Consider the following 56,931-nt stretch of genomic DNA (forward strand, 5'->3'; position numbering starts at 1 on the left):
TGAAAACATTTTATTCTCACGAACTCCAATAGCAACTATTTGATTATCCCTTTTAAATGTACATCCATCGCTGTCTGTCATCATTTTTATACCTTTGTCAAGGCACGCTCCACACGAAAACAAATTTACCTTAAGATCAGGTACATGTAAAACGTTTGACAAATGACTGTCAACCCATTTATTACCGATTTTCGCTTGAACATTTATATTCCCTTTGCCAATTGCCATGATATGTTTGCCATCACCAATACGTACTGGTAACTGAACTTCAAATGACTCATAGTTACTGAACCATTCTCTTCTGCTAGTCATGTGATCGCTAGCACCTGAATCCACATACCATTTTTCTGACTCACTGATTTTGATGTCCTTTGATTGTACACCAACCAACGCATTTCCTGAGTTGCTCTTATTTCTTTCTTTTTGTTCTTTTAAAAAAGACATTAAAAAAAGACATTCACGTCTCCAATGCCCTGGTTTTTTACAATGATTACACTTGCCTGGTTTTTTATCATTGTTCCATTGATTTTCAGAATTGCCAATTTTCGTACGTTTTTCTTTATTTGTTCCAAATGATTTCTTTGCCGAAAATGCACTACTACTTGCAGTATATCTCTCAGCATCATAACTTTGAGTTTGTCTTGTTTCCTCTACCATGAGTCTAGATGACAAATTAGACAATGTTTTGTCCACATTTGGTATTGAATCCCACGCACTGTAGAAATGTTTATGATTTTCTGGCAAAGTCATTAGTATCTTGGTCATAAGCATTGAGTCGGATATTGGTTCACCTAACTGCTTTAATTTTCTACTAAGACTCTCCAATTTCGAAATATGAATCGCCATATTGTCATCTGGATCTTTAACATAGCTGTAGAACTTTTGTTGAATCAACGTCACACTCGAGTCCGACTTTTGTTCATATACACTAAGCAACTTGTCCCACATTTCCTTAGCCGTGTCACAATTCATTATGTACTGCAGTGGTTGCTCATCCACTGACGTGACTATATACTTTTGAGCCTTGTTGTCCGCTTTTTTATATATTGAATAATCTACACCATACCTTTTTCTTGCATCTTCTTCAGTTTCTGAACTTGATTTTGTAAGAGCAGGTTTTTTCGATTTTCCGGTCACAACATCAAATATATCGGCTGCAGTCATTATGACTTTTATTTGGAATTTCCATGTTTCCCAATTGTCATTACCGGTTAGTTTATTAATTTTTATAGATTCGTTTTCCATAGTAACAATTATCTGTACAATGTCTGTACACTATACATGTAATAATAACAAACACAATTGCTGCGCTTCACACGATCGATGCACTAACACTGCACTGCACTATACTTCGCGAATTATTATTGCTGTACACTGTCTGTACACAAACACGCGATTCGTAAATCAATAATTATTGTATCAAACATACACGACTTTATTATAATTACCTTACAATACTGGGCCCATAACCTGTTGAAGTACACCAGATACACAGAAGCTAAAGGTAAATAATAATAAGATCGGATATATGTAATAATATAATAATAATATGTATAATTGATACGAATAACTATAGTGCTCCGAGGCGTAATATAAAACAACGACTAATCGTCCTACAGGCTACTACATAGAACGAACATGATGCTAGTAATACAAAATGCCTATTCAGCGTCTGCTGTACTACAGTGTGAATAATTTTACTTATAATCTACATACTATAGGGTGTGTTGTTTACATTCAGCAAAACGGGTATAATAAACAAAATCCAAAATGAGGTACATCATGAAAGCCTCTAATACAATTTATTGCAAATTGCTGGAGCAATGCTATCATACAAAGATAAATGGTGTACTATTATGTAATTATGAACATTTTACATAAATGACAAAATATAATTGTATATTATACATATTAATTACTTTTACTGTTCTGATGATGAAGCCTTACAAACATTCATACCATTTGTCAATGTAAGTTTTTACATTTTAACTTATTAAATTTGTATTTGCCTTGTAAACTTATTACAATTGTACCTTTTTATATATTTATCTTATTGTTAAATTTGTTACTTATGATTATGCCAGCAGTATATTTTTATGCATATAGAATATAGATAGATAATGTTTAAAATATACTAAGCAATGATCTTACAACTATATTAAATTTAGAATATTATTATGTAATTGTCGGCCACGTGCGCACCTATAACAGTTAACGCCGGCAGCCTCACCTCCTCTGGACGACTCCCAGGTGAACACAACAAGCTTAGTTCTAAAATAAATAATCTGTTCAGATATGGCTATAATATGGATCTATATTATGATTAGTGACACAGTAATAATAAGCTTTGGGGAAACAACAATTTGACCACTCCGAAGCTGGCTGGTGTCTGCTGAACTGTAGGTATAGCAGATTTGCCGTCAGTGTAGCGGAACTACTTGTATGGACGGTCTGGCCGTCGGTGTAGCTGAACTGCTGGTGTGTGGCTGATCTGCCGTGTCTGGCTGTAGGATGCGAGACGGATGAAAAAGGATAAAAACAATTCAAACTCTTCAAAGTTCACTTCCGTTTCCGTGTGAAAACGTGGTTTACGAAATACACTTATACACAAGAATGATATGAACAATATCCCTTTTTTTGAAAACAGTAACGGACCGATACAGCAATCGGTAAATAATAAAACGATAAAGATGGCGACGGAGCGTCGCAGGCCACACATCAACGGCCGTCTAGGCGGCCTAATGGTCTGGCTAACTGTAAGCAGTTCTGGCAACATCACGTGCCACTGTGATGCCACATTTTATTCGTTTTATCGAGAAAAGTCTGACAATTGATGGATTCAATCTTCTATTTAAAAATAATTTCTGTCTGTCCTTTATACATTTCCAAACAGCTGGATAGATTGCTACGATATTTGGTACAGAGACATATTTGAATTGATGTTTCGTAGAAGAATGATGGGCACACCAAATTTCAATGTTAGAACGTGCGATGCATGCCTGCAAAATCAAGTAAATTTAAGAATTCAGTTGGATATTTGACAACTTCGTCTTGATTCATTACGGTATCGACTATCAATGGATTGGTACGTTGTAGTGTTGCCTGGAATTTTGTTTAGAATGGTGAAAATGATTTTATTTACATCATAGTTTTTGCTTTCAACATAGCCCGTGCACTGACCACGTAGGTACATATGGACCACATGTGACCACTGCCATAGACGGTTTCTGTAATTTTGTGGTGTATTTGGAAAAACTAATATGTTAAGAATTAACTCATTGGTCGTTGCTGTTATTTTACAGACATTTGTTGGCAATGTGATGAATTGTGTAGATTCATTCTTTGGTTAGTTTCCCATTCCCCATTCCCAGCAATTGTTTTGCAAAACCATCGGCTGATGCATCATTTTGTAGTTGTACACGCAAAATATGTTTCATGTTTCATATCGGATTCCAATTTTTGCACCTCGTTTCTCAGTTGTTTCAGATGAACGGAATCGAGTTTGACGTTCTCTCTGGATGTTCCCAATCTTGCATATCTTTGCTCAATCGTTTCTCAAGCTCGTACTACCACTTTCTTTTGTGCTTGAGTCGTAGAACTACAGATAAATATTGTTTTGGGAGGCATAATGCATAGAAATTTTTATGGATTAGACCAGCGTTTCTTAAACTGTGTTCCGCGTAGATCACTTCAAGGTTCTGCGAAGCTTAAATAATTTTTTTTAAATGTTCAAGAAAATTACTTTAAAATATCCATTATGGAAAAAAAATACTTGTATATTAAATAACAAGGTATAAGCCATATGAAATAATCTATCAGCTAACTCTATATTCAATAATCTATACTTCTACTTAATATTATAATTTATTTGCAGATAATCCAAAAAAAAAAAACTAAAAAGCTAAAAACAAGTAAGAGTTCCGCGATAAAAATGGATATCAAAAAGGGTGCAATGGATACAAAAGTTTAAGAAACGCTGGATTAGACTTAGGCTCTTCCTTACATAGCAGAATAACTGCAACTTGAATGATAAATATCATTGCAAAGGAGATACGCAAACGACTTATTTTACGTCTTATACACTTGAATTCAAAATTTACCATAATGGTGGACGGATCATCAACGCTGAGAACCAAATACACTCTAGTTGTGTATATTTTATCATATTTCGATGCAGAAACACCCATTGTAGTATTTTTAGACCTGACTGAGTTAAATAGACAAGATGCTGAAAGTATTGAGAAAGCTCTTTGGTGAAGTTTAAAATGTATTAGAATATCATCATAATTTGATTTCGTTTGTAAATGATGGTGCATGTGTGATAAGACTTGATAAACTGGTATTCATCTTTTATCTAGTAGATAACTACTTGATAACGACGTGATAGCACTGTAAGAAAAGTGGAGTTGCTACTAAACTGTGTGATAAAATCCCTTATCTATTTACATGGCATTGTCTATCGAACTTTCAGTACACGATGTTATAAAAGATTGTACTGGAGTATCCCATTTCCAAAGCTTAATGGACATACTATACGCTTACTATCATCAAAGTCCCAAAAATGCAATGGGCTTGGACAAATCTTGTGTTGAAATAGGCATAGAAATAAAAAAAATCAGTTGCGCCTTGAATGTACGTTGGTTTGCAAGCAGTTTCCTTACTATAAAGGCCATATGGAATAATTATCCTGGAATATATAATACACGTGATGCGATATAATATGGCATACAAAATAAATTGGAATCCTCTTCTTTTTACAAAAACTTGGACTCTTTTACGATGTTCTTTCTGAGCTTACAATGTAATCTTGCATATTACAATCGAGTAAAACAACCATATTGCGTGCCCAATCGGAGATGAATAGAACCATTAGAATTTTAAAAAATCTGAAACCTGAACCTGGGGAAAAAGAAAAGGAAATTATAGAAGCTATTCAGAAAGGAATTGATAAAGATGCCAATATTACAATACAAAATCAGGAAGAATCAACAGGCTACGATTTTTCCACAATCTAGTTGACAGAATGCGGCATCGCTTATTTGATAACTCAAAAAATAGCACAATGCTAGTAGATCTCAAGTAATGAAAATTGCAAATAATAATACTACATTTAAATTTGACAAGTATAAGTAGCATTTAAATTAAATGCTTTTTAGGTGATTGATGAGATGTTCAATATAACAACAACTAATGACGGCAAGGAAGAATTTTCAATTTTCATAGATATACTTATTAATCAAGATGAAGCTATAGATATCCCCACTGAATTTCTTAACTCATTAAATCCATCAGGTCTCCCTCACACAAACTTGATTTAAAAATTGGTGCGCCTATTATTCTCATACGAAATTTAAATGCTCCCAAAATGTGAAATTGAATAAGATTAAAAATATTATCTTTGAGAAATAACCTTATTGAAAATGAAATTCTTACCCGCTTAGCGAGTGGTCAAATAGTATATATCCCAAGAATACCAATGATAACAAACGAGTATCTCTTCGAATTTAAACGTGTCCAATTTCCTATTAAACTCCATTTTGCTATGTCAATTAATAAGGCACAAGGACAACAATGAAAGTTTTAGGAATTGACATCAGCGATCCCTGCTTCACTCATGGACAATTTTATGTTGCCTGCTCCCGTGTAAGCTCAAAAAAACTTATACACATAACCCTGGTGAAAAAACTAATAATATTGTTTATAAAGAAAATTGGATAATCGGTAGTTATGTAGCATTTCCCAAAATAATAAAAATTACTTTTAAAAAACCTAATTTTTTTTTAAAAGTTAAATATAAAACGTGAGGTGTATGAATTTTATTAGTTGTCAGCCTATGTCAATTTAGATATTATGTTATTCACCATTTTCTTTCGTCGTATTTTTTATTTTATGCGCATGCGTTAGCTAAATTTTTATATGCATCAGATAAAGAAAGTTGTCATCTGCACATGCGAATTAGCATTATCAAAATGAAAAATTCGACGAAAGAAAGCGGCTATAACTTACAGAATAAATCACTATTTTATTCCCCGGACAACTCCGGGTAATTCAGCTATCTATTTATATGTATAAAAATATACTGATATCATAATCAAGGATTTTGTATTAACTGATTATATAATTCCACTGTTAGTGGAATTAAGTAAACATGACAAACTTGGTATAAATTTAATACTTTAGAGTTAAATCATACACTAACGTACAAACAGCACGAGGTCCGTGATCTACCGCAAGTAGATTGTTTACCTGTTAATATTATACTTCTGCGAATTAGAATCTTTATTCCAGCCATTTCAGGTAACGGAAAAGTTAAGATAAGTTTTGAGTGCCATACACCGATTATTAAATAACGAATTGAACAAAGTTTGAGTCATATAGATTTAGTACATTTAACGGGCAACGAAGTGCGCGGGATCAGCTAGTATTCTATATGATTTTAGGTGTGTTACCCTGGCACCCCAAGGTCAAACTTTCGACTTGAAAACTATTTGGTATTATGTAATTTATTATGTAACATTTTGTAACCACAAAAAAATTTTGTAACCACATCGGTTCCCCGAAAAACGGCGTTACAAATTCCAATAAACCACAAAAAAATTTTTTTACGTCACTGGTACATTAAAAAATTGTGATTTCATTAATTAAAATATTTAAGTATACAAATCTAGCATGGCTTTATCGTTTATAATATTTATTATTTTTTTTTTTTAATAAGTTCCACATTAAATGTGAAATAAACATGAAGATGTAATGTAAGTCTTATAAACAAATATCAACTGGCTTACTTATGAATCAAAAATAAATTTTAATGAAGCACTGTGAAAGCTCCATGCACTGTGTACACGTTTATGAAGATAATACAAAATTTTATCGTTTAAAAATGATAAGTATACAGTAGGTATACACTACAAACCTTATGAATTACAATATGCATATATTTATGCCCTAAAGGATTACAAAATATGTTTTTAAAATATGCATTTAAAAAAGCATATTTTGTAATCCTTTAGGGCATAAATATATGCATATTGTAATTCATAAGGTTAAAATATGTAAGTGATAATAATATTTAAAATAAACATATAAATACAATAATTATAAGTGGCATAAAATGTAAGTTGTCAAAAAAGGTAATATAGGTAGTATAAAACTATAATTGCAATTAAATATATATAAATTATAAAGATATTAGGTATTGCAATTCGTAACATAAAAAAACGCAATTAATAAAAAAATTGTATAAAATGATAGGTAAAAATGTAAAATTTATAAAAATAATATGAATAGGTAGATATAATAAAATAATAAAAACAATAATTATAATTACACTTACACATATCTAAAATTAAGCACTCTGTTAAAATATTCTCTTTGTACCAGTTGAGCTATTATTTTTATACTTTGATTATCATTTACCTATTTACCTCCTCCATTTTACGGGTTGGTATTATAAACCTGAATTTAAAATATGTCAGAGTATCCGCCACCGGTAGGTATATTAGTTTGTGAGCAAATGACAAATGGTACATTTGGTTGAGGGCATAGGCGTGCGCAGAGTTTCAAGTCAGGGGCAGCGAATATTTTTACCTGCCCATACATGGGTATTAAGTTAACATTTTTAAGCTCAAAATCAAAATTTAACTTTTGACCTTTAAATAAAAATATTTTAAACGATAACCATTGGTTAATCATAGATTGTTTTTGCTCAACACCGGTATACCAAATCAAAATTAAAAATACATCAAATATCAATAACACATTATTCTTTATTATTATGTTATGTTATTATTATATAGTTATAGTTCGGCCCATACAAATATATTCAAACCGTCCAGGAGCAGCAAGAGCACACCTTGCTGCCCCTGTGCGCACGCCTATGGTTGAGGGTATAAATGGTGTATTTTAAAATGCAAAAAACAGCAGTTGAGGGAAACTAGTCAACAACCGGCCTGTATGCCTATATAATATATTTACAAAGTATTTTATGATAATATTGTACCTGATTAAAGTAATTTATTATAGCATTATAAGTAGATTGCAATCATTTTTCCCTAAAAACTTGCATTAAAATGTAAAATATAATACAATTATAAAATATAAAAATATATGTATGTTAAATGTTTCAAGTATCACCACACAAATATTATTGTGAAAAAAAATTGTACCTATGCAGCATTTGCAGTCTAAGTATTTAGATACATATTTTTAATTTTAACAATAATAACTTATGGAGGAACTTGTATAAAATTGTCAAGCTTTTTAACCTACCAACATTTTGAGCTGTTGTATTATACATCTAATAAAGTAATGTTGCACTGGCACTAGGAACTTGTAACGCCATTTTCCGGTGCACCGATGTGGTTACAAAATTTTTTTTGCGGTTACAAAATGTTACATAATACCAAACAGTTTTCAAGTCGAAATTTTGACCTTGGGGTGCCAGGGTAACACACCTTATGATTTGATATCCACTGTGTGTTTCAAAATTATTATACCTAACAATCTTTTTTAAGTAAGGGTTCATTATCAATTACTTATTATGTTTATGTTTGTGACTTTATTTTTAAATTATCAATGTACATTTTAGAACATTACTATACAATTTTACGACAGTTAGGTTCATCAATTTAGTATTTACCTACAAGGGTGGTCCTAGAGTTTATTTTTAAGGGGGTTTGGAGTAAGTAGTACCGACTTTCTAGGATATATTTGCCGACTTAATATTAAATATAATAATAATCCCGTTAGTAATAACTATGGATCAATTAGTTATGAAATTACCTTTTTTTTATTTATTCAATTTAGTGCTGATCTAAATACAAATTTTACTGAATCAAAAATACTATTTTTATTTCTCATATTCCATGGGTTTTATTAAATACTTAATAACTAGAATTAATTTTTAGTTTTTAATAAATACGTATAATCATATAATATAATAGTGACCAGTAGCCGCAGTAGGTACTTTTAAGTGCTTGAACAATTACTTATATTTCCTAATAATATTAAGTTATATCAGTATATCACTAATAATTTATTATATCAATCTTATTAAAATATATAATATAACATAAATAAGGTATTACACCTACCTACCTATTGATATTATACAGCCATACCTACCATGAGTAAAAGATAAGTGGTAATAGTAAATAAAAAAATTATTATTATCAAAATAATGATGAAAATATTATATTAAAGTAAGTAAACGATTAGTTATAAAATTATAATTTAAATTTAAATATTTATTCTTCGTTGTTTGACCAATGACAATTTTGTGACAACAGAATCTATATCTAATTTATCATCTACAACATCTTTTTCACAACTTCATCAACGAGCTAAGACGGTTAGAAGTCATTGTAGAACGTAAATTATGTTTAATAAGTTTCAGCTTACTAAAAGTCCGTTTGGTAAAAGCTGTTGTTACTGGAGAAGTAAATGTAATGCGACAAAGCCAATTAGCCCTAGGTAATATGTATTTTACTTTTTCCGATTTTTGAAGGACATCTATACGCTTTAAATGTTCACAGACACATTAGTGAGCCAGTATTTCCTATTCTGCTACAACTATTTCATAATCTAAGAGCTTACCTCCATAACTCATAGGAGGGAAAAGAGAAAAGGCTTCACTAAAATCATATGATGTATTCACTTTCAACGGAACACTTAATGTTTTATTCAAGAGTTGAATTATTTCAACAAAAACATTTAAATTTGAACTTGATAAATTAATCAATGTAAAACTAAATTAAATTATTGTCTGTAAAAATTGAACAATTCATAAGGATCACAATTGTCAGCATTTTCAACAAACCGCTTAGGTCGCTTTCTGGTTCAGCGATAACGATTAAAGTCTGTATTTGAATCAACTCCAAATGATTGCGCTGTAATTTAAGGACTAAATGACTAAATGTCCATATTTTCTGTTCCCGATCTAATTTTATACAATGATGAAATTGTACTTTTTATTAACTGCTGCATCACATACATTGAGTTCTTTGGCGTCTGAGATTCTCAAACAAAGATTCTGTTAAATGCTTAACTTTATCATTATGTTCTTCATAAATATTAATGAAACAAAAAAAAATCAAAATTTAGAACTTTTTTTTTAAATTCAATAGCTTTTATTTTAGTTAAATTTTCAAAATTATTTGAATTGTTAATATATTTTAATGTGCCAACAATTGCCTCTAAAAATGTCAATACTGCTTTGATGCTTTAGGCTCGGGCTGTCCAACGAATTTTAGGTAAGCTTCTGAGCTTCAGACTTACCTCGATTTTTTCCATACGTTCCATTAAATTACTTGATTTTTTCGTACTTATCGAGAAAAATGCATGTAATATAACATTATAGAGGATGATATTGGAATTGGTTTAGTTTGAACCATGATTTGATGAACAGCCGACTGCTGCGGACAGCTGAATGCTTGATAGTACCGACCGCGGCATCGGTGTTTTCCATTTCTATTTTTAGATAATAATATTACTATACTAGTGATAACAATATTATTACACGAACTCTATTATATTTGCTCTACTGGGTACCTATAACCTAATCTGGCTAATCATTGATTATCCGACTGCCGAAAATAACGTTGGATATTTATTAGTTATTAGTGTTATTACGTAAATAGGCAATACGTCAATACTTAATTTACTATAGTTTTATTTATCAGTCATTAATAGTATGGACATTTAAATAATCTCATAATATATTAAATTTTGTGAATTCTGAAAATTGCCAACTAGTACTTAAAGTTTCCAATATTGGGGGAGGGGTCACCTCAGTGGCGTATTTAGGTTTTTGTCATGGGAGGGGTAACATGACTTTTTATGAAAATTACTAACTTGAGAAGGGTTATGCCCCCCCCCCCCAAGTTTCCAGGAATTATAAAAGCTTATTAATATTAAATATACTTTCTGCGTTTGCCAAAATTATAATACATAACACATTACTTGAGATTAAATGTTTTATTAAACCAAAATCATGTTAATCATGTTATTACAATACAAGATACAAAATATAAACTTCAAACGCTCATAAAAATGTAATATGACTTTCCGGTAGAGATTTTTTTTTGATAAAATTAGGCATACTTATGAAGAATCTTAAATTAAATTATCAAATCTTAGATTCAAAAAGAAAAATTTTTATGAATTTCTAACTCAAAATAATTTTCTAATTTTCGTGTTTTTTTCCGTATTTTGTCAAGATTAGAACATTTTAATGGTTATAAAAAAAAACGGCGACTAAGGATTTTTAATATTATTCAACCAATATTGTAACAATATATAAGAAGCATCATATTAAATTTTCAAGCTTTTTTACCCAACAAATAAGGTTTTATTGACATTAAAAAAAAAAAAAACCTAAAAAAGTTAGAAACTAAGTATATCCGTAAACAGCTCAAAACAAGAGGTACGTGAAGTTGGCACTACAAAGTACTCAAAACTTTTCAAAAACATTCCAACAATTCCTACTCGGACTTGTTGGACGCTGTTGGACATTTGTTGGAATTTGTTGGAAAAGTTTAGAAAAGTTACGAGACTTTGAAGTTTGTAGTGCCAAGTACATGACCAACACTACAAAGTATTCAAAACTTTTCGAAAACATTCCAACAACTCCTACTCAGACTTGTTGGACATTGTTGGACATTTGTTGGAATTTGTTGGAAAAGTTTAGAAAAGTTACGAGACTTTGAAGTTTGTAGTGCCAAGTACACGACCAACACTATTCAAAGTGATCAAAACTTTTCGAAAACATTCCAACAACTCCCACTCGGACTTGTTGGACGTTGTTGGACATTTGTTGGAATTTGTCGGACAATATTAAAAGCCCTACAATATAAACAAAATATAGTGTTGGAACTTGGCATCACATACAACACTTATAAATAAAAAAAATCATATCAAATTAATTTTGGTGCTCGCACTCCCAGTGACTTTTAGAAATCGTCCAACAAACCTATTTTAGTCTATTGAAAAAGAAAAACTCCTCAAACTACCATATATACTAACCATATACCTACTATTGACCATTTAACTATATCTCTAATTAATTTTGAAGTACAAACTCCCAATGATTTATTCTTTTTCCTGTGAACCATTGGTACGTAAAAACTGGAGCTAGCTCTGGCGTATGGTATAGGAGTCGAACGGACCTCGTCCATACAAAAAACGATTCTGATGGGAGACAGCCTAGGGTTTTATCATAATATTATATTTTTATACAAACAATTTATAGTTCTGATAATGGGTATGTATTTATTTAAAATATCTATAAAAAAATTTGCTCAGATGTACTTATTTCCGATATTTTTTATTGACAGTTGACTCTCTGCCGAGTGGGAATCCCTAGGTATCGAGTGAATAAAAAAATAATTTTTGATGTGTTTTTTTTTTTGTGTGTGTCTGTGTACAGCATAACTACTCGAAATAATGCTTCAATTTCAAACTTTGGGGGAGTTTTCTGATGTAAAAGTGAATATCCTTGGTGCAAAATAGACGTCAAAAGTAAACATGTTCCAATAGTTTTCAAAAATATCGAGAAAAACAAAAACAAAATGACAGAAAATCGGGAATTTTTAGGCACAATCAGCATTCGATAAAATCGATTTTGATTTTTGATGTAACTTTAAAACAAATGACCATTGATTCATGAAATTTTCTCCAAATGTTTATATAAGTATATTCTATCCACCATGACATTTTCAAAAATGTTTGACGTAAGTTGAACTATTCATAGGTATTCAATTATCGATCATTATTAGTTTTTTTTAAATTAATATCGATAAAAATTTATTTTTTGGGTAGAAAATCTTGAAAATTTAATACAAGACTTTTAACATATTGTTAAAATAGCAGTTGAAAAATAAAATAAATGCATAGTCACAATTTTTTTTTATAAGCATTCAAATTTTGAATTTTGACAAAATACGTAAAAATCACAAAAATTCGCATATTGTTTTAAGCTAGAAATTCATAAAAAATTTTCTTTTTAAATCTAAGATTTAAATTTCAATACAAGATTTTTTACAAATTTTTCAATTTTTATCACAAAATAAATGTCCACCGGAAATTCAAATTAAATTTTTATTTATTTGTAGTGCCAACTTCACGTACCTCAAAACAAGTCAAAATATTTTGAAAATTGTATCAATTATAGAAAGTGTTAATATAAACAACCAGTGATAATTTCATGTATCTACGGACATTTATTTTTAGAATTACACCAAAAACCAAAATCGATTTTGACCAAAATCGGGTTTGCGTAAAAATTCCCGTTTTTTCCTTAATTTTTCATTTTTTTTTTTAACGGCGCTTTTGAAAACTACTGGGAAATTACTTTTACTTTTACTTTTTACCCCCCAAAGTACCATATAGGTTCACTTTCCTATCAGAAAAGATACTGTTGAAGAAAATCTAAGCATTTTTGCTATCCTAAAACGTGATGACAGGCACAAAAAATAAAAAAACATCATCATTGTAAAATCAATAAATTCATCGCTCCGGTCAGAATCTAAAAAAATATTAACAATTTTACAAGACTGAACTGCTGTCTGCAGATTGCAAGCATAAAACGTTATTTTCTATTGGGAATAATAAAAATCTAGCCCGTCTGACTAGCAGCGCTCGGTGGTTTTATTCTTGCAAATTTAATCAATTTTATTATTGATAAAAAAAATAATAATTATAATATTTTAAATAATAATCGTCAAATTATAACGAGTAACGAGTGTAATTAATTGTGTGTATACAGTCTATGGGGGGGGGATTGATCCCCTTGACCCCCCCCCCCCCCACTCGTAAATACGCCACTGGGTCACCTAACCTGACCTAGCATCACCCTTTCACCCCGTAAAATCACCCATGTTTACCAATAAGTTTATTCACACTATCATGACCAAAGTATATACATATAGGTATGTCAGCAATATTGTGATACGTATAACATGGTGACCAAACGTACTCTATTTCGCAGGACAGTACTCTTTTTTTGATGTGTGTCCTAGTGTCCTTAACAATAGTGATAAGTACATAAAATTGTACTCTTTTAAAAAATATTTATAAGCTAATACGTGTTTATGTGTTTTTACTGTTTTTTATATTTTGATTATTACCACCGTTTAGATATTTACAACAATGGACATAACCAAATAACTAACATAACATGAAGATAATTTTAGAATATTTTGCACTTGGTATTTTTACTTTTAAAAAATAATTTATACTTAAGTTTAAGTTAACTTAAAAAATCTTAAATTTAAAGTATTTTCATCTTAGACACACGCCAAATTACTAATTAGTTGACATAATTTCAAATAATAAGTTTTAATTGTTGATTATAGGAAAAAAATAATAGAGTAATTACTAATCAGATAAAAAAACAAATTATATAAATGGAGATGACCTATGGCCGCTAATAGCTATACAGGGTGATTTTTTTTATCATGAACCACTTATTATTTCAAAAAGTATCAATGTTTTTGAAAATATTTTTTTACAAAGTTTCATGTTGTTAAAAAAAAAACGTTTTTGTTAAAAAAAATGTTTTTTAATATTTTTTACCCCTATAATTTTTTAAGTTTTTACTTTTTTGAATGACAATTTCATATTCCAAAGCAGAATATTTTTCTAAGTATTTTGATATGTAAAAAGCGGATAAGTCGTGTATGTCGCTCTGCTGTACAGTAGGTTACAAGTGGGTTACTGTAATGGATCGAATTAAATTTGAATCCAATGATATTATATCATTAATTGTATACAAAAAACGATTCTGAGCGAAGACGGTTTATCTGTCTAGGATATATTATAGATTATTAAAAATTTTCAAATCTTAGATTTAAAAAGAAAAATTTTTATGAATTTCTAGTTAGAAATAATTTGCGAATTTTCGTGATTTTACATATGTTGTCAAAATTCAAACTTTGAATGCTTGTAAAAAAAAAATTGTGACTACGAATTTCTTTTATTTTTCAATTTTTATTGTAAAAATATATTATGAGCCTTGTATTAAATTTTCAAATCTTAGATATAAAAAGAAAATTTTTTATGAATTTCTAGCTTAAAATAATTTTTGAATTTTCGTGATTTTTACGTATTTTGTCAAAATTCAAACTTTGAATGCTTATAAAAAAAAATTGTGACTATGAATTTATTTTATTTTTCAACTGCTATTGTAACAATATGTTAAGAGCCTTGTATTAAATTTTCAAGCTTTTCTGCCTAACAAATAAATTTTTATCGATATTAATTAAAAAAAACTAATAATGATCGAAAATTTGAAATGCCTATGAATAGTTCAACTTAAGTCGAAATTTTTTGAAAATTGCATGTTGGATAGAATATACTTATATAAACATTAGGTAAAAATTCCATGTATCTTATGGTCATTTGTTTTAAAGTTACATCAAAAACCAAAATCGATTTTGTCGAAAAATGAGTGTGCGTAAAATTTCCCGTTTTTCCCTTAATTTTTAGTTTGTTTTTCTCAATTATTTAGAAAAGTATTAAGAAGTTTTTACTTTTGACCCCCCAAAGTACCAACTAGATTCACTTTCTCATCGAACGAGGTACTGAAGTCAAAAATCGAAGCCTTTTTACTGCCCCAAAACGTGATGACAGACACAAAAAAAAAAAAAAAAACACACATCATAGTAAAATCAATACATTCATCGCTCCGCTCAGAATCTAAAATCGAATTTTGGACGAGTAGTTTATGAGTTATTATAAGTATTTAAAGTTTAGAGAAGTGGAGTAGTGGAAAAAAATTTTGCGGGGTAACTCCGTTCCACTACACTTTACCAATTCTCGCCGCCAGCATATTTTCTGATTAAAAATTGAATCTAATTGAAAGCGTCTTAAAAAACAAAATAAACGTGAAAACAAATTTTCGAAAAAAATCGATTTTTTTGTTCATCGTAATTTAAAAACTAACTACCTTCGACACTTGAAATTTTCACCAAGCATATTAGCAATATTAGAATTTCCTATACCTAAAAACATTTTTTGAATTTTGTAAAAATGTATTAAATTATCTAAAAATGTATTACATGGTTCCTCATAAGTTTCTTAAATGGAAATTTAAAAATATTAATGAAACATAGGTATGATTATTTTTTTAAATTAATTTAAATAGTAAATTTAGATAATATTCATCAAAATTTTGAAAATTTCCAAATTTGTTTTCAGTTAGAAGTTCATAAAATTTTTCTTTTCATTCTTTAAATTTGAAGTTTTAATAAAATATTCCTCACACAAAAAAAAAATCAAAAGTTCAAAACAGGTTACCTTGTTAATTGATATATTATACATTTACTATATAAATGCTGATTAAATTTTTTTGATGTAACTCACACATATTTGATTTTTTAATTTGGATTGTGGACCTATTTTGATTTATGAAATTTGAATTTAATTCTATAAATTAATATTTAAAAATAAACAAATTTAGTATGATGAATTGAAATATCCTTAACCAGGTAAATAGATCTTTCAATTATTCCTACTTTAATAATATTAACAATATAATATTATACATATTTTAGGATTGTCTAAATAATTGATCTTTGCACCATAATTGAAGAAAAGTATAAACCTTGTAGTATAGGGATTTATCAATCAGATTATTCATACAGATGAAATTCTTAAATCAACATGAAAATCTAATTGTTAAAAAACCTTAATATTATCACAACTCCAAAGATAAAAAATAAAAGACTGATGACATATAAGTATTAACTAAGTAATAATATTATAATTTTACTGTATACATAGCAATAGTTATTATAATATGATCACTTGTCCCTGGTTATGATCAAAAATCAGCTGAATTTAATATTAAAAAATTAAAATTATCATAGAGATTTCCGCAAATCAGTTGAAATGTATTATTATTTAATTATGATTTGTAATAAAACTAGAAGCAAAATTAGTGTTTTGAGTGAACTATGTACATTGAATAAATAATTTAATGAAAAAAAAACATAACTATTTTTATGTTTATATATTAGTCTAGTAGTAAATCTGATTGATCTATTTCATTCATGAGAATGTAAGTGTAGCTAATATAGGTACAAACGTAAATGTATATTATAAGTGTAAAATAAAATATTTTAAAAATTTATCTCAAAAGATTAAAACAATTTATTAGTCTGATTAGCTATATATGTAGGTAATTAAAAAATGAGATGATTAATTCAACGAATCATATAACTTACAAACACTGTAATGGTATGGGGGAGAGGTCCAAAATTGTGTTTAAAAAACTGAGGATACATCTATAATTTATTAACCTTGCATTATCTGTGGTATATAACAAAGTATAATGTTAACAAAAAGAAATATTTTTTTGTTTTATAAAAAAAAATATTGAATTTATTTCAATTTTATACAATAAAAATTATCTATTATGTTAAATAAAACAGAAAGTTTAGATAGCTTGCCATTTTTAAACAACTAATATGAAAAACAAAATAAATTATTACTATCTAGCTACTTATAATATTAATACAATTTACAAATACTAGAGGTAGAAAACAGCTATAGTTAAAAAAATTATTACTAACCTACATTACATCAACATTTTGTAGCATAACATAATATTTAAAGATTCATAGTATAAACATAATAACTTATATCAAACATTATTTATGTATTTGATTTAAAACTAATTTTACAAAGTCTTGCTTTTTTTTTATTTCCACAAAAATGCACTCCTAAATCTAGATCCTAGTGATAATCACTTCATAATGAAAAATATAACTCATACAATTTAGATGGTTCACTTTATACATCTCTTTCGGTACACTTATAGACACTGTTTCGTACCAAAAAATAAGTTCAAGCTAAACATCAATACACAATCTAAATATTAAATGATATACAGAGTTTATAAGATTTTCTAATAATTATCAAAATTTAAACATAGAACAATTCCATGACATAAAGCTACAAATCTATCAAGACTGAGAAGACTGTATTCAGTATTAATCATGAACTAAGATTTACATATTACATAGTATATTTATAGTATTATCTTAGTTCAAGGTGTTAATTAAAATATTAAATAGTAAGCAGTGGGAAATTAATGATAAAATCCAAATTGCTAAAATACTATACAAAAATGAAACAGTTGATATCACTTTTCTAAATTTTTTAATAAAATGAATCAATGGAGCATAATTTATTACAATATTTTTTTAGTATTTAATTCCCTAATGCCATGTTGCATAAACAATTTGATTAAACTTATTTGACCAATCATGGGCTATTAAATATTATTTAAGGGATCATTTTCTTTCTATTAATTCATTATATGTTAAGTGTAACCCAGCATAATATCGGTAAACCAAACAGAATTTTATAAATTTTATGAATTTTATTAGGTACTATTTAGTATTTATACTTAAGAGGATGTCAACAAAATATTATTAACTTTATCGCCCAGACTTATATGCACAATAAAAATAAAATCCTTTCACATAAAATTGTTTTTTTTTTCTTCAAATTTTTGAGTAATTTTAGAGCAAAATCACTTATTAAAAATACTATAGAAGTTTATATTTTTGAGAGTATGACTTATTGGTTTTCTATTTTCTATTGACTTAGTTTTCGATTTTCAAAAAAATAAAAATGTTTGTATATTTAAATGATGCTTAAATTTTTTTGAAACAATATTTAGACTAATCAATATATCATTCCTTCAACAATTTTATACTTTATTGATTATGAAATGGGTGATTTTACTCTAAGATTATTTGAAAACATAAACAAATATTTCTGTGTCTATGTGTTTCGTTTATATTGCGCATGGACAAGAGAGGGACAGAAAATAGTGCTTTAACATGTCCCAATTCTATCATTTTGTTCATTTCATTATTGTTTAGATTATGCATAAAATATATACAATTTTTTTTATAATCAAACTTAATTTAAAATTAAAACTATACAATGCATGCATTAAATTAATTGAAAACAGTATAAAAATTCTCGGTTCTTTAATAATTTTATTAATGATTAGTTCTATGATTTTTTTTCTACTTATTTAGTTTAATTATACATATTAAAATATTGTACTGTTTGATGTACAACATTAATAAGAGGGATTATTGCATTTGAACATTGCCTACAAAATTAATTCAATTCTATTATTATTTATACATATTATTAAAGACCTATTATTTATATAAAATACTTAATTAATATTTTAGGTAGGTACATATTTTTCATTTCAATTAAAATGTATTGCTTAAAATAGTTAATTCAAAGAGTGATTTAACTAACTAAAAATATGATAAAAATAATTCTATATCTTAATTTGTAAGTTATGAATAAACATTTAACTAAATCATTTTAAAATAAAATAATATTATAATTTATATATGACTATTTATGTAGTAAGTTTAAAAGAAATAATTTTTATACATTGATAAATGAAATTTCAACATGGATGAAAAAAAAAAATACACAAAATAAAACAACTTTTGTAATATTATCTTGATCATAATAATTTTTTGAAAAGAGCCCAAAGAAAGACTATTGACCATTAAATATGATCATAATCATAGACGTAAATTTGACTTTTTTAATATGGGGGCAAAAATAATTTTTGTGAATCTCACTATATTAATATACTATTATATTTAGCTATAATACATGTGTAGCAAATGAACATAATATTAGATAAAAGTTTGATATTATGCTCTTCACTGCCTCTAAACAGCCCGCAATTACCTAATAGTATAGTTCAATTGGTGGAAGCAATTGCCACCATTCGACCCCATCAAGTTACGCCTATGATCATAATTAAAGAACAATATTATATTCCAATCAGTGCCAGACATAACCATTGTGCCTCTTAAAACACTAAAAAAATTGCCACCTTTTAATATGAATATTTTTCTGGTCAAAAAAAATGTTATTAAGGCATACAATTATAGTTGTTTCATATGTGATTTAAAATTAAATACAACATTTTATAATTAGTTGAATTTCTTTTATTTTTAGTTACATATAATAAAAATGTAATATAAAAAAAAATTGCCAGAAATTGCCACCCTATAAGCACTAGCTTAAGAAAATACTACATAACTATTTGTTGTGTTTGTCCTACAAGTGCATAACATTGTGTAGTTGAACTCCATTAGTTTAAAAATTAGTGTGAATCGACCTATTATGAAACTCGATGTTAGGAACAATATTTGTGTTTGTGTGATGGTTTTTTTACAATAGTTACAAATAGTTACAATATGTAGCAAGTTATGAATATATAAAAAAGTTTAAATTAAAAATGCTTATAACTCGAAAATTATGTGCACTCAGATCACGACTAATGTAATATGTTTCACGAAAACTTACTCAGATAGAAAGGAAAACGACTTTCATCAAATTACATGGGCTATAAATATAACAATGAATACTTTTTTTAAATTAATAAAAGCAAAATATTACATATAATTATTATGCATTTAAAAACCTAACCTAACCTAACCATATATATGCAATAAAAAATTATAAAATACATAAGTATGCAGTATACCTATGTCAAAAAATAGCAAAATATGAAAAATATGCAAAATAACATTTTGTACTTCGGATCTTTTTACCTATAATTTAATAAAACTTGTAACTTACCAAGCTATTAAATTTAGTTTGAATTTAGAATCTATATTTTTGTATCTAGTTTGGATAATCTAGAAACATTTTGACAATTAGAAACTGAAAATTTTTGGTCAAACGCGTTTGAACTGTAAAAAAATGAATTGGAACCCTTTCATAACAATTAGAACCAGAACCTCTCAAAACATCTAGTTTTAACATTTTAAAAATCAAAACCATTGGAATTCTTATTTAAATTAATTTTAAAACCAGACTAACTAAAACTGATACTTTTATATTTTTAGTTGTATAATAATAATAATAATCATTATATCATATTTTATGAAAAATAAAATGGAACATAATCATTAAATAATTTTAACTTAAATTATTTATGGAAAAAAACCTATATACTTTTAAAAGGGTAACATTTTAGTACTTTTAAAAAGAAATAAAACAATATCAGTAACAAACTTAGAGGTGTTTGGTGTAATAAAATTTGAGAAATTGCAATCAGTGAATAAATAAAAATAAGGTTATTTGAAAGAAGGGCATATATAATGGCGATGCCATAACACTATAACACATGTCATGATAATTGAAGTCAAGTGTCACTCAATAAAAAATATTTTTTAAAGAATGTTAGTTTTCTAACAATCAAATCTTATCAAATCTAAAAAAGTTATTAAGGTTCTAGTTCCTGTTGATGACATACACACTAACACACTATCTATGAAGAAAAATTATAGAATTATTTAATTTAAGTAACACTGTTAGCAAAATAGTCTATAATTTATTATAGCACAGAAAAATTGAAACTTGATTAACTAATTAGGATATTGTTTACATGTAATCTGAAGTACCGCCCACCAAAAATCATGGAAATCAAACCTAACCTAACCTAACCTTGATTTAAGCGCTCCACACAAACACTACACTACTTTCAACAACTGTATAATATTGAATTTTAGACAGAACTATAGTTATATTTAAATCATCCTATAACAATGAATTTATAGGTAAAGTATTTTCAATATGATTTTTTTTTAAGAAATTGTTATGAAATCAAATTAAAGAATTTAAATAGAAAAATAAATATAAATATTATTAAAGAACCTAGTTATTTTGTTATTATTTTATAATATTATCAATATTATTGAGTTTAGAAATTTTGGATGGCTTAAGAACTTGATTATTACAAGGCAATTCTGTTTCTAATTCCGGATTAGAAAATTTGGCTTTAGATTTTTTTCTTTTTTTAGATTTGGCAGTGTTTTTTTTAATTTCTCGTACTTTCTTTAAATCTATTTCATAAATTGTCCAATCAGTGATTTCATAATTTATATTTGTTGGATCTTTAATCTCATCGTATTCATCAATATCCACTCCAAGGATATCCATTAGAGACTTCATCAAATTGTCTACATATGTATGAATAACTAAATCTGCTTTACGATCCTTAATAAAAAAAAATTACAAAATTATGATAAACATTTTAAAAAAGAAATATTATATTATACAAATAATTTAAAATAATAACTATATAATACTTACGCAGTTTGTTTTTTGCAAATTGCAAATAACGACTTTTCCTTTGTTTTTCTTTGCGTTAAATGGAACCAGATTGATTGGTTGAATTTGTAATGAAGTTCCAAGACAAATGCATAAATCTGCCATTCTGAAAATATGAAAACCATTTTTGTATTCGAAAAAATAAGTTAACTAGCATAATATGAATTGATTAATTACAAATATTTGATGGTTTTTTTACATAACTATAATACTTAATAACATACTTTCATAAATTAATTACATTCAATAAAATAATAAGGGGATTTTTTCAACTGCATTTAAATTAGGTAAATTTTTATGGGCCGACCGACTTTATGATAATACTTGTGTATAATAGTCATTTGCACCTATTAAAATAATGTCAACTGTGCTGAAATAATTTTTTAATCATTATATTATACAATATTAATTTCAATCTCAAGCAGAGTTCACTAAGTCATATCAAGTAAAATAAAATTATGTCAAGCGATAAATATGTATAATTTTCAATATGCAAAAATATTTGTAATAAAAAATATTTAAATGTTAAACATACAGAAAATATAATTACTTTGAATGTAACTCCGATAACTCCAACTCTTCAATGGGTAATTGATGTTCCCAGTCTAGTATTGTATCATATAAAATACCTCGGCATTGATAACCATTCTTATTTTTTCCAAAACATTTTATGTCCAAACATCGCTGTCCAACTGTTTTTACAGCAGTCTTACTCACATAACTCCTAGTATATAAACAAAACTAAACAACTAAATTATTTCTAACATAGTGATTTAAATTACATAAAGTTTTTAAATGGTTTTTTAATTCTTAATATAAAAATAAAAATTATAAATAATACTATTTGAAGTAAAACAAATAGTGCATTTTAAATCAGGGCTTAAAGACTGATTATAACCAGCCATGAAAATAACTTGGATTTTCCAATTTAAACTCTAGCCGTGGCTGAAGCCAAAAATAAAAAATTTAAGTTTAAATGTTTGAAACAATAGACTATACATGCATCATAGATATTGAACTTATGAATTCAGCATTGTATATGTGTATATCAACACAATCGATTCCATGTAAACTGCAACACTGTTACACCTCGTTTATCTTTTATTTAAATGTTAGTTAATGTTTCTGTGCAAGTGAGAATCATCATTAAGTCTCCTCGTTATATAGGCCATAAAGTGTATGTTTAGTGATGATGGAATTGCCACATTCATATGTACAACATCAATTACTTTCTTACTGTATGGCAATAATCAACAGGGTTAGAAATTATTCAAAAGTAAAATAAAAATAATGTAAGTTACAGTGATTAATAAAATACCAAAAGATGAATATCATATTTTATCATTTATAATTATAAAAAATAAATATATTTAGGATGAAAAATATTTTTAAAAGTGTCTCATTAGGTAATACTAATTTATTAATGCTCTTTATTCAACTTGTATGTTTGAAAATAAAACCACACAATATAATGATAATTTATTTATTATTAAATTCATGTAATTTAAAAATGACACTAAGTATACAAAAAAAAATTGCATTAAAATTAGCTACCTACAAGAAATTTAGAATATTTTAATTTACCTTCTGCACTTGTTACATTTCATTGTAAACATATTTCCATGGACTTCAGATACATGTTGGCGATGTAATCCTGACTTTAAATGCAATCCATCTATATTCTGACTCACAACATATTTTGCATATCCTAATAAAATGCTTAAAAACAATGTTAACAATTTGTATTGACCCTTATTAGCTAATTAATGCTAAATAAGTATTAAAAAAATATAAAGACTGTAAATTTGACAAATTAAATATTTAGTATTTTCATATATATTTGTTTACCGTTCTCTATCTAGAATAAAACAACATACAATAATATTTACTAACCTCCTAGAGAATGGAAGAAACATAAAATCAAAGTTTTGTTGTAGTTGATAATTTTAGCTTGAATAAGTAACAGTTAATTTTAATTTAAAAATTCATACTCAAATTACCTGTGAATAAAGCGTGTCTAATATATCAGTTAAAGGAAAATTTACTTATTTCAATAAATAGCTATAATCAATACAATGGCACTAATCAAAAGTTATTTTTATTAATTGTTATATAATATTATCATATTTGACTGTGATATTTTGTATTTTTTTTTTTATTGGAGTTAAGATTTTTAGGTTTAAAAAGAGTTAAATATTTTTTTAAGAGAGAGAAAAATATGCTTCAATTTGCAATTTTTTAATTTTTAAGAAAAAGTTATCAACTACAATAAAGATAAAAATTACTAATAGCTCTAAAAATGGAATATAAACTCATTACAACATAAAATAAAAAATAAATATGAATATAATGGCTGTACTTGCATTAAACAATAATTTACCTATATCAATAAAATTAATTTAGAACATAGATACCTACATATACATTTTAATTTTTGTAGATTGAATTAGAAATGTAAAAAATAAAAAAATAATTACAAACTATTATATGGTTAAAAATAATTGATGTACAGTATACACATGCTTAGATAAATTACATTGCAACTAAGGTAATTGTGGATATTTAAAATAGTAAAAAAATATTAACATTTAATCATTTTTGATTTTCGTTTAAGTTCTGTATAACAAAAAGAATAATATGAATTACATATGCTACATATATATTCATTTTTTCAAATTTGTAAAATTCAAAATAGAATCCAATACCAATATAAAGAAAACCTTTATTTTTTAATTTCTTCGCATTTTCTTTAATTTCTTATATCACCCCCAAAACTGCTACTGACCACAATATATATTAAATGATCAATGAGCGTTATAATATTCAAAATCAAGTTTCTATTTATTTATAAAATAGTATATAAATTATACATATCATACAACAATAAATAACTTCATAATTATTTAATCATAAGATAATTTCTAAATAATAATTCAAGAATTATACCTTTTTTTACCAAGCTTTTGATTGCCATATGTGTGACTGTTGGTTTAGCATCATTGAAATCTAAGTTGATTTCAGGTTTCTTTCCTTCTTTTTCTAAAGTCCATACTCCTTTAGGTCCTCTATAATTTATACATAATATTTATTAATTTAACATTAATACAATTTATCAATAGAAAATGTCAATTTAGTTTTTTACTCTATAAAATGTTGGTTATATTAAATTTATATTTATTAGGTACTTAAGTTCTTAAATATAATTTTTCTCGAGTTGTTATATTGAGTGATAGAGAATTCCTTTCTTTAAAATGTTTTCAATATTTAATAAAAATGACATATTAAATAGTAAATGTATTTAAAGTTACAAATAACCAATATAAATAAAGATCATCTTAATAAGGTTATTTTAGTAAAATTGACTCTTCAAACATTAGGAAAGTTGGTTGTCTTGTATTTTATTTTAAATAAGTAATAAATTGTTAGCCTTAAATATTAATCATGTCATACATACATTAATAAAGTATTTAAAAAAAAAAAAAAAACTAAAAATATCTAAAATATTATTTTAAAACACATTTTTATTATAACAATAACTCATTATACACATTTACCTAAAATCTGGTATACCCGCTGATGTACTTATGCCAGCACCTGTATGAAAAACTGTATATTTAGAATCTTTGATCCACTCGGCAAGAAGTGAAATCTTTTGTATTAAAACTTCAGGAGAGTCAAAAACCTAAAATAAATATAAAATGTATTGTTACGGATATTTTAACTGTTATAATTATTATATACTTACTTCATTCATACCAACTTCCCCTTTATATTCATATGGAGATAAACCATCAGCATAGTTGCAAGACATTTCTCTTTAAATTATTTGAATGATCAGCAACATTAAAATAAAAAAAGGTACATATAAAAAATTTATTAGCTATTATTGCGAGTATGGTATATTTTTGTATGCATGTTAAATTTGAAATTTGAAAAATTAAAACCAAAAATCTGAGAGAAATGTGATTAAATGGGTTTGGAGATCATGTTAATTAAGATCATTAACTTGCCGAAATATTTGTAACAAGATAAATTTAATTAATTACTACATTTTACATTAATGAATGGTGAATTTATTTTCTAAATATAAGTTAAATTTCAAGATAATTATGAATCTAAAAAAATGTAATGCGAAAACAAGATACCGAAATATTCTATTTATATTGATCTCAGGTATATATAATTAATCTGTATCGAAATAATAGCCCCGTTACCAACTAAGTTTATTGTTGCAAAACTTGAAGAGATTACTTAAATGTTCAAATTACAATTTTGGTACAAAAAGGGATTAGGCGATATCAATAAAACTGTGATAAAACGTAGGCAATATTAATTTCCCTCCCAATGTAATTATATTGGTTTATTAATTGCAAAACGTACTTAACCTCTAATACACTATACACATATGATGTAACATGGGTAATTTGGGTTTAATGTTTGGGCGAAATCCACCGAATGCTTACCTTGGTGAAGAATGTTCGTTTCGTGATTGTGGCGCGAATTTGACTCGTTTCTGATAGTTACCACTTTAATAATGATTGTCGACGACGCCGACGAGCATATTCTCTAATATTATATGATATTAATAAAATGCAATAATGTTTAATTTCGTTAATTCCACCGTTTCCGCGGTACTGTTTGCAAGCACATTATTTTCTAGTGTTATCTCGAGTTATCTCCATAACATTAATATCATTTTATCTGAGATAATATTAAACCAAAGAGCTGAATTATTTTAAGTTATAATCACGGATATAGATACCACGATAGATCGTGATAGATACTATAGTATCTAATAATAATAATAATAATATAATATTCATTATAATTTAATATATTATTTTAATTATTATTACTTATTAGTCTGTATTATTACTCTATGGCCTGAACGCCCGGCGCCCGGCTACGCACAAAAGATTGATTCCATTAATTGTTCGTGAGATTTCTCGCACGTAGGTGAGTGCATTTTTGTAAATACCATAATCCTGGAAGTCCAACATGACAATGTATGTTGAGTAGGTAGATTTGTGCAAATACGAGTAGTAAGTTTTTGTAGTGTTGCCGATTCGTTTTCGTCACAAGTAAAAATTTGGAATTTTTAATAATATAATAATATTAATACCATAGACCTATTAAATTAATAGGTATATGAACATTACATTCGGTCGACAATTTATTTGTACAAATTTATACTCTCAATGTTATATAATTTTTGTGTTTTACCTCCACAATAATATTGTCCACGACCGTATCAATGATAAACGATATCACTTAAGTCGTTGTATTTTATTTTTTATTTATAGTGAGATATCGACATAAATTGCTTGAAAATCTTTTCTATATTAATAATTAATAATATTTGTTTTTACTCGGTGTAAATTTAAATTGATATTTAATTTTATTAAAACTAGGCGTGTGAAAATGTGTTGGAAATTGTTTTGAATACTTCCAGTGAAGCTTGTAATTCAACTTTCTTGATACATTATTAAGATTATCGACAGGTATGAACAATATTTTCTTTAAGTAATTTAGTTATGTAGTACAATTTATTTTATAATATGATACTGATGTATTGGAGAGATTTATTTATGTGAGTTCTTGTAAACTACTTGAATACTATAGAACTACTTGAGTATCGATTCAAATATTTTAATTCAAGTTAAATTCGATAATTTCACCAACCTATCAATAGTTTTATTAGAGCCAAATTGTACTTGTATAATATCATATTTGATGACTGTCAATCACGTTCTATACTTTTTTTTCTTAATTAAACAATTTTTAATGCGATTTATTCTACAGTTTTACCTACTAGATCAATTTGTTGCCATGCTAATGAAAAACCCATCCTAGTAAATACTTCTTATAACCTTCTACCTACCTACTTAATTGATTTGTGATACTGTTAGTGTTCTTATTATGTTTGTTCCAAATTATTGCATTATACTTAGGTTGTGGATTATTAAAATATGCCTATTTACTCGACAATAAATTATTTTGGGGACTGTAAAATATGCTATGTACTATGAAAATGTTGCCTATCTTAGTTTCATGTTATTTAAAGATGCTATTGGTATGGACTGGCGTCCTGCATTGTTTAGCTTACAATCAATTAGGTAGCTATCACCTGGGTGGGTCGCCATACCAAAGAGGTTGGTGTTGAATGTAATAATCATAAGTTATGTGACGTATATCAATTTGAGTTATTAAAAATCATAAAAGCAATACAATTCTAAAAAAATAAACTAAAAAAGCATAAATGAATGGAAATTACGGGCCATAGATAAGCATGTGCGTACACAGGATTTGGAGTCACACATGAAAAGAGTTCTACTAATTAATATTCTAAATGAGGTATATTTTGAATTAATAAATGTACTATATGAAAAATGTGGTCATCCAAGATGCACACTTGATCCGAGCATGGGCAATTAACATTTCCGTCAAGATTAGATGATTACAAAACATCTGTGAGAATAGAGACAAGAGTAAGTAGACTATGGAGAGTATAGGGTTAAACTATAACCAGAGCACTTTCATGAGTTTGTTTTTCTAAAATAATTATTTGGACTTAGAATAATTTTAACAGAATAATATTTTGAACTTGATAAAGGCAAATTGAATATTTTCTAGACACTTTAAATATTTTCACTAATTGAATTAGTCAAATCATCTGTTGTAAGATTTACCATTGACTTTCATGTGTTTCTTTTAAGAGGACGCCACACCCGTATGTGTTGTCTCCGCCGTAAAAGTGCATATCATAACAAATTGTTCGCTCAGCAGATCACATTTAGCTCCATTAGTTTAAAATTTAAAGAGTGAATTGACCTATTATAAAAATTAAAGGCAAGATTATTATCTAGGGTATCTCATGGGCTTTTTATTATAATTTAATTTAAAAGCGAGTCAGGAGACAACACATGCAGGTGTGGTGTCCTCTTAATAAATTACAATAAATTACATAATAAAATTAATTGTTTGAGTTCAATCTAGAATTACCTCATCATCATCTTTAGTTCATGATACCTATAGGCGACGAGATCACTATAGTATCTTCAAATAAAAGTTGCCGTTCCTTTATAATTCAGTATTTCTACTTTGTCAATGTTTTCATTTATAATGTGTAGGTTATATATAATAAGCAAATCCTTCGTTATACAAACACAAACCCTTTATTGTCCTATCTAAAATAAGCATATTAACTGAATGCTCAGTTTCTGAATTTTGTCAAGAAAAATATCATAAATATTTATTTTTTGTACTTTGTGAATATATATTTCTAAAAACATAAGGTAATTGTAATATGATTGTGAAAAGTATGTTGAAAAAAAATTTCATTTTATTAATTTTATTGATGTTTTATTTGTTTTAGAGATTTGGAGATTTGAATTACAATTATGGACATAGATCAGTTAGGTAATGATGCTAAATTGGCAGCAACAAAATACTTTACAAATATGCTTAAGAAATCAGGACAGTTGGAGAAAGTCGAACAGTTGAAGAATCGCATCTCACGTAAAAAAACCTCTACTGAGGCAATGTTGAAAACAGCAATGCAAAGTCAATTAGACGGGGTTACAATCGGAATGGAACAACTAAAAGATGCACTGGATGATATAAATAAGGTAAAGATATACCTTAGTCAAACAAAAAAGGCATTTATCAATTTACCATCTCTTGGATACAAGTTGCAAGATGTGCGTACCAAACAAATGCAACATTCTCAGTACTTGACGGCTAATGAAAATATGAAACACCTATTCACTGTACCCGAAAGTATTGAAAAAACTAAACAGTGGATCAATGATGGAAAATTTTTACATGCTCATCAGTGTTTAATTGACCTTGAGAATTCTAGAGATGATCTTTTATTTGAAGTTCATAAATTGCCCAATCAGGCACCAAGTGATAAAATACTACTCAAAGCATACTTTGAAGATGTTGAAGTTATGTCTGATATGTTGAAAAAACAAATTAAATTAGTATTGAGCAGAACTCTGAATACTGTTAGAAAAGAACCTATGGTGATTGTTACTGTACTGCGGATAATTGAACGAGAAGAGCGTGCTGATATATTTGCATTGCAGCGTCATAAACAATCTGGATTTATGCCACCTAGTCGCCCAAAAAATTGGAAAGAAATGGCGTTTGATGTACTTCAAAAGTCAGTTGACCAGCGAATAGAAGGTACTCAGGTGAATGAACGATCTGACAATAAAATGTGGCTTGTAACATATTTGGAACTTTGTCGGCAATTAATTCTTGAAGACTTGCGAGTGGTTAAAACTCTTTGTGTGCCATGTTTTCCACCACAATATGATATTTTTGATAAATTTGTTTATATGTATCATTCCAGTCTCTCTGCAAATTTAAACGACATAATATCAGATGGACTAGAAGGCAATGAATATGTAACAATTATTTCATGGGTGACTAACACATACCCTGGTACAGAATTAATGTTACATCCTGAATTGAATATAGACATTGGTAAAGTTGGTCCGTTATTAAAATCAACAACTATTTTTGATTTGCAGTCAAAATATTTAGAATACATAAAAGCCAATTACAAAGAATGGATGTTAAAAACATTAGATACTGAAAAAAATGATTGGTATGCAGGTGCTTCACCTGAAGTTGGTCCAGATGGATGTTTTCATACAGCTGCACCAGTTATTATATTTCAGATGATTGATCAAAATTTGCAAGTCACAAAAACTATAAGCCAGCATTTAACTCACAAAGCATTATTATTGAGTGTAGATAGCGTTAGTCTATATGGTGTATCTTACAAAGAGGCTGTTATAGAGTTCAAGAAAAAGCACTTTGAGGATAGAAGCAAAGTACCATTTTTTACTCACTGCATAATTACTGTACTCAACAACTGCCTGCAATTTATCGAATTAGCATTAGAAATGAAGCAACACTATTGGAGTAGTGATTTTAAGGACCAGTCAAGTACTGCCTATGAAAAATTAATAAAAACTTTCCAAAACCTTAGAGACGAAGCAGCACAATTTCTTTTAGAAGAAGCTCTGATTGATCTTGACTCTCATTTTCAAGATTTGATTACTACTAAATGGCTTACCAGCTTTATATCTATTGAAACGATTTGTGTGACATTAGAAGATTATTTTCAAGACTATACTCATCTAAAGCCAAAGAATTTAGAGTATATAATATTAGAAGCTGAGGATATAATAGTGAGACGATACATAATGGCTATTTTGCAGAAGAAATTAAATTTCAAGACATACGAAGAACGTCGATCAGCAGCCGATAAAATGACAAATGAAGTGGATCAATTGAAATCATTTTTTATGCGTGTGGCGCCTTTAGTAACACGTGATAAAGATTCTCCCTTTGATGCTGTTGTCAAGTTATCTGAAGTATTAAAAAGTGAAGATTCTGAAATACTATCGTTGGACTTACACACTCTTGTAAAGATGTACCCAGATATAACCGAAGACCAAATGACAAGATTATTAGGCTTAAGAGGTGATTTAAGTAGGTCTGAAATACGTGAAAAAGTACAGTATGCAATTCAGGGTAATAAGGAACTTGCAGGCACTACATTGACCAAGAGCATTTTCCAGCAAATCCACTTATAGCATAATAATAATTAAAGAATAATATAGATACTACTATTAAAATAGATATTGTATATTATGTATTTAATTTGCAACCAATGTTCTGTTTTCTATGTCATTAGCAATACAATAATTCTACCTTAAATTATCAAAATTAAAATACTTATATTACTATATTCAAAGTATATTTTTTTATTTAATATATACATTTTTTTTAGAATTTGTTCATTGTTTCTTTAAAAATTTTTAATCATAAAGTTATAGATATTTACTAATTATTGAGTTTGTTTGTTATTTATTATTATAGATCGGTAGGCTGTGTGAACTTTAAAATTCAAGATGTATTTTAATTAATTTAAAAAAAAAAAATGGTAAATGTATGTTTTATTAGTCGTATGAAACAAATATGATAAATATAACAATATTAACATTAATTAATACTACATAAATTAAAAATAGGTCTGTTTTCACACGCATATAACATAATAGATCAATCAGATTTTTTTTCCTTGATACGTTTAAGTGATGGTTGCATAACAAAACTATAATTATTAAAATGAGTACAAGTTAAATAAAGTGATAGACAGTGTTGTTGATGGTAATTTAACTATCTAAATAATATGTATTTTGATATTTAGTACCGCCTTATAACATAAGTGTGTAAGAATTTTGTAGATATTACTTTTGTTTAAATTGTTTATTTAAGAATAGTAACATTATCCATATGTTCTCTAGTTGATAATAAGTTTTATAGTGTATGTTCTACAACCTGTTCTTGGTGTCATACAATCACTGAATTACTTGAAAATTATCAATTTTAATTTCCATCTTTTTACAAATAAAAATGGAGATCCAAAAATGTTAGTTCAGTCATCAATTCAAAGCAGTGGAATCTATTTGGTAAAATATTTATTGTTGTGTTCATAGTTGCTAGGACAAGGTTAATACAAAAGAAAATGTCATGAAAACCCACCAGAAATTTATGAAATCCTAATAAATGATAAATGTGAATTAAAAGACTTGTAACATAACTCCAACAAAATAAAATAAAAATGAACTGTTTTAACTCGTCAAAAAAGACGCTGATACCGAAAATCAACACTTTTTACTACCTCAAATGTCGACGACAGAAAAAAAAACACATCATTGTAAATATAAGTACAAGACATTCATTTGTCACACTCAGAATCTAAAATGTCTTAAATATTGTATAACTTAATGCATTTTATTGATAATTTTAAAACTATTTATTTGACAAGTTAACAGAGTTTTCAGAACTGATCATTTTTTCTAAATTTTCATAACCCAACTATATTATGATCAATTTAGTTGCATCTTGGCAATAATATAGGTAGATAAGTACTCATACCTCTTCATATATTTACATACGTAAACATATTAACTATACATAGCATTGTACTTTAATAATTAACGATTTTTAATGGATAAAATATTATTTCTTATACTTGATAATTATAAGTTTTAAGAATTAATAATTAATTCAATAAGAGAAAACTTCATCAAAAGGATCTGAATACATTCTGTCTTGTAAATTATATAATTTTTCCTCAGCAAATAAGATGTCAGAAAGGTCAAAGGATAAAATATAAAGATATAAGGTAAGTTCTTAATATTTTGGCAATGATGATGGTTGATAATATTATTATTTATTACTACCAACTAAAAGTAACGAATTATATAAGGATATGCAATAAAATTTAAATTATTTATATCACTAATTTTTGTAATTAAGTATCATAAAAAGGTATTGTAAAATAATACATTTTTGAAATTGATATAAATTATTTACATCACAAATTGTTAACAATATTAATAAAGATATTAATAATGGTACTTTATATATATTTTTTAAATAGGTTTTTATTAATTATAATTAATTTTTTTTTCCAAAATTAAGATATTTTTTTCAAAAATCCCACGAATGGCACGAAATAGTTGCATTTTAAATTAAAAATGTGATTTATTAGAGTCTAGACGCATATAAATTCAAAAACTTTTTTGAAATTAAAATAGAATCTCAGGAAATATTATATATTTTAATTTCTACTACTTTTAGTAGTTTATATACTTAAGCAAATAAGAATATATTTCATTTTTGAGATGCATTGACATGTGCGTATGTGTGTATGAGTGTTGAATTTCAAAATTCAGTGTTGAATCCAGACAATTTTTCTGGGGGGGGGGCTCACTTTTTTTTCATTGGTTGAATGATGATACGTCATTTTAGTATTATGAATTATATCTATTAATAGGCAGTTAATCTTATTACAATTTATAATTTAGACATTTCAAATTTATATAAAACTACAAAAAAAATTTTTTATTTTTTATTTTTTAATCAATCTAAGGTTGTCACACATTATAAATCGTATTACCTATTATTATTATTTATTGCAATTCAGAAATTATAAATATTTAAAAAGTTATGATGTTATGAAACAAATTATTAATTTTTAAATTTTTTAAATCAATCTAAGGTCGTCACATATTATAAATTGTATTATTATAATTTATTACAATTCAGAAATCATAAATATTGAAACAATTACAAAATAAATTAGAAACCTATTAATTATTTATATTTAAATTAGTATTGTGCATTTAATAAATAAGTACATTTTATTGAAAGTCAGAAAGTTGTATTTGTCATGGGGGGGGGGGGGGGGTGAATCCCCCCCCTGAAGTATACCTGGATTCAACACTGGTTACATTTGGCAACGATTGCACGACGTGATCATTGGAAACACACACCAATGATCATTTACTTCACACTCATGTCATAGACATACTCCAAATGTATTTAAGTCAACATGTCATATGAATTGCCTAAATATTACTCCTTAAAATTATGATACGCTCCAGTCCCCATAACAGTATAATTATTTTGATCCCGATTTTGGGGTGGTGGGTCAGAGGGGCTTACCAAAATATGACTATATCTATCGTTAATCGTACCGATTGTCTACCAAATCAAGCGGATAGGCACCTACATCATCTGAAAGAATATTCGAATTTGTTAAAATTGTTAGTTTACTTGAAAACGACTTTTCTAATTTTTTTAAACTAAACCCTACACAATTGTATTTTTACACTTCGAGTACCTACTAAGAGTATGTAGTGAGTACGTTTAAGATTTCAAATACTAAAGTAGTAATTTTTGGTATGTTTTAAATTTTTTTTTTGTAAGACATAGACAACACTTGCTGGTAATTTTGATTATAAAATAATTAGGAAATTTTAAATTTTATAGAATTTTTAGGAAGTTACATTTATTTAAAAATATTGTGACTATATTTATAGTTTTTCAAGTCTGCTATTTTTTGATTGGTATATTATATTAAATTTTCAAAATTTTTGATCGAACGAACAATTTTTTTGATCGACATTTATAAAACAAAAAACTAAAAATATCCCTTTAATTTGCTTACATTGAAAGTTACATAAAATACTATTTTTTTAGTCTTATCGATAACATCATAAGTTAGATAAGTATACGTATATTGTATAACGAAAAATAAAACGATGTTACAATAATATTATTATAGTTGAAACGTTTCTCATTTCTACAAAACAATATCAACAGTAGATGTCGCCACTTAATTGACACAAAATATTATTCTCGGGATAAACTTAATCGTTATCAACTAAATAAAATAAATATTTTATACTTAAAAACATGAGTGGTTGGAGAAAAAAAATCGCAATTCGTAATGTTTATAGAATACATCGTACATCAGTGAAGACCATACGAACGGACCTAGTTGTATCAGGCTGTAACGAAACCACTAGAGATAAATAATTATTAAAGTAAAAAAGTGTATCTGTAGGTAAACTAAATACCTAGTGTAAAACTTGACTTGATACAGGTTTAACAGTTCTGTATTTTAGATTCTGAGCGGAGTGAGGAATGTATTGATTTTACAATGATACCTAGCTATGTGTTATTTTATTTTGTAACTGTCATCACGTTTTGGGACTGTAAAAGTGCTTCAATTTTCAACTTCAGTCGTTCAATCAGAAAAAGTGAATCTAGTTCTCAATATTTTTCTAAATAATCGGGATAAACAAACTAAAAATTAAAGGGAAAACGGGAAATTTTAAGCTCAATCAGTTTTCGACAAAATCGATTTTGGTTTTTGATGAAACTTTAAAACAAATTACCATAGATACCTACATGAAATTTTCACCGAATGTTTATATAAATATAGGTATATTCTATCCACCGTGCAATTTTCAAAAAATTTCAACTTAAGTTGAACTATATTTATTATAGGCATATGCAATTTTCGATCATTATTAGTTTTTTTTTTTTTAATTTTAAATTAATATCGATTAAAATTTATTTGTTGGGTAGTGTTCGCGTCAATATGACAATTTATATTATATATGTTTGTTATTATTATTATTGCATATCATTGCTGTGCGGTCGACGGTGGCTTGAGCTGTCGTATGCTAACCGCCAAGTGCATGTGCGAGAATATTCTTTGTATTCAATTTGCTATCGATATTCATCAGTCACCTTAAAGGTCCTAATGTTATTCGTGCCGTTTTTTTCTCATTTTCACTTCACTTTTTTTTTACTGGTCATGGTTTCCTTATCGGTTTTGTTTTTCTTGTTGTTATGCGCAAGTTTAGACCACGTGTTTTTCTTTCAAACCTTTTTTCGTTCTTGCATTATTCTAGTAAGTATTGTTCTTAGAAAATATTCTAAATTTTTTACTTATTACACCTATGTCCTATACAAATGACTTAATATAATATAATTAAAGTCTCAGCAAGATAGCGGCACATTGTGTTGCCTATCATCTAGATTCTAGGCTGTAAAGGTATTTATCTATTATAATATTAGAAGGCTGAAAGCAATCAACAAGTAGTAACATATTTTTACAATAGCAGTTGAAAAATAAAATAAATACATAGTCATTCAAAGTTTGAATTTTGACAACATACCTAAAAATCACGAAAATTCACAAATTATATATGCTAGAAATTCATAAAAAATTTTCTTTTCAAATCTTAGAAATCTAATTTTGGCGTAACTCTAAAAAAAATGATCGCAGATACTTGAAATTTTCACTGAATAGGCATTTGCTATATTTGATAAGATTTAAAAAATATTTTGAGCTGTTTACTGGCATTTTAATTTTCCAACTTTTTTAGTTTTTTTTCCATTAATGTCAATAAAATTTTAGTGGTCGGGTCAAAAAGCTTCAACATTTAATATAAGGCTTCCAACATATTGTGTCAATAGCAGTTGAAAAATATTAAAAATACATTGGCACGATTTTTTTTATACGCATTTAAAGTTCAAATTTTGGCTAAATACCTACGTAAAAATTAGGACAATGTTCAAATTATCATAGATAGAAATTCATAAAAATGTTTATTTTTAAATCCAAGATTTGAAAATTTAATTCAAGATTCCTTATAAGTTTGTATCTATATAATATATCCTAGATAAATAAACCGTCTCCGCTCAGAATTGTTTTTCGTATACAATGATATTATATCATTGGATTCAAATTTAATTACATCCATTACAGTAACCCACTTGTGACTTACTGTGCAGTAGAGCAATATCCACTTTCTCGCTTTTTATTAAATTTTTATTAGGGGTAACCCACGGCAACATAGGTCAGAATAGAGACATTTGAACACATTGACTGCAGAATTTCAGTTAAATAACAAAATACAAAAAAAAAAAAAAAAAATGTCACCGAATTGAAACTCTGAGTTCTTTATTTACCTAGAATGTACATTTAATAGCAATATATTATCTCCAAATTGTAATACATAATATATTACTACGCTCATGCACAATTATTAGGTAAACACAATCTTCAAGCGGGCGTTTTAGTGTTTTACACTTTTATTAATGAAGTTTATCCATCGATCGTTAGGTACTTTAATATTTTCATTAATTATTTTGAATAAATAAAAAATATAATATTTAATTAATTTAAAACGAAGTGGTGTAAAAGCATCGACTGACCACGATACCAGGGATGGTAGTATTCGTGATTTTCGTGTGGTGGGAACTGGGAACATGTACCGAACTACCGAACCATCTGTATACGAAGAATATGAACATGACGTACGAACTTATAATCTCCGAAAAAACTTTTAAAACGGTTTGAGTCGTTAATTGAGAGACGATTGTTCTTTTTTTGAACATCCTGTTCAATTGTCCCTTAATCCCGTTGTCTCCGTATATTATTATTATTATACTATACATGTTTGTAGAAGAAAAACCAGTTATGTTGACATAATATGAAAACATGTTTTTACATAATATGTTAACATATGAAAGATATCTGGGGGTCTGGAATTGGGCTACTTAACCTTTTTTCAAAAAGGTATACGGTTATTGGATCACTATTAAATTAATGTGTCATATATTACAAATAACAAGAAAAGCAAGAAAACGAACTTAAATCCGAAAAAAACATATTTTTAATTGAATACAAAAATATAAAGAAGGGAAAAAGAATAGATTTAAGTTTGTTAAATCGGTATTAAGTTATTTACAAAAATAATTGTAGTTTAATGTATATTAGAAAAAAAAATTATACTGATTATTCAGATCATATTATTATTTACTTAAAAGAAAACATATTTATAACAATTACTATTTGACTTATCTTATTTACCTTATTTACCCTATATATTGTATTAAATTTGTGAAATCTGTGTATAATATAATTTGAAAATGATTGCTTTTAAATATTAGAAGAAAAAAAATAATTAGTTGCAGACGTATTTATATTCGTATATTTTTATGTTGCACAATAATTATGACGTACATTACCCCGGCCCCCCCCATTTTTTATTTTGCAATTTTTTTTGCACAAATAATTAGTACTCAATTCCTGCTAATTCCTGACCACATTTTTACAATTCCTGCTCCACCGGTTTTCCCGGAAAATAGGATTTTATACGGGTGGGGCTGGGATAACGTTACTCCGGCCCCACCCACCCTTAAAATTTAACTTTTTGCAATTTTTTTTGCACAAATAATTAGTACTCAATTCCTGCTAATTCCTGACCACATTTTTACAATTCCTGCTCCACCGGTTTTCACGGAAAATAGGATTTTGCTTGAATATTTTATATAGGTTTTTAATTTTTGTTGATATTCAAAAAAAGTTAAAAAAAAATGTGTATTAACTTTTAACTTAACTGAATTAACCAACAATTTTATTAACTTTTAACTTTTAACTTTTTCTTATTGATGCATATTAACTTAACTTAACTGAGTTAAAAAAAATCATTAACTTGCCCAGCCTTGCTGTTTATATAATAAAAAATAAATAAATAAATAGCGGTTTTGTAAAAATTTAAATTTCAAACACTCATAAAATTTTTTTGTCTTAGTCCGGTAGAATTTTTTTTGCAGATAGTTGAAGAAAAATTTATGGAGAACCTTGTACCAAATTTTCAAATCTTAGTTATAAAAGAAATAATTTTTACGATTTTTCAACCACAAAATTACTTGCAAATTTTCGCAATTTTGACAGATTTCGTATAAATTCGAACTTTAAGCACTTATAAAAAAAAATTGTGACTAACGATTTCGGATTTTTTTATATCTTTAAGAACAACTTATAAGAAACCTTGTATTAAATTTTAAAGATTTTCTGGCTGGCCAAAAAAATTTTATCGTTATTTTAAAATAAAATACTAAAAAAAATTTAAAATTTAAATTGTTTATAAATAGCTAAAAAAAAGTCAAATTTCTTTGAAATTTAACTGTATATGGAGAACGCTAATATAAACATTTTGTAAAAATTTCAAGTGTTTACATTGATTAGTTTTTGAGTTATAGCAAAATAAAAAATTAGATTTTGTCGAAAACTGGTTTTGCGTAAAAAATCCCGTTTTTCCCTCCAAAAAGTGATGACAGACACAAAAATAAAAAAAAATAAATAAAAAAACACACATCATTGTAAAATCAATACATTCATCACTCCGTTCAGAATCTAAAAAGGAATAAGTATTTAGATGGTGAAAACTAATGGGGCCTTGCAATGATATACAACGGCCCTGATTGTTCTAAATAACATACATTTTTATTTAATTGTTAAATATTAATATATTATCGAATATCGATACATTTTGAAAATTTTAAGGTTAACACAGTTATGTGTGTTTCATACTTACATATTTTGTCAAAATGTATAATTTATAGATTAATGTTGTTTTTTATTGTTCCTGTAAATAATCGCACTATAGTAAACATTATATTATAATAAAATTTAATTTTTAAGAGTTTATATTAATTATTATGTATAGCTTTTAAAAAATCTACCATATAATTTTTCTTAAATTGAATAAAATAAAAATTCGATTGGTACTAACACTGTTGTCTCTTCTTTCACTTGAACAAGAAGTATTTATTTTTATAAATATTAAATATTTTGCGAATTGACAATTTCAAAAAAATGGGTTGGTGAATTATAACTTTTTTTAAATGTCGCTGTACTCAATTCTACACTTTGTTGATACTTCTATATTTGATACATTTAAATGTTATTTAATAATATGTAAATAATGCTATAAATTACAAATAAGTTTTCTTACGTTACAAAAATAAATACTCCACATTGTACAATATGGTTTAATTCTCACGTTGGAAGTATCACCACTATCACCCAGAGTACACAGTGATCAGTGATGACACACAACCGTCTTTTTTATAATATGTAATGTTATAATTTATTATTCAATTTGAAATATATTTTTAAATCAACATTCATTAAGATCAAAATTGAATCGATAATTAGCCCATATTTCTAGCATCACTAAATATAATAATACTTACCGCCTCTGATGTAGTAGAATTATTATTGTTATCTTATTCGATGGTCGATGAAATTATTATTATTCAAAACAAGCTATGTGTAGCTTGTATTTAGTCTATTTATATCAATCGTGTTCTACATTCGTTTAAATAATTTTAAAAATAATGAATAAACTCCACAAACCACAATAGTAATAATTTATTTATAGTTTATAATAATATCATTGTTTATCTATTTTTAATTATTTTGTCCAAATAAAATCATGAAGATATCTGACATTTATCATTCGTTGTCTGATACGACGCGCGACGTGTCTGAGGTGATCTCGTGTTGTTTACTTCTTAATTTTTTTTTTTAATTTGATTGCTTTTAAAATTATTTTTAAAATATTTTAAAATGAGCGGAAGAAAACCTGCTGTAGCACCAGAAATTGTAATAAACGCTGTTTTACAATTTAAAGAAAGAATTGTACAAATTGGTGAAAACGGTGAAAAAAGTAAGTAAATTATTGAGAATATTATATTACATTAAAAAACAATATAATATAAGTACTTAATCTATTTTAATGACGTAGCAATTGATTTATAAACCAGAATATTTTAAAATTAACATTGCTTACTAAAGGTTTCATTTCTATTGTGCTAAGAACAACAGTTGTTGTTAGTTTTTACTACTAAAATTAAATTATTCGAATTTAAATTCGTCTTTATCAGGGATAGACAACTCCTTGCTATTATAGGGTCAATTTTCGTAAGTGGAAATTTAACGAGCCAGAGAATGTATAGAAAGCAAAAAAAAGGTTCAATAAAATGTAAAATTGGCATTTTTTTAGAATATTTAGCATAGTTATAGTACGTAACGAAATATACGATTAAACTGATAACCATTATTAGCTATGTTAACTATGCCCATTTAAATATGTAATCAATTATAATTATATTTATAACATAAATATAATAATAATAAAATAAAATACAGAAAAATCCTATTTTTTTTAAAAAGTAATTTGATATTATTCATATTATATTGATTAAAATATTAAATTGTATTTAATCAATGCATATTATAATGATGTCGAAGATAATGGGTGTTAGCTGACAACGTATATAATCGTATCTCACATTAAGTGACAGTGGTTTATTAAAATATATTTTAAATAATAACCACTTATAGGTATATGAATTGAAATAATAAAATAAGTATATACAAATTTTAACATCGGTAACATTACTGACTTAGATTATATTCTAAATCATAATGTGGATTTATTTTTTAGAAATAGTGTTTGCTAGTAATTGTGTTTGGAATGAAATAAGTGAACAACTTGATAACCGTATGTCTGGAAAGGCTATACATACATTTGTCTTTGAAGGAAGGTATGCTATTAAAGAAAAACTTGGATTTACTTCAATTCCAGATTCTATTTCAGGAATAAATATTCCTCGTCAAGTCTTTGATGAACCAGGTTAGTTAAACATAATATATTGTAGATATAGTTAGGTAATTTGGTACAAGGTTCTCCATAAATTTTTCTTCAACTATCTGCAAAAAAAATTCTACCGGACTAAGACAAAAAAATTTTATGAGTGTTTGAAATTTAAATTTTTACAAAACCGCTATTTATTTATTTATTTTTTATTATATAAACAGCAAGGCTGGGCAAGTTAATGATTTTTTTTAACTCAGTTAAGTTAAGTTAATATGCATCAATAAGAAAAAGTTAAAAGTTAAAAGTTAATAAAATTGTTGGTTAATTCAGTTAAGTTAAAAGTTAATACACATTTTTTTTTAACTTTTTTTGAATATCAACAAAAATTAAAAACCTATATAAAATATTCAAGCAAAATCCTATTTTCCGTGAAAACCGGTGGAGCAGGAATTGTAAAAATGTGGTCAGGAATTAGCAGGAATTGAGTACTAATTATTTGTGCAAAAAAAATTGCAAAAAGTTAAATTTTAAGGGTGGGTGGGGCCGGAGTAACGTTATCCCAGCCCCACCCGTATAAAATCCTATTTTCCGGGAAAACCGGTGGAGCAGGAATTGTAAAAATGTGGTCAGGAATTAGCAGGAATTGAGTACTAATTATTTGTGCAAAAAAAATTGCAAAAAGTTAAATTTTAAGGGTGGGTGGGGCCGGAGTAACGTTATCCCAGCCCCACCCGTATAAAATCCTATTTTCCGGGAAAACCGGTGGAGCAGGAATTGTAAAAATGTGGTCAGGAATTAGCAGGAATTGAGTACTAATTATTTGTGCAAAAAAAATTGCAAAAAGTTAAATTTTAAGGGTGGGTGGGGCCGGAGTAACGTTATCCCAGCCCCACCCGTATAAAATCCTATTTTCCGGGAAAACCGGTGGAGCAGGAATTGTAAAAATGTGGTCAGGAATTAGCAGGAATTGAGTACTAATTATTTGTGCAAAAAAAATTGCAAAAAGTTAAATTTTAAGGGTGGGTGGGGCCGGAGTAACGTTATCCCAGCCCCACCCGTATAAAATCCTTTTTTCCGGGAAAACCGGTGGAGCAGGAATTGTAAAAATGTGGTCAGGAATTAGCAGGAATTGAGTACTAATTATTTGTGCAAAAAAAATTGCAAAAAGTTAAATTTTAAGGGTGGGTGGGGCCGGAGTAACGTTATCCCAGCCCCACCCGTATAAAATCCTATTTTCCGGGAAAACCGGTGGAGCAGGAATTGTAAAAATGTGGTCAGGAATTAGCAGGAATTGAGTACTAATAATTTGTGCAAAAAAAATTGCAAAAAGTTAAATTTTAAGGGTGGGTGGGGCCGGAGTAACGTTATCCCAGCCCCACCCGTATAAAATCCTATTTTCCGGGAAAACCGGTGGAGCAGGAATTGTAAAAATGTGGTCAGGAATTAGCAGGAATTGAGTACTAATTATTTGTGCAAAAAAAATTGCAAAAAGTTAAATTTTAAGGGTGGGTGGGGCCGGAGTAACGTTATCCCAGCCCCACCCGTATAAAATCCTATTTTCCGGGAAAACCGGTGGAGCAGGAATTGTAAAAATGTGGTCAGGAATTAGCAGGAATTGAGTACTAATTATTTGTGCAAAAAAAATTGCAAAAAGTTAAATTTTAAGGGTGGGTGGGGCCGGAGTAACGTTATCCCAGCCCCACCCGTATAAAATCCTTTTTTCCGGGAAAACCGGTGGAGCAGGAATTGTAAAAATGTGGTCAGGAATTAGCAGGAATTGAGTACTAATTATTTGTGCAAAAAAAATTGCAAAAAGTTAAATTTTAAGGGTGGGTGGGGCCGGAGTAACGTTATCCCAGCCCCACCCGTATAAAATCCTATTTTCCGGGAAAACCGGTGGAGCAGGAATTGTAAAAATGTGGTCAGGAATTAGCAGGAATTGAGTACTAATTATTTGTGCAAAAAAAATTGCAAAAAGTTAAATTTTAAGGGTGGGTGGGGCCGGAGTAACGTTATCCCAGCCCCACCCGTATAAAATCCTTTTTTCCGGGAAAACCGGTGGAGCAGGAATTGTAAAAATGTGGTCAGGAATTAGCAGGAATTGAGTACTAATTATTTGTGCAAAAAAAATTGCAAAAAGTTAAATTTTAAGGGTGGGTGGGGCCGGAGTAACGTTATCCCAGCCCCACCCGTATAAAATCCTATTTTCCGGGAAAACCGGTGGAGCAGGAATTGTAAAAATGTGGTCAGGAATTAGCAGGAATTGAGTACTAATTATTTGTGCAAAAAAAATTGCAAAAAGTTAAATTTTAAGGGTGGGTGGGGCCGGAGTAACGTTATCCCAGCCCCACCCGTATAAAATCCTATTTTCCGGGAAAACCGGTGGAGCAGGAATTGTAAAAATGTGGTCAGGAATTAGCAGGAATTGAGTACTAATTATTTGTGCAAAAAAAATTGCAAAATAAAAAATGGGGGGGGGGCGGGGTAATGTACGTATAATTATGTCCCAATTTCCGATTACACTTTAAAAATATACAGAAGAACCTCGATTATCCGAACCTCCGTTATGCGAACCCTCTATATACTATCCGAACTATAATTAGCATATCCGAACGTGAAAACTAGTATCATAATTTTTCATAACTTTTGGCTTATTATTATGGGTGAATGGTGAATCCGTTTTCGGCCAAAACCATATGTACCCTTCCCTTTTCGGCCGATTCGCTTTTCGACAAAATTTAAAATAGGTCGATTCCCTTTTCGACCAAAACAAAAATTTATATAATAAACTAGCTGACCCGGCAAACGTTGTTATGCCTAAATTTTTTTTTTTAATTAAGTTGACCCGGTGAACTTAACGCCTTCAAATAAAGTCTAGATTGATAATAAAATTCAAGTATTCCATTGTAATGAATTGTTACAGAAATCAATATATTGCATTTTGATAAACAATGTTATTCATTTTGTTTTCTGGTGCAAAAATAAACAATGATGCCGGTTTTCCAACACGCGAACTGGCAACGTACAGCTGCCCGTGCGAAAAACATGGAAATTAAAAAATTGATCCCACAGACTTCCAACGAATGCCCTTGCGATTTATTGATTGTCATCGCAAAAGCCAATCTAACGGGAAACTGAATCCGCTTAAACTGAAATGGAAGATCTGTTGGAATGATCGGAATTCGTGGGATAAGGACTTCCTCCCCTTTGAAGTTGCCCTTGATGATCGTTGATTGTATTACATTGTTCATCAGTTTCTTGACGGACTATCGTGTACCATTACACAATTTAGGAGGATTTAGATTCCGCAACATAATATTATGATCGATCCCACTTTTACCTGTAAATTATGCGGTTGAGTTCCTTGCACATCAAGCGAGTTCAAAAATTCTGTCGGATAGTTGACCGCTTTGTTTTCGTCGGTCGTGCTGTCAACGGATTTGTATGAACGCAGTTCTCCAGCAATTTTACTCTGAATTGTAAAATTCAAGCTATCGACGTCCTTATTCCTCGCTGCTAGTATTGCCCGTTCACTCATCCAATCAAGATTGTTATAATTGACCTCAATGCTTGGGAACAACTCAACTGATGCAATTTCGAATTTTTTGTCTCCATTTTTATATACATAGATTTAAAATAATAAAATAATGATATACAAGGTGATTCTTTTATCAAACAACACTCATTATTAAAAAAAGTATTTACTTTTTTCAAAATATTTTTTTACATGGTTTCAAGATGTTAAAAAACAAACGTTTTTATTAAAAAATTATAATTTTAATATTTTTTACCCTTATCATTTTTTAAGTTTTTACTTTTTTGAATGACAACATAGAGTTTTAATTTCATACTCCAAAGCAGAATATTTTTCTAAGTATTTTGATTCACAAAAATCGAATTTAGAACGAGTAGTTTATGAGTTATAAGTTGACAAGCGGAGTAGTAGACAAACATTTTGCGGGGTAATCCCGCACCACACCACTCTGCCAATCAAAACTTTAAATACTTATAGCTCATAAACCGCTAGCCCTAAATTCGATTTTTATGAATCAAAATATTTAGAAAAATATTCTGCTTTGGAATATGAAATTAAAACTCTATGTTGTTATTCAAAAAAGTAAAAAACTTAAAAAATGATAAGGATAAAAAAAATATTAAAAAAAATATTTTTAATAAAAACGTTGGGTTTTTTAACAACTTGAAACCATGTAAAAAAATATTTTGAAAAAATTAAATACTTTTTAAATAATGAATGTTGGTTGATAAATCAATCAGCCTATACAATTTTTGCCAATAATTATTAAGTATAATATTAATATAAAAATAATGTTAATATATAGGTATTTTTACGTTTTCAATAATTTTCTATATTTATAACTGCATAACATCATTTTATGTAACATATAATAATTTTAATTAAACGACAAAGCAATGAAAATGTCGTTTGATTATTTCTAATAATGTAATGTATTTCTGATAATCTAATGTATGTAATTCTAATAAACATTTAATAATAATAAACATTTAACTATAAAAATAATTAATAATTAATACATAATTATATTTTTTTTTAAATTTTATACTTCCCATATCTGAAATTTTGCATATCCGAACTAGGTGTGGTCCCAATTAGTTCGGATAATCGAGGTTCTACTGTATATTTAATTTGTGTCCCGATCTCCGGGTAGTAAAATGTAAACAAATATTTTATACGAAACAGGTAGATAAAATGTGACCTAATGGCCTACCGCTCAGATATCACCTAGTCGTCTTCCGTGTACGTATATTATGGTTGGTTAAATATTTTAATCAAAACATTTTTCGGGCTCAATAAGTATATTTATCATTTAGGTTAGGTTAAGTTAGATATTAAATGGAACTATAATTTACTAATATGTTATTTTTTCCCCACTCAGGTATTGGGACTCAATTATAGTATGCTCAGTGAATGAAAACTCAATAGACATTTTGGGATACAATCATTTGTGTATATAGGTACTTAATCTTGAAATTTGGAAATGTTACCCTTAATTTGATAAGCCTTTCGTTCAGTATTCACTCATTTAAAAAATATATGGTGTCATATAAAAAAGTAAAATACTTAAAAATGAAAACAATAAAAAATAGTAAAATTATACATGTTTTGTTAAATATGGTTTGTAACGTCTTTCAAATATTATGTATAATAAAAATATTTTCAAAAACGATTGACTTCTAATTTATCGCTTATTTATGTAAACAAACCAACAATAATTGACGATTATAAACATACATATTAATATATTATAGTATTATACACTTTCAACTTTGGTTTTAATAGGTACCAAAAATAGTTATGCATATAGTGTATACTGGCACGTTAAGTGATTATTATTGACACAACGTTTTCAAAATTATTATCCAATCCTGTCCAAATTATAATAATGTAAATTCTAATTTGGAGATAATAGTTTTAGAGACATTATTATACTGATTATTCATATACAATATACATAAAGACCTATATCATCAATAATATAGATTGTTGACTTAGACATTTTGACACTTTGTGTGTCCTACTTTACATGCTGTCTGGGGCATAGTCTTCAAAGATTATATGCGTCATCATTGCAGGCTGGAGGTGATTTAGATTTATATTTGGTCACTTATACAAGTTGTGTTATACAACTTTCTCCATATGCGTAGCTTGAAATTTCATCGGGAGGGGGAAGGGGGGGGGGGCAAGTGTACTTTTCAATTTTTACCACAATTTAACATTTCGTTTAACATTAATCAAATTAAACATTATCCAATCTATGAACGGGCATATTACTTATTCAGTCCGTTTGGGGTATAAAACCTCACCGGATTTTGCGGGTAAATATTTTAGCAACAATACTTACTGAACGCATCAGACATGGTAGATTCCCTAGTGAAGGTGATTCGCAGTAAAAAAGTCTGTTGTAGATAAGTACTAAGCCTAAAAAGTCCGGTATATATAATAATATACAGCAATATAATATATTAAATATTAGTGTAATGACCTTTTTAAATAAAAAAAAAATGCAATAGTTTTAATGCTCATAATTTTAATTATTATTATGAATTATCAGTTTAATTAAATATCGTTAAAAAAATAATATATTTAAAAAAAATTCCTGCAGGTACCTACATCGATTTTATAATATAGTATATCAGCATTTATTTAACTTTCTTATCCGTGGTACCCTTTATGATGTCCTCTTTTATCGTAGAAACCCTACTTTTTTTTAGCTTTTTTTAGAATTATTTGCAAATAAATTATAGAAGTAATAATAGAAGTATAGATCACTGAATATAGAGCTATCTAGCTGATAGATTATTTCAACTGGCTTATACATTATTTTTTAGTATACAAGTATTTTTTTTCATAATGGATTTTTTTAAGTAATTTTCTTGAACATTTTTTAAAAATTACTTAAGCTTCGTGGAACCCCATGGTTCCACGGAACACAGTTTAAGAAACGCTGCAGTATATTATAAAATCAATGGTACCTATAATATATATATATAATAACAATATTTAAAAACAAATACAATAATACTTACAATTAATAGTATTTGATTATTATAATATGCCACCAAAGGTCGCAAGCGCCAAGCAGTTATTATAAACTGATTATTATTATCACATCGATATCTAGATTATTGATTAATCTCGTCAGTTAAATCATTTAATTACGATTTATAATAATACTGATTGGAAGTTTGATTGTGCATGACATCGTATTTTTCATTTGACCTAAAAATATGTATCGGAGTTTTGACTTTTTAACAATGGAATTTTTATACCTCGGACTTTTTAAACACGAACATTTTTTCATATTTTTTCAGAACTTTTTACCTCAGACTTCTTGGTAGTATACTAGTAAAGGTCTATGAGCCTGCAGTTGTCCTCCATACGTCGCATCGGAAATCGTGGTAAGCTCAACCGTAGCGAATGCCACGCCGTTCAAATCGTTGACTACATATTAAATGTATATGTAGCTTATGCACGTAAGCTCTAAAACCATATTTCCAATACCCCCTTTTTATGTTTCATATAGGTACTTACCTAGATTTATATACATTATAAACATAATAGTTACCTATTGACATTATCACAGATGTCACTGTGTTTTTTTTTATGCAAATTTAACTAAACAATATTTTTTAATTACCTAATAGCTTTACGTCAGAAGATAGCTAGAAATAAAATCGATAAATTTACTTGACTGCCCATATTAAACTTTTTTTTTTTATTGGATATAATTAATATCAGCTAAGTAATATATGTTTTATGATAATAAGCATTAAAAATATTGTATAGATTTTAATCACTTCACTTAACGATTTGTTTACTGACAGGAAATCGATACAACCATTATTGTTAATTAATGACAATATAATTATATTTGAAGATAATTATCGAATTTTTATATAATTACCAACATTCCTTTCATTAAATATTATATTTTTCAAATACCTAAATTAGCGATTTATAGCTTACCAAAATATTTCCAATGATATTATAATAATTTATGTAGTAGGTGTTATGCATGTCTGTTTATTTACAACAATTGATCAAAAAGTATAAATTATGAGACTTTAATTTTTAATTCTAACCTTAAAATCAGTATAAATATTTCCTAGGTAAAAATTTAGAAACAGAAACTCAAATGCTTAGTTAGTTTATATTATTTACTACTTATCAATTAGGTATATCAGAATATTTCATAATAAATTGCTAGATGATAAACTATTCTGATTCGAGTAGATTATAGATGCAATCAAGAGATGGGAACTGTGATCCAGCCTATTTCCAAACTAATTTATTTTATTAAATATAAATTTTTGTGTAAGGTATTCGGAAAAAAGCTCTCCAAAAATATCTCCGAAATAAAAATACGTTCCTAACAAAACCTGAAAAAACAGAAAGAAATTTTTCTAGTTTAAAAGGAGTGAAAAATTATCTCAGAAATAGTATGAAGAGATGTGAGATAGTAGATTGTAATCTGTTTTCCTATTTCGTTTTATTTATTGAAACTTTTTTCAAATTGATTGGCTGAAATTTAGATACTTTAGACTAGTGGTTCTTAACTAAAAAAGAACTTTGTCCTTCGATAACTATTGAGTGTGAGAGATATTGAAATGGAAATTATAAGAATAGCAGTTAACAGAAATCTAATTTTTTCAATTCAGATAATGAAATAAAGAAAGAAATTTTTAGAAAAAATCATGCGTTTTAAGCTTTCAAAAATATATTTATGGTTTATAGACTTGGTAGAAACAATAAAATTTTAAATTGTCATGATGAATTTGTGACTAGAAAAATATGCATTTCTAAATCCAACTAGTATGATGTTTTATAAATATATTGATAAGATATTTTTAATAGGAAAATTTAATATTTTTAAAAATAGCAAAGTACCAATGAAAATGAGAAAAAAAACGAGAAATAACCTAAATAACCTAACCTAACCTAGGTACTATCAATGGTGAATTACCAGTGTTGGTTAATTGATTTATTTATGGCAGGGGTATTTGGAGATGGTTGATTATTTAACGTGAACTATTTAATTATTAAAAATATAATTCACGGATATCAGATACAAAACATTTAAAAAAGCTCATGTGAGATTTATCCCATTCATATACTCTCCCCACCGTATGACCACCAACGTAGAAGAAGTTAATAACTATTCTGATTTTGATTATAATTTTGAAATGTATGTTACCAAGTAGGTAGGCAATAAATAGTTAGTAATTTTTAAATTTCACAGCTTTTTTATTTGTTTTAAGAATCCTTTTTTTAGATATTTAGGTAAAAATAGTATTTAGTGCCTAATTACTGTGTCTAAACTAAATGTGAAAAGAATTCCTCTCCAAGAAAACCTATGAACTATTATAAATATGTTTTTGTTAATGAATAACAACGACATCGAAAATCTTGCAAATAATCAGTCGAAAAGAAAAACGTGTACCCAGCAAACATTTTAACATACTAACATCACTATCTATATCAGCCACCTGCAGTATAGCAGGTATCCCTTATTAAACCCACACTTTTATTGGTAATGAGTTATTGCAAACGACTGAAATATTATTGTTGTTGTACCACTATAATATATATAGGGCTGCTACCTCTCCCAGTTTCACCTGGATCCTCCGATTTTACATAGGTAATAATATAAAACTACGGGCTACGGGTCTAGTTAATTTATTATTCTCCGGGTTGTTGTAAAATAAGTACTATTATATATATATCTAATATATACTATATTATATCTAATATAATATCTAATCTAATACCATTATATATATATCTGCCTATCTATCTACATTCTACATAAACATCATAAATTATTTTTCGGATTTCATTTCCTACCTTTTCACCTCATAAACTCATATCTCATAAGGATTTGATGTATGATTAGCCAACTATCGAATAGGCATAGCTACTCTACGGTATACAGAAATATTTATATGATTTTTTGGTTACTTGTCTGTCATCTTTCAAAGTAGAATACCATGAATAGTATTGGTGAACCAGGCACGGAAGGGTGAACCCAGATAGATCTTATTTGTCATTGCTGTCTACGTCTATATAATAAACATAAAAAAACTAAATGTTTTGTTTTTATTGTCTTTTTTTAAACGCAAAATAAATTACTATTATATGCATGTGGATTTTAAATTGATGACTAATACAAAGGTATTTAAATTACATATATGTATAGTCGTTGATCATTATTTTCAAATTTATCGAACATTATACTATAATGTTTTTCTTTTAAGAAAAAACACAACTACTAAACATCTAATTTATATACATTTCATTTGTTCAAAATAATTTTGTACCATAATGATAAATTAAACATGTATTCAAAATGTAGTGGCATCGTTAAGTTAAACATTATATACACGGAAAGAGTAACTCTATCTCTTAACTATCACTCATTACTAATTACTATAATTAGTTATACGATGACCAGTATCTTCAGTTTTTTATCAAAATTTCATTGGTCATATTTCATTACTTATAATTTATTAGTGGTTTTTCAGAAGTAAATCAAAATTATTGCCTACATGCAGTAATTTAATAATTATTACTAAATTGATTTCAAATTTATAATATTAAACAAAACAATGTTTACAAATGAATATAGTTGGATGAAAACCAACATCTTGCAGTATTTACCTATATCATATCTGGTTCTAATTTTTTCAAAATGTGTAGTTTAACTTGATAATTTAAAAATAAATGTGATAAATTAGACTTCGAATTTTTCTATGGAGCCAATTTTTGACAAAATTGATTTTGCTTTTGTAGTGAAACTCAAAAATAAATATACGTAGATACTTAAGGTTTTCACCAAATGCAGTTTATATGAGCATTTTCTATGTATGGTAAGATTATGCTATACTGTTTTTGAGAAATTTATAGACATCTTGAATTAAAAAATGTTTCTATAATTTTTTCTCTAAAGGTTGATAACAATTTGTTTTATTGTTCAAAATACTTGAAAATGTAATACAAGCAGTTTCCTCATAAGTGTATACCATTTAAAAAATATCAAAGTACATAATATCCACAATATTTTTTTATAGGAGGTTAAAATTAGAATATTGACAAAATTATCAAATTATTTCATAGTTGACAAATAAAAATGTATAAACAATTTCAATATCCATGCACATAATTAAAAAATTTAATCTAATGATGATCATAACTAAATTTTTATTTCTGAAATTATTATTGTATACTATATTCAAAACAATATAAAATATATCCTTAGACATTTATAGTTACAGTTATAACAACTTAGTTGTGAAAATAAGCATTTGAAGTTTAAGTTTTGACAAAATTCTTCAAAATTGAAAATTGAAAATTATTTTTTAGTTCAAAAATGAAGTACCAATATCTTTAAGACAACATTATTTTTAAATCTCAAGCACCCACCTCTAGCAATCTAGCCTTAACAACAATATGCTGCTCTGTCTATTCATTTTTATGTCATTTTTAAAAATATGCAAATTGAAAATTCGGCAAATGATTAAAAATGTATTAAAATTTAAATTTTTACAGTTAAGACGGTGAAATGTAATATATAAGGTTCCTCATATTATGTATCTTTTGCCGCTTTTGGTCATAAACTCTTACTATTTTATGTATGAGTATATATAGCCACCGACTGGAAGATCCATAAAGCAAGAGCGCGTTTCAGTACTTTTTTAATGAAATATTTTTTATTTTGATACAATTATACATAATCATATAACAAATTGAAAATAGTAGGTAACAACTTAAAGGATTTAATAAAATACAAGTGTTATATATTTAACATTACAATACTTTCAAGAATTAACTACACACTTAATAGTTGATGCATTTATGAGAATGGGTATACGCTTTTTAAACTAAATTATTGACTGATGAAAAAGCTTTTAAAGTGCCAATACAAATTATTTTATCAGTAGGTACTAAACATATTAAAATTAAAAAAAAAATTATTGTGCATTATATGTTGGTAGCTTTTATACAAGTATGAATAGAAAAACAAAGCCAATAAACAAATTTTAATTTTACGAGATGTTTTCGCAAGAATAAATACTGTTGCATTTATTTAATAATTAATTAATATACCTTCTTATTGTAAAAGTACTACTTCACAAAAGATAAGTTCCCATGTAGTATTATAACCAAGATTAATTTCTTTTGAATGAAGTATTATGTTATTTTATTTTATTTTACTATAAGAAGTTTTTTGCTACCAAATTCAAAACATAACTTTAATAGGAATTAGAGAGGTATAATTTATAACAATGAAATAATATGAATATTAATTGATAAAAATAAACGAAAGTTATCATTCACTAATAATGATCAACACGCTATTCTTGAATATTTTGTTTATTTATTTAAGTGTTAAGAAATTCATATTTTTTGACTAACTATCATGGCACTTATAATTAGAGATTCAGTAAAACTATTATTACGAATCGCGTAGTAAAATCAAAAATCATAATTTTGTAATTTTCATTTTAATTAATTATTATTTTTTTTACCTATTTAAAACCTTTGAATGGACATTTCCATATTGTATAGGTACATTTATAATTGTTTATTTACATTTTTCAATTATTAACTATCAAAAAATAACTGTTGTAGTCTTGTAGATATAAATATATTATAAAGGGTGATTCAACAAGTATGCTCACTCCCATTTTTTTCATTTAATTATGAATTTATTCAAATTCTAATATTTGGAATTTTTAAATATACTCAAAGTCTATATTTTCAAATTGTTGAGATTTTTTGTATCGTGGTGTATCCTGTGTCAATACAAACTTTTGTTTTTCAGATGAGAATTTACTGTAAATTATTTAGCAGATATTTTTTTTGAGAATTTTGATGTGTTGAAATCAAATTTCTAATAAGTAATTTTTGAGTTATTTAACTTTGTGTTCTAAGAATAAAAAGTCCATAGTTTAGGCTTATAAGCAGGGCTTAAAACCGTTATCAATAAAGTCGATAATCGGCTCCGTTAGGAGCCGAAAATTTTTGAAAACCGGTAACCGGTTATCGTTTAATTGTGATATTTTGGTAACCGGTAACCGTTTCCATAAAGATATTTCAAACACTATAATAACCGTTAATCGTTTAAAAACCGTTGATAAGGTTTTTTGGTAATCGGTTACCGGTTAAAACCGATTTTAAAAAAATAATTTTTTTCAGTTTTTTATCATATTTTTAAAACAGTTTATTTAGGGCATTCGTGGGTTGATAACAAAAGTATTATTATTTAATACAAAATCAAAAACTTAATATGCTTTAATTTGGTCGGATTTCCTTCAATAATTTAAATATTTATTTTTTCAAACTACTTTGAAGTTTAAACTGTTTAAACTTTAAAGCATATGATCGAAATAATGGCGATCTTAATAAATAAATAAAAAATGTTATTGTTATAATTTTCTTATTTATAACATTATAATTGTAAGAAACCGAAAAAATAAATAATTTTTCAAGATAACACCAAGAGTGAAATATTGACACAGATCTTTTTGGTAATAACTGGAGTTAGGATGTTGATGAACTAAATAACACTCAAAAATTCCCTAAAAAAAATGTAAAAAAGCCCTAAAAAAGTGCAAAAATGTCCTAAAAACTTCAAAAAATGACCTTACAAATTATCTAAAATACTAATTAAGTAAGTGAAAAAACTCATTTATAAATAACAATTTTTATTAGAGATATGGTTATGATAACGGGTGTAATAGTAATTTAAAATATGAATTATAAATAAATTTCAATACTAAACCCCACAATAACAATATAAAAATTATTATTTACTAAAAGTCCAAATCCATAGTTAGATTTAAAAATAAATTAAATTTGTTTCCAAACTTGGATGTAACATTTTTGCCCTTAAATCTATAATTTGAGAAAAATGCGACGTTTATGACAGTATTTATAATATTATATTGTTATACACTTATATCTATTTATATAATATATGTGATATTCACAACAGATAAGCAATACTCGACGGCAATTAATTGTGGAAAAAAAATTTAAAAATAGCTGGAAAATTAAATTTAACTATAATGTTATCATGACATAATTCAATTAATAAATTCCACGAAAAAACCGTTGATTTTTTGGCCGGGAACTCGGGAATCGGTTTTGTTTATAAAACCGGGATTGAAAATACGAGGTAACCGCTTTGATGTTAATATTTAGATATTTACCTTGATTACCGATTAACAATAACCGCTTCCAGGATTCCAAAACTAAAAGCGATTACCGGATTTCGGTTCTCAAATATACGGTTTTTTACCGGTTTTCGTTACAAACCGGTTACCGGTTTTAAGCCCTGCTTATAAGGTATGTGGTCTATGGTGGATTTGAAAATATTAGTCATTAGTATCAATCTATCAACATAACTAATTTGTAAAACCGACCAAATTATCATAAAATAAATACAAGTTCCAAAAGTACGTGCATAATTTGAATCAATTAATATTAAATATGTGTACATAAAATATATCTGTTAAGGTAACACTACTAATAATTGAAATAATATCTTAATAGACGAGTCAACCTGTAGCATAATTATTTTAATTTTAAATAAATTCGTATTTCATACCTACTTATCAGATAATACATATTATTGTGTATGGATATATAGTGTTAAGTGTAAGATATAATGCTATTAATATTATAATTAAATGAAGGGTATATAAAAAAATACATATATATTTTAAATAAATATAAAGGCTGTGTTGGGACTAGTATGATGTTCTATTTTAAATTGAGTTTTTATATTATTATACTAGCTGCTTGTGTAACTCGATTCCGGGCATTGTGTATAATATTTACATTTATAATGTTGTTAAAGAGAGGGAAAGCACTGTTGATGATGTGCTACCCTATATTTCGTTAAATAGGTTGGTATTATAATAGTATTGTGCTGGTTCCAACATTTCACTTCTAAGGTTAAGAGTATAATTAGTATATTAACCACGAAATTAAAACGATATTAGTGTAATCCAATTTTATTTTTGTTGGAATATAATATTATATTGTAATATGTATTAAGATTAGTAAGTTGATGGTCTGTCTACATTCAACTATTTTATAGATATTTTTTAATTAAAACAAATAACTAATTGTTAGAAATTAGAATATTATATTGTATAATAATTAAGAAATATTTTTAGTACCTAGAACTGCTGGTCTCAATTCGAGACTCTCGAATTTAAGTTTTTTTTAACGTTTCGTATTTTTAGTCATTTTTACATTTTTACTAAGACTTATAGCATCTACATCTACTTATAGGTATATGTAAGCTTTAATATGTGAAATTCAGTAATTCTAAAAAATAACTAGTTATTCTATAGAATTACGGGT

At 27.4% G+C, this 56,931-nt stretch overlaps 2 protein-coding genes and 1 pseudogene across 6 annotated transcripts; 2 read left to right on the forward strand and 1 right to left on the reverse strand.

The window, feature by feature from the left end:
- Window positions 1–2,690: 2,690 nt before the first annotated feature.
- On the forward strand, window positions 2,691–5,318 carry LOC149060316 (E3 SUMO-protein ligase KIAA1586-like; annotated as a pseudogene).
- Window positions 5,319–17,123: 11,805 nt separating this feature from the next.
- Window positions 17,124–26,849, reverse strand: Sirt6 (sirtuin 6). Of its 2 annotated transcripts, none has more exons than XM_089220791.1 (8): window positions 26,637–26,849; window positions 25,919–26,008; window positions 25,728–25,855; window positions 25,120–25,238; window positions 23,758–23,881; window positions 22,724–22,897; window positions 22,156–22,279; window positions 17,124–22,059 (listed from the first exon to the last, which is right to left on the reverse strand). In XM_089220791.1, exons 2-8 carry the CDS (start codon window positions 25,982–25,984, stop codon window positions 21,733–21,735), a joined length of 1,062 nt encoding a protein of 353 aa, XP_089076917.1. In that variant the 5' UTR covers window positions 25,985–26,008; window positions 26,637–26,849; the 3' UTR covers window positions 17,124–21,732. The 2 variants fall into 2 exon arrangements, with proteins under 2 accessions (XP_089076917.1, XP_015370962.1); XM_015515476.2 differs by having other exon boundaries at window positions 25,919–25,988; window positions 26,637–26,848.
- A 119-nt stretch (window positions 26,850–26,968) lies between these two features.
- Window positions 26,969–32,042, forward strand: Sec6 (Exocyst complex component Sec6). Of its 4 annotated transcripts, none has more exons than XM_015515474.2 (3): window positions 26,969–27,129; window positions 27,585–27,674; window positions 29,549–32,042. In XM_015515474.2, the coding sequence occupies exon 3, from the start codon at window positions 29,574–29,576 to the stop codon at window positions 31,785–31,787; it is 2,214 nt and encodes a 737-aa protein (XP_015370960.1). In that variant the 5' UTR covers window positions 26,969–27,129; window positions 27,585–27,674; window positions 29,549–29,573; the 3' UTR covers window positions 31,788–32,042. The 4 variants fall into 4 exon arrangements, with proteins under 4 accessions (XP_015370960.1, XP_015370961.1, XP_089076905.1 ...); XM_089220766.1 differs by having other exon boundaries at window positions 26,971–27,125; XM_015515475.2 differs by lacking the exon at window positions 27,585–27,674.
- The last annotated feature ends 24,889 nt before the right edge of the window (window positions 32,043–56,931 follow it).

The sequence above is a fragment of the Diuraphis noxia genome, unplaced genomic scaffold (genome assembly GCF_037042655.1).
Source record: "Diuraphis noxia isolate RWA-SAM2 unplaced genomic scaffold, SU_Dnox_SAM2 contig0001, whole genome shotgun sequence".
NCBI lineage: Eukaryota > Metazoa > Arthropoda > Insecta > Hemiptera > Aphididae > Diuraphis > Diuraphis noxia.

Bases quoted from the DNA above. Each gene is read 5' to 3' on its own strand.
- Sec6 (XM_015515474.2), top strand. From the start codon at position 29,574: ATGGACATAGATCAGTTAGGTAATGATGCTAAATTGGCAGCAACAAAA.
- Sirt6 (XM_089220791.1), bottom strand. From the start codon at position 25,984: ATGTCTTGCAACTATGCTGATGGTTTATCTCCATATGAATATAAAGGG. The intron at 25,239-25,727 runs GTAAATGTGTAT...TATAAATTATAG, and splicing joins GCGGGTATACCAGATTTTAG to AGGACCTAAAGGAGTATGGA. The intron at 22,280-22,723 runs GTAATTATATTT...TCATATTTTCAG, and splicing joins TTATCGGAGTTACATTCAAA to AATGGCAGATTTATGCATTT.